The 72089-nt window shown below is 45.7% G+C and overlaps 1 protein-coding gene across 3 annotated transcripts; it reads right to left on the bottom strand.

Moving 5' to 3' along the window:
- Positions 1-1958: 1958 nt before the first annotated feature.
- Positions 1959-60556, bottom strand: nrp1 (neuropilin 1). Of its 3 annotated transcripts, XM_022754009.1 has the most exons (18): positions 60068-60556; positions 58261-58685; positions 56820-56994; positions 40335-40516; positions 32562-32789; positions 29697-29852; positions 26812-26978; positions 17044-17199; positions 14878-15022; positions 10817-11148; positions 9314-9458; positions 6815-6925; positions 6032-6082; positions 3943-4086; positions 3575-3852; positions 3316-3412; positions 3148-3201; positions 1959-3038 (listed from the first exon to the last, which is right to left on the bottom strand). In XM_022754009.1, the coding sequence occupies exons 2-18, from the start codon at positions 58325-58327 to the stop codon at positions 2752-2754; spliced, it is 2775 nt and encodes a 924-aa protein (XP_022609730.1). In that variant the 5' UTR covers positions 58328-58685; positions 60068-60556; the 3' UTR covers positions 1959-2751. The 3 variants fall into 3 exon arrangements, with proteins under 3 accessions (XP_022609730.1, XP_022609731.1, XP_022609732.1); XM_022754010.1 differs by lacking the exon at positions 60068-60556 and having other exon boundaries at positions 6836-6925; positions 58261-58941; XM_022754011.1 differs by lacking the exons at positions 6032-6082; positions 60068-60556 and having other exon boundaries at positions 6836-6925; positions 58261-58941.
- Between the last annotated feature and the right edge of the window lie 11533 nt (positions 60557-72089).

Here is a 72089-nt window from a genome sequence, read left to right on the forward strand (position 1 = left end):
AGAAAAATGTTTCAGACTCTAGATCACAACAAATATTCTCTTTTCTTTTTTAAGGCCTTGCTGTTTATTCATTTTTTTTTCCTACAACAGCAAATTACAGAAGCAGTATTGAAAATAAAAGTCTTATTTTTCTTATTCTTGTAAAAAAAAAACAAAAATCTGCACAAAATTGAATGACAGTACAAAACGAAGCGTTAATATGCCATGTAAATGGAGGGGCAGGGACATTACTGTTGGAAAATCTATTATGCCTTTTTCAATAATGAAAACATCTCAATATCTTTACATTTCAGAATTATATCACATAATCTGAAACTATATATATAAAAAGATGAAAGAAATGAACACCTGTTTTTTGTGTTTTTGACTTTCTTCTGTTTTTTTTGTTTTTTTTTGCAAATGAATGCTATAAACACATAAACCTCTTAAATATATTTATCAGTGCAACATCGTTTCTTTTGAGTCCACGCTACAGTATCCTTTTTCTCTAGTTTAGCACACATCGCTGGAGCTACAGTCTTCTATAGCTGAAAGCGCAGACGGACAGTGGGGAGGTTGAAATGAACAAGCGGAGAATGTGTTCACCACGGCACCAAAAATACAATGCACACGGATGTAAAAGACGTAACTGATCTCAGGATCAAGTTTTTGATTGTTTGATTGTGGTGCAGAAAAACCACTGAGTTCCAGGTCCCACGGGCCCCTTGTGTCCTGATACTGGAAATCTCACACGGAGTTCACTCAGAGTTCCCCTTATAGTGTGTAATGGTGGGATTGTCCCATCCATCCATCTGCAAAACAAACTAAGAGTCTCAACAGAGATTTTTGAAGAGTTCACACTGAGGTGACATTTGCACATCTTTCAAGCTTAAAAAGAGATAGAAAAACAGACACATTGCTCCTCTCTACATGTCCCATCATCCCCCTGGGGAGTTTCTCTCCAGGGGCTCTGACAGGGCGAAGCAGGTAGTCAGTTCTTTTGTGACTGATGACCATTGGTGAACTGAATAGTTGTGTACTGGTGAGAACCCCCCCAGTGAACAGGAAGGGGGTGACCATCCTTTGGTAAAGCCACGGAGGGAGGCCAGGTGACCTGATTCAGGTGACGCCACTCGATCCCCCCCGCTGTACCAGTGTCCTGTCCTAATGACATCAGCTCTGACATCACAACGTTTATGGCTGCTACACGTGAAACACGTAAAACTCTTTGCGGCCCCACCAAGAGGCCTTAAGCTACAATACAGCATGTGAACAATACAAACTGGGTTTAATCATGAGACACGTTTGTCTGGCTAAAGTAACGATAGCACCATTCTTCAGTTAGTGTTGTAACCCCCTCGTTTTATAGGCTCCTATCATGAGGGAGTCGGAAACAAAGTGCATTCAAGCTGCATTGTCCAGATAGCACTTCTTCAGTGAACAATCCACAGTGATGTTTGGAGGTGAGTTAATTGAGTTTTCAGCTAAAAGAAAGCAATGATGATTGTTGGGTTTTTTTATTTTTTGGTATGCTGGCAGACATTTCATAATTTCACCACCTCCTTCCACATGAGTGTGTTTGTTTGAAGCTCTGTGAAAAATTCTGGTGACCCGTCAAACTCACAGAGGAGGTATGATGAAGAAATGAGAGAGTGCCAAGAGTTCATTATGTCAGCTTCTTTTTTTTTTTTGTTACCGTTTGACTCATTCGTTCTTCGGTGGTTTTTTCGTGAAGTGGGTGTTTCAGATTCGTGACAGATGGCTTGAATGCACATTGAAATCGCTGTAACATCAGCATCACACAAATCTTGCTCGTCTGAGCAACGTAATCTAAAATGAAAAAGACCATAACACTGCACCTTCCACAAAACAGTCAGGAGATTGTATTTACACACACACAAACCCATGAAAAAAGGGATACTGCAGCTTTTTTCCTTTTTACTTTCTTTAAAAAGGGCAATAAAATATATTAAAACTTATTTACAGTGTGTTTTTTGGACAGAAAACAACAACAAAACAAAACAAAGCGCTGTGATAGATTGTTTTCCTGTTTGGCAGGTATTTATAAGAGAATGTACCCCTGTTTCCTGTCATCATAACTGAAGCCATGTACAGTAAAAATATCAACAGAGGAGGCGAACCGAAATGTACTAAAGGCACTGTCAGAACCATACATTGCCATGAATGGGACCCTCACTTTAGAGTGACAGGGGTCAAAGGGGGAGGGTACATGTTTCAGGGTCCTGGGTTATGGGCACACCCTGTATGCCACACCACGGGGCAAATCTACAGTTTTGCCGGTTATGGTTCATTTAAGATTTTGATACGTCTCTTTCAAAAGTTGAAAATAAACAAACAGCCTTCATGAACTGATGAGGAAAAAAAAAAACATTTCTTTCCCAGAAAACGATAAATACTTTAAACATTATTAATAAATTGGTCTCAACACCAGCATCCGATTGTAAAAATGAATGAAAATCAAAATAGAAAATTAAAATATCATCTAAATCATCTGTACATATTTTTTTTCTGTATTTTATTTGTACACAGTGTCCCCTACTGGTGGGTTCTTTTTACTGCAGCTCCTGAGAAAAGCGTGGATCAGTCCAAACCTCCCACTGGGTCCTGAACCTGTCCCTCATCCAGTGAGTTGAGGGGTGTTGGCAGTCCTTTGAGCTTACCTACTCGCGCATAGGCGAGAGGATATGCCTACAGCCAGTCTTGTGCACGCTCTGCACGTCATACAGTCACACTAATGCACTCAGCCCCATCTCAAGCCTCCGAGTATGAGCTCTGTACATTGAGTTTGTCCTTCTTTAGCTTCACACCGTCCACTAGCTCAAAGTTATAGTTCTCCAGGGCTGATAAGTTCCTGTCCGACATGCCTCCGTGTGAGCAAGCGCAGTACAACACCACGCCGCAGATGGCACCCAGGAAGACCCCCAGGGCGGACATGGCAATGATAGTGATGAGGATGGGGTCGAGCGTCTTCAGCATGTTGCCCGCCCCGCTGATCTGGTTGGTCTCCACAAACACGGGGTATTCAGTGATGTCCTCAACTGCGGGGGAGAGAGGAGGAGAATGAGGTGTGAGAACATACAGAAAACTGAAGGGTTTTTGTTCGTTTTGTCAGGTTCCTAAAAAAATCCTCCACGTGAAACGACTTACGGATTTCATTGAAGCTATCCTCTGGCAGCATGGGCTCAGTGGGCACGTCAGGATCTGCTCAAAAAGAAATTCTGAATGAATACAATGCCGAAAGATAACTGCATATAGTCATATTTCAGATCAAGAGCTGAATGGAGGTATTCTGACTGCGAACACCAAAAGCCTCACCTTTACAGTCCGTCATGCTGAGCCCATTGAGAACCTTAATGTCATCCACAGCAATGTCTCCCCAGCTCTTTCTCTCCACCAGACCTTCGATCACCACCTTGAAAAAAAACAATAAAACACAGAGTGACTTTTCAAATACCTTTAGCTTGAACGCCCCAGTAGAGAGAGAGCGCAGGTAGAGTGGTAAGTGCCCAAACAAGTTACCGGCTGGAAGGTAGCGCCAGTTTCAATTGTGAAATTCATGAGAATTTTGATTTACCTGATAGGGTTTGTTGGTGCGAGGCACAAAGACACGACCTTCTCTCCAGCGGTTGCCCTGGTGACCGCTGACCGTCCACAGCAGGATGTCAGCCGGTCCGTCGACTGTCTGTTTGCGCTGTTTGATATGCAGCGTGCCGATGTGCGACCCGAACATGTGGTACCAAAAGGAAACGCACAGGTCTGAGTCCGGGGAGCTGACCACAGGGCTCACCAGCCGAGCCACCTCCGTCTCTTGGGGACCTGTTGCCAAGGTGTAGATGAAGTTCCCTGATCCACCTGTTGGATGAAAGAGCTCGTATTACACTGACAGAGAAAAGCTGTGAGACTGAAAGGAAAATGTGACTGTCAGCGTGTCTGAGCTCTCACCTGTGTGATCCATGTTGGGGCCCGTGTTGAGGGTGGGGGTGCCACTGGACTGGATCTGCCACCTAGAGCCAGTGTCCTCTGATGTCCACCTGCAGAAGGACGGGTCATTGGCCCAACCGAAGTCACAGGCAAACCACAGAAAATCTGCAAATATATTAAAGACAGGTCAAGATCATGTGTGAGAGGGGGATCCGATTTCAACATCCTCCTTATCACAAAAGGAGAATTTGCCAGGAGCGCTGGGCTTTACCCACACAGTGACCTGAGGGCATGTCATGATTTGACTGCAGGCTACACTTTGGGGGCTTAATCCACTCGACCTGACTAAGTTCAAGCACTAGAGGGCAGCAAAGATCTGCAGGACATAAAGCTTCGACTCCCACAGCTGGGGGACATAAAAACAGCTTCAGTAACTCAGGAGGGAGGAAAAGACCGGGAAAGAAGACAAGTTACGACTCTGACATGAGAAAGAGAGTGAACTGTCAGCGCAGACCTCATGTAGACCTTATATCTTGGCTGTAATGATAACTTTTAATGAATGTAACAGGCGACATAAAGAAAGGTATGGAGGGACATTAAGACCAGGCACAGCACAAAGATGGGCGCAGGGGAAGAGGAGGATGGGGTCTGAACACGGTGTCCGGTTGAGAAAGCAACATTCAGAGCAACCCACAGAGAGCTGAGGATTTTAATGAGAGTAGGGACTTGAGGTTTGAAGACAGCTATGGTAACAGCGCCAGGGCCCCATTCCAACAATGCAATCCCCCATGGACACACGCCGCGCTGAAGAAGTCTCCGTGGAAGCAAAAAAATGTGTGGGAGCTCGGGCTTTTCAAACCGGATAAATAAAGAGTCCTAGGGAACACAAGGGAGTGAGGTGCTTAGGATGTTATCCACAGTCTTAAACTCCAGCAGTAGATGCCTTTAGAGATACAATTAGGTGGTTCTCCAAATGACAGAATAGATGAGCCAATATTCCCTTTAATAATGGGAAGGTTTTAACTAGCTTCTGCAGGCAACGACGCTATTTACCCATTAAACACAGGAGATGGAATTCCCATGTGGAGCCGCATTTCAGACGCCAAGCCACTTTTTTCATAGAGAAATCCCATTCCCAATTAAAACAACTTTGGAATTTTTTTTTTTTGTTCCATTCTTGGGAGGCTTCGACTGAGGCTACCGACCAGCTCTGGATAGATGAGCAGCCACATGACTCACTTGGTCATGTCAAGAGAAAAGAAAAAAGGGACTTTTTCTTGCAGAATACCAACGGCAACAACATCCTGTGTGAGATTAGGGTGCACGGCACGCACATACCCACTCAAACACGGACACACGCATATAAACAGAACTGATTAGCATGCATGGTTTGAGGCTCTTGAAATGAAAAGTCAGACAGATAAGTGTTTATCCGCAGACACTTGGTTCTGTTCATATACACACAAATATGCATGCACACACCTGCACCTCAGCTCTCATCTATTATAGTGGCTGGTGCCCCAGCAGACTGCAGACAGACCACAGAGCCAGCTGATGGAGTGAAGGGGGCTGGGTGGAGCCTATGGCCCATTAGCCAAGGTCAGACTGGGGCACAGCCTCTCAGCTGGCTGCTGCCTCATCAACCTGCTATAGGAGACAGCGCTACGCTATGTGTGTGTGCGTGTCTGTGCATGTGGCCCCAAAGCACACTTAATTTCCTGTGGTCATTTGCATTGTGCTTTCCTGTTTTATGTGTGTGTGTGTTTAGTGTGAGTCAGTGTTGGCCCAGTGATTAGTGATTATGCTGAGAAGGCAGCAGCAGAGCACCAGTACTAATCATCAGCTAGCCCCGCATCACACAACCTCCCTCACCCTGTCAGCAGGAGCCTCTCAGGGCCATATCATCGGCTTTAATAACAGACACACATCAGAGGAGAGAAGCCGCCTCGAGCTTCATTCATTAACTGAGGTACGCTTCTTGATACATCTATGCAAATTAATTCACAAAAAACCCAGAGAAGTTTAATATTTACTCTATATTTCGACTTTCTGACCTGTGATATTTAAAGGCATTATGTTCAGTGCTTGGTGAGATGTGCAATCTGCTCACCTGGGACGGTATCCACTTCAGCAGTAGTGGTCTCTGGCATCATGGTACCACCTGTCACAACACATTAGCATAGTTAGCCTCGTCTGGCTAAAGAAGGTTTCTTCTCATGTAACTGCACCCATGCATTCATGTATCCATGCTAACTACTATTAGCTAAACAACACATGCCTAGTCTTTAATCAGTTCTAACAAGGGCCCTTCCTCTGTGTATCTACCAGGAAGCACTTAGATAATACTCTCACAACACGTGACTGAGGCGGTGCCATGCTCATCATTGGAGACTGCTGGTTAATGGGGGGTGCAGGCAGCAGTGCAGTGTCAGAGACTTACTGGGTTAGTGGGAAATTAGGCCAAGAGGAGTAAGTGGAAAAGAAGGTGCAGGAGGACAAGGCAAGTGAGAGATGAAAGAAAGGAGAGAGGCAGCAGATGCTCACTGTTGGTTGGTTTAGACGCAGGTGTGTGCAGATGTGCACGTTTGGCGCAAGCGTGATAATGCGCTCCTGTGGCAGAGGTGGGCTTAAGAGGGGACAGATTGACAAGGGAGGAGGGATCTACAGGTGCAGCTAATTAGAGCTGAGTGCATGCACGTGCGCTTGCAAATGTGCACAGTAGATGGCAGATTAGCCGCGGTATCAAATCAAAACTGTGGTGGCGAGCGGCGAAGCCAGGGGAAAGTGGCAGTGGCATCGAAATCGACGGGAGCAGATCAAGTCTGAGCCATTACAGAAGGGGGGAGGGGTTGGGATGGGGGTGGTTGCAGTCTCATGAGGGCGATGTTAGCACCTGTCACATCGTAGTCATCACCTGTGCCGCTGTGGCAGCTCGCCTGGTCGTCGTCACACTCATCCGACGGAGTAGTGCCCGGGACCAGTGTGGTGGGCGGGAGAGTAGGAGCTGTAGAGATGAAGAAGAGAGACAGCAGACAGTGGAGATTACATTATAAATTAAACACAGATAATTATTTAGGAGCTGGAGGGGATGATCTTAACGGCTTTGTGATTTCATTCCCATTTAAAAGCAAACCATCATCATCTTCTTGTTCAGAGAAGGAAAGCTCCTGCATTAAATTACATTCCTATTGTTTAGTCCGATCACTGTCTGATCATGTTTTAACCACTAATGACACTGAGATTTAGAGGGAAGACACTGCAGGGTTTGGAATTACATGACATCCGTTTGGCAGACGCTTTTGTCCAAAGCAGCGCACGATAAAAGCATTTACAGGCACGAGCTGTAGATTTGGTCTGACAAAGTGGGTTTTCAGCTGCTTTAATGGTTAAAACAGAAAATAGAAAAGAAAAACAGTAATATGTAAACACAATCTCTGCCCACAGTTACACACTGAGTTTCAATCTAGGCCTGAGCTATTAGCATCCCTCCTTTTATCAAGCTGTGGAGGTGTGGGTGTATAAATAGAGCTGAAGCTGAGGCACGGCGCTTTGGGCTTGGGCAGCTGTAGCTCAAAGATGCAGAAACAGGGCTTGGGATTGGCTATAGGCAGGGCCTCTGGCTGCCATAGTGGCCTATCATTATGGCTCTGTTACACTTGGATGTGGGCAAGGCCCTAGATCCATGCCACACTCCACTGCCGCACAGCCGTCCTGCGGTGTGTATGTGTGTGTGTGTGTGTTTGTGTATTTGTGTGTGTTTACACTGACTGAGTAATGAATGGGCTTCCCCAGTGCAGAGGGAGGAAAAAGGAAAAGGAGAGAGAGAGAGAGAGAGAGCATTATGGCTCTGTTACACTTGGATGTGGGCAAGGCCCTAGATCCATGCCACACTCCACTGCCGCACAGCCGTCCTGCGGTGTGTATGTGTGTGTGTGTGTGTTTGTGTATTTGTGTGTGTTTACACTGACTGAGTAATGAATGGGCTTCCCCAGTGCAGAGGGAGGAAAAAGGAAAAGGAGAGAGAGAGAGAGAGAGAGAGAGAGAGAGAGAGAGAGAGAGAGAGAGAGAGTGAGGCATAGACAGATAGGGGCAAGCTGCTGGAAAAATGCATTTGTACAGTATCTGTGTTTGCGAGATTGTGAGTGTGTGTGTGCATGTGTGTGAACCAATACTCTTGCCTGCTCCCTGTGCAAGATGAAATATGAGGCAGATCAACCCCTGTCAGATTCAGGGTGGGGAAGGTCAGGGATGGGGTCAGCGCTGCGTCAGGGGAGCCTCTCACAGAAATGAGGATTTAGCCCTCCTACTATGCCTCCTTACACACACACACACTTGTACATACTAGTAAACGCACTTGTGTGTGTGCGTGATTGCGTTTACATGCCTGTAACCACATGTTTGGCAAGGTGATTGCGGTTGCTCTGTGTGTGTATATGTCTGTGTGAGTATGTGTGTGTTTGGTATTAACACTGAAAACAAGCATTATCATCTGACTAAAGCTCCCGATGGGAGTCCATGAGGCTTACAACCGAACGGGCCTCCCTGAAATCCAATATGTAAATCCACTTAGGGCTAACGCGCTGCACGTTCTCGTATCTCTGAGCTGTTTCTGAGCTACATCAGCTTTGAGAGACACAGATAAAGAGCAGGAAAAAAAATAGGGGTAATTTTAAAGATAGTGAAGTGTGCGCCATCCTTTGAAAGAAGAAAGACATGGGGGTTGGGAAGAGTGCGATGGGGGCCAGGCTGCTATAATCCCTACAGGGCCAGGTGGGCTTTCATTTGATCTCCTCTAGAAGTGGCCAGCTATGGGGGCAGCTTTGATGTAACAGGGAGACAAGACAACTGTCCCTTTTAGGGATAAAGAGCAGGAGCTGGACAGCTGTGGGCTCAACACAGGAAGCATCTTTAAATAACCAGGACTGTGGCAAAGGCACGAAGCGCAAGCAATGTCATTAGCTAGGATGATAGATGGCTCACCTGTGTGTGTCAAGACATGTCAGATGTGAACACGCGCTCTCTGTGTATGAATGTACTGAGCCTAGGCGTAAAGCCATTATGGCCATTATTATATATATGACTATAAATGTAAAGACGTAATCACCAATGGTAGTAATGTCACCACCAAGAGTGAAAATGTTATTACTGCGCTGGAACTGTCAGCAGAATAGACGAATAAATGAGTGATAACTTTTCCACCATTGGTAGAAGCATCATTTCTGCTGACAGAGAAATCACTTCCACAGGTAGAAATGTCGCCACCATGCACAGAAACGCCGCTGCTACTTGTCTTATTTGCACATTAGAATCAGAACTGGAGTGATATTTTAGACAGAACACAGAGAATGCAATAGATTTAAACAGATATCCTAACAGGGGGGTTCTTGTTTACCTTCGATCTCACAGCCCAGGAGCTCAAGCCGCAAGCCCATGCCAGCAGGAGTGGCCCTCTCTGGGTAAATCCTGATGAAACGGGTCAGCAGGGAATCCACCGTCCTCAGCTCAGGAGTGTCGTAGTTGCTATTCCCTTCAAATATCTGGAAGACGGACAGAGACAAGAGAGGGAAGAGTGAGTGAGTATCAGTATTGCTGATAATGTTACTGCTGGGCGTTCGGATCATACAGCTCTCCATAAGCAGATACCCCGAGGCAGACTCAATCCCTGCCTTCTGGAAAGCAGAAGTTGGTCATGTGCTGGGTAGGTGGAAAGAGATGATGTGAAAGAACAGAGGATGACCAGCTAGCTCTCATCTCGCTGACATCTAAAGCGCAGCTTAGGCATCTGACACATGGGGCCCAGTGGCAAAGACGGTGTGGCACACACCTCTGTCAAAGGCGACTTTTGGCTCCTTCAACTCTGCCTCAGATCCCCCGCAAGTGAAAAGAATAAATGAAGGGAAAAGAGGAGGATGTGGGGTGTGAAGGAAGCAAGCAAAGGAGGAGATAGAGGATTGATGGAAGTGGATTAATGGGTGTGATCATGTAAAAGGAGCCTGGTGCGCCTTAGATGCTGGGAACCTCTTAGACAGGGGGAGAGAGGCAGCTAACTAGGACAGGGGAGGGGGTATGGATCCTCCTCACTCCCTTCATAAATCAACCATCAGCCCATCTGGATCAGATTTATGCCCTGTCAGGGACGCTTGTAATTGGGGACAGGCTGTTGTAGCTCTTCTTGGGGGTGTGTGCGTGCCCGCGTATGTGCTCGTATATACATTTTGTTTGTGTGTAAGCGTGTGCATGCATTGAGCAAAGTGTCGGCATGTGTCTTCTGAGCGCGCAGTGACACTGGCAGATAAATCTTGAGCCACTTCTCTATGTTGTGCGTTCTTTTTCTGCCTCTTTCCTCTCCTGTTTTTTCCCTCGACTCTCTTCACCACCCCCCTCCTTTGTCTGTAGCGTGGTTTCACTATCCACTGAAAGGGGTTGAGCGGTGTGTGTCGTGCAGGAAACAAAGCAGGGAGAAAAAAACTGGGAAAGGACTCCAAGAGCCACAAGATGCTTATCCTAATGTGATTCAAAGCGCTGCCGAAATTGACTCGGAACGACTGCTGAATGACTCACAACTGCCAGGCGCAACGCTCTGCTGAAAATTGACTAAGTGCGTCATAATCGGAATCAATGTGCTGATGGATCCGAGAGAGATTTTTTAGAAGCATGTATTCAAATCAGTTTCCACAACTTAGAAGGTAAAACCTATCTTTTGGTTTGTGCTAGAAATCAAATCAAACCATCAATTCCAACCAATTCCCTTGAGAGAACTTTGCCGACACATCATGAATCTATTGAGGGTTCTTTGGTTACAGTTATGTCTCTAATTTGGGAGCAGAACCGAGCAAATATCCCAGTGATGTCTGACTTCCTCAAGCATTGCACAAAGTGAAGAAAAACCTCTCACCTTTGGCTTGTTCCCGGTGGTGTCCGACACCATCCTCCACTCGGAGCCGTTGTTGCTGTAGCCGAGGCGGAACTTCTTCATGAAGACTTTGTTCTCACGGTGCTTCCCTCCCTGGATGATCAACCCCTTGACCAGCTTCTCCTCGCCAAGATCCACCTGCAACCATTCGTTGGTGAAGGGCTGGGGCTGGGGCAGCAGGGTCCACCCCGTCCTGCTGGTCAGCAAGCGAGCATTCTCTGGTACCCAGCTCCGGTCTGTGTGGGAGGACGCGGTGATCTGGTTGTCGGTGATCAAGCCTGATACCATGCCCAGCATGCCCGAGCATGGGTACTCTGAAAGACAAAAGGGAAAGCAAAAGGCGCTCAGCTTTTTCATACAAACGAATGAAAACCTGCAGAGATGATGGGAACATACGCAACAAAAGACTTGATCTATATCCGAACGCTTGATGTTCAACATAATTTAGCACGCCACAAGTCAAGTTTGGTGAGTTTGAGGTTCATATAGGGGCAGCAGGGAGAGTGAAAGTCAAAGTGAGGAGGACAATTCCCCAAACCCTTTGTGATGTTATTATGATCTCTCCCTCTATTCTCTTTCTCCCTCTCTCTGCAGATCTCATGCATACTAATTCCTCTGCCTGAAGCGGTTGTCTCCAGGCAGCCAATTAAAACCCTCCTCTCGGTTGGTGCTTCCACCTCCTGCATTCTGGGAGCGCTTTTTCTTTTCATCTCCCTTATCCACCGCCTCCTCCCTCCATACACTCACATGTACTCGCGCACAAAAAAACACACTCTCTTTGTGTTTTATCTGCTGCTGCACTCATCTACCTTCTGCTCCACAGCTGTCAACATCTGTGGGCCTGTCTTTTAACACCTCATTGTTTCCTGTCCACATTCTCAAACTTTCTTCTCCTTTTATTCTTCTCTGATCTTGCCATCTTAACTCTCTATAGGTTTTAGCTTCTTTAGGTCCATCGCCCATTTGTTTCCTAAGAGAGATGGCTGTTTTCCTCACCCTCGCTTCTTCGTGACATCCCTTCATTTAAAGAGCTGAACAGGATAAAAACCTGTTGCTACAGCTTGCAGCCATTTGCATGCTTTAACCTGAATTTTTTTTTTTTTTTTTTTTACTTTCCACGTTTTTGACTTTGCATCACAGAAAAAGTAGCAGGATATCCTGCGTCATGCTTGCTAAGTTATTCTTGAGATCGTATCTAATGAAATGTTATAGACCTGATAAAGATTTCTCATTAGCAATGCTGTTTGAGCTCCAGTGCCAGTTTTTGTGTTTGACCCACCCCCTTTTGCATTTGGTCTTCATACAATATGACATTTTTTTTGTGTTAGACTCCTAAATTGAGGTTGGACATTACATTTTCAAGGCATCATTGTTACCATTGGATGCACCAGACTGCTCTGAAAGTAAGGAGACGCCGTAATTTTCAAGGTTTCAGTTGTTGTGAATTGTACATTGATTATTTTTAAAAAGACCACAATGACTAAAAAAGCTGAGTCCAATCCATCGATTCATATTCAACAAATTCACATTCATGCAACATTAGCATTCTTTGAAGCGTTATATAATGATGGTACAATTGTAGCTTAGCTTTAGCTTTCTGAAACACCTAAAGGAGTAAATTACACTGACACTGGTCGACCGGTTGCGATGTCCTTCTGCCTATCTTTGCCCACTTTTGCAGTGTGTGAAGCCAACTTAAATACACTGGAGTTTACAAAAGTTCCTCCATGCTGTAATCACCACCAGAAGTCAGACACTTAGCCGCTTGTATTAGGACTAAATCTTCCTTCTGTCTTTTCCTAACTTTCTTCCAACGCTCAATCCCAGGACACTGAGTCAGGGTCCTGTGGTAAGTAATAACATATTTACTATCTGGCTCCCACGGAGGGATAATTCTGGGCATTATTACATCCTCTGAGTCCGTATGAGACAAAGTGAGCACTGTATCGCTGCAGGACTGAATAGCGTAGCTGCATCTGGGAAAAGTGAGTGAAGATTTGGAGAACAAGGCTTCATTCAGACCGGTCTTTCTCTCTCTGGTTATCTGAAGCAGCTCCTATGCAGCCCTGTGGGACCATCTAGTCCTGCACTCTAGAAAATTGGAGCTCAAGGAACAAACGCTGGCGGTGCGGAAGCTTCTCGACTGTTTTCAGAGTTTTTCTCCCTCTTCCTTTCGTCTCTGGCCAATATCTGTTGGGGAGTGATCACAGCAGCTACGGCACTGCACACTGGCCATCTTTGAAGTGGGAGGATATGAGGGGAAGGTATATGTGTGTATTTGAGTGTGTGTGTGTGTGTGTGTGTGTGTGTGTGAGTGTGTCAATGGAGACTGATCTGAGTTTAGGCACTTGGGTGAACTCCCCGGGTCATCTGGAGCTGTTAATCAACTTCAGCTGCGATCATAGAAGCTGCAGAGATGGCATGCACGCTACGACACACCCAGAGGAACCAATACATGTGTGTGTTTGTGGACTGGATGTGTGGAGATGTTATCCATGCCTATGCGGGCCACATTTGGGGTTTGGGTGGAGCGTCAGCGGTTCATCACAGATATTTATACTCCATGGCGTATTTACCAACAACAGGGCGGTGGATCTTTTTATTAATGCGTAGCAGTTTGTATCAGCAGGGACACGCGACCATGATCTTTGAGGGAAAAACATCTTGGAACATTCTGGGGTTTAACTCCTCCCCTCCTCTGATGTCTGAATCGTGGTCTTGATATTTTAAAAAATGCACCCAAATTGTTTTAAGCAGCTCTACACTCGTGTTTAGGCGGCTTCTATGGCACCAAAAGTTTTTCATTACATGTCTGGTATTACAGATTCATAACCGAAGGTACAACGGAGTGAGTCAGTGAGTTTATGCAGCCCTCAAGAGCCTCATAGTTTCTCTCTCTCCCACTGTGCTGCTACCAAGCAGCGGAGCTGGCAGTGCCTTCAGAGCGCCCAGGGGTGCTGACGTCATCGTGGAGGCCCTGTGGTGACTTCGATCCTGTGATGTGTTTATGCTCTGTGCGGCGGTCTGGTCTCATGCCCGAAACACACGCCCCAGCTGTAACCCTGCCGTACCCATAGTGCCCTCTGCTACTACATGAACGGATACACATATATAATATGTAACTACATAACTCCACACACACATACACAGAACTTCACACATGAAGACATTTGGCTGACGACATCTAATCCGGACCCTAACTTTAATCCAAGGCTTAATCCTGAACTGACAATACTTACAACAAATGGCTATTATCTGTGTTTTCTGTCCTTGTCAGATGTACAAGTACAAAAGACCAAAACACACAAGCAAGGACTAATTAACAGTCAATACACATGCTCATAAATCCATAGAGATGCAGCCAGATGCGCTAAAACCATATGAAAGTCAGCCGCACACATACAGGCAAATGCCACTCATTAAAATAACATCGGTGAAAAAAAATAAAATAAATAAAGATGAGAAAAGCTTTGCCGAAATCAAAGCTCTGTAAGCAAAAGACAGACTGTGGCTAAAGATGAAGCTGAGACCAGAGCAGCAGGAGGGAAGGGACCGCACAGAGCCCACCCAGCTCCAGCACTCTCTGCCTGCCAGCTGTTGGCTCCATTTATATTGTATGAGGTACATCTAAACATGGGGTAGCATAAATAGGTAATCCTCCTTCATGTGCCACTGCTCCATTATGCAGCAGCTTGCTTCAGCCTTAGAGGAGGACTCTCACAGAAATACAGCTTCGGTTTACACCTGGCAGAAGTGAGGTGTTTGTGCAACTGGGGCCAGGATGGGAAATACTAACTCTGCTGCTAAACCAACACTGAGACATGTGCAGAAATCATAAACAGAGTCAGTGGCATCGTCTGATTATTGCATTTGAAACTGTTCCGTATTTAATTTGGATATAATCAGAATTATGTAGAGTTTGTTTTCTGTGGCAACTGTAAGCAAAGATAAAGCTGAGATGTGTGTGTGTGTGTGTGTGTGTGTGTGTGTGTGTGTGTATGTGTGTGTATGTGCAGATCAGCAAGAATCTCAGTAATACCAACCTGATATCTTACATCCATACACCTCGAAGCGCAGTGCGATGCCTGTTTCCCAGGTAACGGGACGGATCCGAATGAAGCGCGTCAGTGTGGGTTTGGGCAGCATCGTCTTGGCAACGTCTGTTGGGTTGGTGTTGCCTTGGAAAACCTGTGAGAGGCAGAAGAAAAGCAAATTATTACACGGAGAACATGTTGAACTGAAATGAAGGGTGGAATATGCTTGAGACCTTGGCTGCATTGAATCAGGCAACAGAATCACATTCATTTTAAACCAATGAGATCAATAACTGGAGCTGAGTGATCAGCCTCTGTCTGCATTCAGTCAAGGCACTGACACAAGAACATCCAAAGAGACAATCTGTTTAACAAAATCTTCTATGTGACAGAAATATCACATAAAACAGTTGGTTGAAAGTTGGTTTTCCTGCCTGATAAACAGTTTCCTTTGCACTTCCTCTTGCACCACATGTAGCAGCACAAACACACCGCAGCCTGTGACCGTGAAACCTGAGGCAGTTAAATGTAACATTGACAACACCAGATTGGCTTTTGCCCTTTCTCTGTCCTCTACTTCCAGATCTGATGGAGGTTTTACTGCAGTGTCTTGTTAAAAAGGTCAGAGATGTCACTGTTCTCCCCTGGGGTCGGCTGACAGTTTACTAGCTCCATACGAAGAGGCCGGCCACCCAGCAAAGCAACTCCCCGCAGTCCGTCACAGTTCATTCTGGGTAATTGAATCACACCAGTGACCATACGATCCCCTGACCTCCCTGACAGAGCAGCTATGGGGCAGAGAGGAATCCAGCCGGGAAGAGCAGGATGGACAGATAAAAAGACGGCAGTTCAGCTAATTTTGGATGAACTAAAATACAATCAGGGCGGGACTTTTCTATCCATCACTATCCCTCTGTAACCCCCTGAGTCCCTGAGCGACACTTGTAAAGCACGTCACTGTGCGATCCTGCAACAAAGTCATCCACTCTTTTGAATGTCACGCAGAGTCTCTTCTCCACTCACTAACTGTAAAGTGGCTTTTCTTCAGACTCCAAACTGCAGGCTCAGCATGTAGCAAATGGCGCCCCTCTGCACAAAAGCACTTTAGAGTCCAGAAAAACACAGGCCAGGCTTACCATGGCACCTTTAAGCCACCACTTTACAGAAGGGACTGTGTACTTTGTGGAGACCATAAAAGAATCAGGCCCGGGGGCATGTGTACACAGCAGCACAAACATGCTTGTTTGGACACTCTGTTGCTGTTGAGAACTTATTTTTTCTTCCACTTGCGGCCTCGCACTCTTTCTATTTACATGACACACAACATGAGGACTACCAGGCACACATATGCCTCTCTGACCCCGCGGACACCCACAGTGGAGGGTGTGTTTACCTCCAGATGGACAAAACCTGGTCTGTTTGACAGGCCGATCAGCAATCGATGGTTATAGCGCTCCGGTCAAGCATGCCGTCCCTCCCGTTCCTTCCTCCTCTTTCCCCTCCTGGACCCACCTCTCCCAGCTGCTCAAACATGACAGCCTCTCCTTTTTCTTTCTATCCCTCTCCCCTTTAACTCTTGTTTGTCAAGTCGTTTGTCATCCCTGCTTCTTTTACAACAAGTTGACGGGAGCCTGACATAAAAAACGGTGGCTACACATTCTTTACACAATCTTCCCTGCATCTACTGCGGTGCCGTATTAGTGCTGCAGTCTGTGCTGTAAATACTACTCACTTACACACACGGTGGGTATATTACCATACTGAGCAAAGTGTATAATTGCATGTTGGGGGACAGAGACTCAAGTACATATAGCTGGGTATTCCCCACTTTTGTTGAGTTCAAAGGCAGCTTGGAGCAGACCACAATTCAAGTCAGCTGGCTGCTTTACTGAGATGGGATATTCCAAGTGCAGTTCATGTGCGGGGGTGGTTTTTCTGACATAGTCACTGATCAGACAGACACAAAAATAAACAATTTTTTATGATCTAGTCTGCTGCAATCCTCTTATATAGAGCTAGTGGGTGAAAAATTACCAAAGTGTCCAAATAATGTATCTTTTTTTATTGCAAAGTAATTTCGCCTGATAACTTAGAGCCTAGAGATGTTGTCATTAGACCGTTGTTGGGTGAAATTAAGCTTTCATTACACAAAAGTTGAAGAGTAAAGTCTCCTACCTTTTGTTTGGACCCTTCCTTCAAAGTGATCCAGTCCTCTCCATTAGAGCTGACATCCACTTTGTAGGACTTGACAAAGTAAACCCTCCGGGTCTCCTGGGAGATGGCGCCCTGGGTACCGATGGCTGAGACAAACCGCAAGAACCCAAGATCCACCTGTGGAGGGCAAGGAAAAAGAAAAAAAAAAAAAGACACAACTGAGCAAAAGCTGCTTAAGGTAGCTTTGCATGAGAAAATTCCACAGTAGCTTTAAGAATGCCAAGATTTTGCTTCAGTGTTTAGAGGGATGCTGCTGAAATATAATTCTCTTCTCCTGTTCAAATGCATGAATAATTTTTTGCAGAAAAGGCTTTGAATGCACAGCCTGTATTAAAAATCCACTGACAAGGTAGAGAGTTAAAAATATAACCTCACTATTACAATCACCTTTGGCCATAGTTTCATCAGCTGCTACCTGGAATTTAATAAACAGCAATGAAATGAGACTCGCATTAATGAAAGAGACACAGGATGACAACTTAATTTCCTGAGATGGGAGACAAGAGCGCGTTGGGTGAAAGTGAACGTTGAATAGAACGGGGTCTGCAATCACATTATCAAAATCAGCCAGGAGGAAAAGAGAGATACGGACTGAATATCAAATATTGTGCTTTTTTTTTTTTTTTTTTTTAAATATGCAGGGCTTTATAAAGTAATCATGAACTGCAGTGCATTACTGGAGGGCTTTTATATTTTCACAAGGAGGCAGCCAGAGGCGGTGGGGTCAGAGAGGCACGTGAGTGAGTGAGTGAGTGAGTGTGTGTCTGGGTGAATGTCTGTTCTGTAGTTGCATGTATATATATATTCACTGGTAAAGCAGCACAGTGTCTGCTAACCATCACGCCTGTTCACCGTGACCGTCACTGCCAGGAAACACACAAACACACGCTCTTCTACAGCTCGCCTTGGTTTCCGTTTCTGGGATGAGAGTAGCCTTCAAACTGGCTTTTGATCCTGTTAATGCTGCTGTCTGCTGGATGTCAAACTTCACTGGGACTTTAAGGGTCTGACTAGGAGCGTGGGGGACAGGCCGCTTACTGCTGGTTCTGAGACACACATATGATTTTTCAGCCACCGGCAATAACAAATCGGCTTGCTCTGACCTCTGCGAAGGCTACTTAACCTCACCGTGCCATCCCTTCATCCATAACTGAGGAAAGGAGTGGGCGTGAAGTGACACTGAAAGGCTTTAAAAGAATGCTAACTCCTCAGCGTACGAGGCAGTGCGCTTAATTTTAACAAGTGCTCACACCATCTCTGACACGCTGAGCTGACGTTAATGAGGAGTAATGGTGTTGCTTGCAGACGCCACGAAAGCGTGGGAGTGACGCAGGAAGCCGGGGCGTTTGGTGGAAACAGGTCTTCTAGGATCGCGATGAGAGACGAGGCCTTTGATGTTGACGTGTGATGGGCTCTGGCTCTGATGGATGGCGACCAGAGTCTCGAGTAGATTACTGAATCGACTCAGAGGAGACCATCGGTATGTGTGTGTGTGTAAAAGAAAGGGCGACAACAGTGAAATCCCTTTATGCGGGAGTGAGCAGACAGACACAGTAGCGTGCGCATATCTGAGAAAATCAAAGCCAGGTTCATCTGCTCTGGCATGTTAAAGCCATATAACCAGAGCCAGCTAGCTTTGTCTGCCAACCTTATATACAGCACTGTACCACACTTAATGACTCGGAGCAAAGAGCAGGAAAGGAACATCTGCATGCCACAGAACGCTGGTCATTCCTGCTCCTCAAATGCACTTCCAGGAGTAAAAAGACATAAACAGATGGGAGCAATAAATGAGGTTCCTCCATGCCATTCTCTCACTGTCTCTTGGCTACTCAAAGGATTTGGATGGATGGAGACTAACAAAGAAGACAGTCTCATATAAAGACAGAATTCTTTTTTTCCTGTCTACAGGCTCAATGGGCTTATAGAGTAAGTCCCAGATTTCTTTTGGGTCCACAAATAGAGACAAAATCAAATCCCGTCAGCTTCAGACGGTTCCCATTTAATAACGCAGGAGCTGAATTCCAGCTCTGCCGGGTAAATGGCCGTACGTGCCAGCACTGGATGGGGAAAGCACAGCGGATGGCAGCAAGGCCTGTGCTTGCTTATATTAGCCCAGGCAGGTCTTTAACATCTGCGTTCAAACGGCCCAGGCTGATTCGTTTCCAATCTGGGCCAATGGCAAAGCGGCTTACTGAAAAGGCTTACTTCGTCTAATAGGAAGACTTGGCCTTGGGATGTTTTCTCTGAAAGGATCTCATTAGATGTAATGGAGAAGTGGAGCCTCTGGGAATGAAACGAGTGGCGGGGCTAATTGGGAACACTCATGGGTGCTCAGACTCCAACAAGCCTGGGACATGAGCGTGATGAAGGATTGGACTGATACATGACTTTGATCAATATTCTGGGCCTGTAAAAGTTTTTTTTTTTGTAAATGGATGTTTTCATTTGATGGGTAGTAACTTGGGTGTGGTGAAGAGCCCAGTTTATACTTTGATCAGTTTGTGGTTCAGTAGTTTTAAGGTCTCACAAACCAAAGAGACGCTGAGGGCAAACTGAATTATTGTAATTATTTAAAGTTTCTGGCAGAAAAGCTCAAATCATGTGCAGCTTGAATCCAGACAGGGCATCAGGGTCACCTGTGACAAGAGGAGAAAAGGTGCAAGAGTGGGAGGGAGGAAAGGTGAAAAAAGCTGCACAGAGCGAAGAGGAGAAGGTCGGGAGGGGGAAAACGAGCCGCTGACAGTGATGCCTTGTAAGAAGTGAAGGACAGAAGCATGGGGTCTCCTGTGAAGAAGTGCACAGACTAGATCAATTTCACTGACACGGGCTGATAACAGGGCCTGGGTAATGAGCAAAGCATGATTTATTAATGGCTGCTTGTTAGAGGCAGAGGAACGAGGCCGAAGCTGCGCTAACAGACTGGGGTTGCGTGGGTCAGGGAGAGAAGACGGGCTGCCAGGATGCTTGGATGTAAAGCATAGTCCATCCCACACCACAGAGACCGCAGTGAAAACAAACAGGCCCAGATAATGATTACTAGCGGGACTCCTTTTAGCCCAGAGCCACAAACAGCACAAAATGACCTATATACATAAACCAATAACCAACATTTAGAAACTGCATGCAGTGCACTGTGGATCTTGACTCTGAGATGATAAACAATCAAGCCCCGAAAAGGCTGAATCATGCTTAATGTGTGATGTAATCACTGCACGGAGAGGTGTGAAATATGCCTCCTAATTTCACATCTATAGGGACGTGTCGTATTTTGAGACTTTGCTCATCTCATGTCTGTTCCACATCCACCATATTGTTATTCTCCTGTGAGGACTCAAGCTCTCTCTTATAGACAAATGACACTATACATTCTGGGCATGCTGGTGCACAGTAACTCATATCTGGAGGGACACACACACACACACACACACACTTGGACCCATAAACATGCCAGGCAGGGTAAGAAATCACCCAGACTTCTCAGAATCTTTCCATAAAGCCACGGCATGCTGATGTGTGGGCAGGACTTCACTGCGCTCTCGTCTCCTGCTCCAGCACAGTCCAAAGTGTGCTCGACTCTTTCGTGTATGTATACACTGTATGTATATATGTGTGCGTTTGTGTGTGTGTGTTTTTTGGGGTGTTCTCTGCCTTCCTGTTGTGAGGCAAACCGATGACTCAAAGCCCCTTGCCTCACAACAGCCAGTGTACACGGCTCCAGTCGTTTCACAGACTAATGAAACCAGAGAGGCAGAAAAAGAATTAGTCGTGCTCGGGCTTGTAACATCAGCCAGTTAAAGCCTAGTGTGCCTGCAATTAGATCAACATACTGAAATCCACATCAGGCATCTGGATGAGGCATATGTATGTATTTATATGTATATACATATATATGTTTGTGTGTGTATATGTATGTGTGTAAATGTGGGGATAAATGATGGAGAATGACTGCCAGGCAACATTTTCATGTATTTACGTGTGTTTGTGCAAATTTGAAGAGATAATTTACCCAGCTATCCCTCAGCAGCGGTGGCATTTGTGGGCGTAATCATCAGGTCTATCTGTTACTCAGTGTATTGTCTCTGTGCTCTATGACTCAGATGTAGATGCAGCAAGGCCACATGATATGTATTTGAGGCTGAAGCCGAGTCATTGTTGTGTGGGTGCAGCAAGCAGACATGTGGTTTATAAGGCCGGGCAGGGGAGGGGAGGGGTGAGGGGTGAGGGGTGAGTATCTGTTACTCAGTGTATTGTCTCTGTGCTCTATGACTCAGATGTAGATGCAGCAAGGCCACATGATATGTATTTGAGGCTGAAGCCGAGTCATTGTTGTGTGGGTGCAGCAAGCAGACATGTGGTTTATAAGGCCGGGCAGGGGAGGGGAGGGGTGAGGGGAGGGGGTGGGTGGCGTTCAAGAAACAGCAAAGGCTCAAAAGCTCTATCTCTTGCTGCTTGATTGCCTTATAATTGAGTTGCCAAGAAGTTGTATGCACCAAGCCGTACTCTGGGAGAAGTTTACCAAAATACACTTTTTAAAATCCATTTCTCTGCTTCCCCAACAGAGGGGGTAAAAAATAGCTTCCCATCTATGTGTATGTGTGTGTGTGTGTGTGTGTGTGTCTGTGTGTATGTGTGTGTGTGTGTGTGTGTGTGTGTGTGTGGGCTGCTGGCTGAATAACCAAGGCCTCCGGGGAATGAGTTTATTCGTTTTCCCTCACCAAAAACAACAACAAGAGAAATGCCGAGGGTGAGACAGGAGGGAGTGCTCCAAAGTCAAAACAAGGCAGCTGTGACACAGACCTGAGCCCCCCCCCCCCCCCCCCCGCCGCACGCCTTCGAAAAAAACATCTTCTAAGGATGATAGAGTCAAGGTAAGATAGCCTGGAATCATCCTGGCCCATCAAGTAGATGCAAAGCCTCTAGTCGCCTGTTTTTTTTTGCATACAAAATCTGATTAAAATGTCCTCTGTATGGTAATGAGAGAGAGCTGACATTTTTGTGAACTGCCATACACACAGCTACTTCCCAGTGCAGCTAAAGATATGTTTCCAGCACCAGATGCAGCATTTCTAAACCCGGCTCTCAGCAATCGCTTCACTAATTTCACCGGCAGCACTCTGGTGTTGGTAGCGGAAGGATTTTGGAATAGCTCCATTACCTGAAAGTGTAATTAATTCTCCTTTCATGAAAATTGTATTACTCTAATGCTGCAGGACCTATGAGCTCCACTCAGGACCTTCCATTTATCACAATACTCACCTGACAGAATTACAGTTTATTTTTAGCCCCTCGACACCTCTTTGGTGGCATTAAATTATGCATGTCTTCCCATGCACCCATCATCTGTTTTCCTGACAAAGAGGGATGTATAGGTCAGACAACAGCTATAATAAAATAAAAGGTTGCCTGGTTTGTTGTGTGTGAAGTGTGCGCTCGGGCATGTGGATGTTCTGGCGCTGCATGATTAAAGGTTTCAGTCGCAGCTGTTAGAGGAAGGATTTTTAACAGTCTGGTTTTGCCGTTTCCTTCCCTGTGAATCATCTTAAAGACTCTGACTCCGGGATCATTCTCGTCCTCGCCACACACACATGACTAATGCTCTGAGTAATGATTATGAAACCAAGAAACAGTGATCAGGACGGAAAAGAGGGCGACCTGAAGGTATGTCACGTCTGGAAGCCGCTTGATGATCCCATCCCAGGATGTACAGCTGAAGATGACCGTTTGGTGATGACGACTCACCGCGAGGCTTTCAGGCATTTCCCTACGTCTGCAGCGCAGACACTGAAAATGACACTGATTACGGCTGAGCTGAGTTTTTGTCTCGAGGTACTTATGCAGCACTGTTTCATTTCATTACATCATGCCATCCCTCATGTTTCGATTTCTAGTCCCACTTTTGGGCTACTTCACTCGAGTGCGGGTCTCTATCCTCTCATTGATTTTCCAATCGAGAGCGAGGCCTGGGAGCGGCGCAGCACAGACGGCATCCATTGTTTCCATTTGTACGGCGCGATGATGATGATGATCTCACCGGCAGCCGCATGCCAGACTCGGCTCCTCGGTTCTCGCTAGGACTTCATCAACTGAGAAGCTGCTGTTAATTACCAGTCCATATTCTAATCACTCATCACTCAGCACGGCGGTAAGCCCTGGACTGGGGACAGAAGTGAAGAAGGAGACAATGGCAGTGAAGGGGGGCATTTCTGCAACTCATTGACCTGGGGTAATTGAAAGCACATTTGGATGAGAAGGAAAACAGGATATAATAGAGCGCGCTGGTTTCGGCGTCTGATCTTCAGCTCTCCACTTGAGGCTGCAGAAATGATCAACTCTACAGTGGCTACAGCGGTGTTTTCATCCAGGAAGTGTGCAATTAGCTGTGGTTCTGTTGGCCAGGCGGTGGAAGTCGACCTGTTATCTTTGCTAAGTGGCCCAGGTTTCACCGTGCTGTTTGCCTTACGGACTCACAAGAGGAAATATGGTTAAAGCGGGTCATGCCCCCATGTCCCCAATGTTTTAAACTCCCCGTGACAAGCTCTTCTGCAAATGGTTGACTTTACCTTGAGATTAGCATCACATGCAGGAGATAGGAGAAGGAGCATGCTGTGTAAACACCCACTGATATGCTTCTCATGTTCAGCGCTTTCATCTATCAGAAAGATGAGATGAAAGCTTGTTTCATAAGACGAGAGCAGAGCAGTTCACTATCTCCTCTCCTGATTAAACAATTTAGGTTATCAGACGTATAGAGGCTGACAAATACTTAAACACTGATGAAGCAGTCAGGGATATTGCATCCTGACAAGAAGACTGAAGATAATGGCACGAGCCTTTGCAGATAAATCATAGAAATTAGGAGCAAAAATGAACTCAAGCTCATGAGGATAAAAAATCCTGGTATATGGGATATCATGTACTGTATATTGTCATTATGAGATGCTCAATAAAGAGGCTTTCAGGTATTGACAGTTGGGTTCTCTCCAAGACAGTGTAAATTATTCATGTTGTGTGTGTGTGTGCGATCAATGGAGGCTGCCTGACTGAGATCCAGTTTTGCTTTTATCGCATCATTCAGGTGCTGCGGTGACTCCCGGTGGCCATCATATCCTTCCGCCGACGTATTTGACAAAGCCATTCCACACTATGCCAACTTCTTCGCAATTTGCCCCTTTGTCACGGTCCCAGAGGAACCGTACATTCTCAGGCCGTGACACGCCAATCTGAAAACATAAACCTTCCCCTTAGAGACGAATGTGCTGTGCACATCCAGGTATTTCCTCACCGGTGTTATGCATCACTCAGGTTTTTCCTTCCGGAGCCAGCCGGAGTCCGTAAAGCAATGATCCGGCCATAAACTGGGTAGTCTGGGGGTGTACCCTCATTTATTTTTGCTGCAACCTGCTGCAGAGATCCTGCTGTTCATCCTCTTATGCTCCAAAGAAAACCATGGCTCACACAGCCTGATAATATGCACAAATCTCCCTCCACCTTGATGTAGATCTGTAGTCCCGAATTTTCAAGAGGAATGAGGAAAAAGGGCAGAAGAGAGGAGTGAAAAAGAACAAGGAAAAAAAACATGAAATCCTGTTCTAAGGGATTATTGCCTCTTTCTTTACTCCCACCTCGAGCCGCAACCCCCCCTGAAAGGACATCTGTCCATCTCTGTGTACACCAAAGAGTTGATTAATGACCTGGCTAACCCAGCACTCGATGCTCAACCACACCAATCTAATTACCCGCAGAAGAGAGCACAGACTCTAGTATCTTGCCCTCCTCTTCCCCATGCATCAGAATGAGGCAGCATTAAAATGGATGGCAAATCTGGATTATGTTCAGCAAGAGAAAAAAAGAAGAAAAAGCAGAGTGAAGGAAAATGCCCCAGAATCAAAAGGCCGCCTGTCATGAATAATAAAAGTGTCGGCCTCAAACTGCAGTCGGGGAATGATAATGAAATAAATAATGAATTGATTACTATGCATCTAACGGTGCAGTGAGATGATTTATACGTGCCGTGAGGGGGCCTGAGCTTGTTGCAGCAGCGCCACGGACAGGCTTGATGAAAGAGGAATGAAGAATTGAACACTTTTAATACCACTTGTGATAATTGGGCTTCTGCTCAGAGTGCTCACCACAAGTGCATCACACTCCTTAGAAAACATAAATTACGTGGCAACCACAGACTTTGGCTCTTTCGCTACATTTGAAATTAGAACTCAGAAGATCCCCCCCAACACCCCTATTTGGTGTTTTGATCCGATTAGTACTGGCAAATCAGCATGCCCATTAGAGCACATCCCATTTAAGATCCATATAATTTTTTTTTACCCAAATCAAATCCTCAATATGATCGATACCACAGGGAGCGTCTGCAGTGGCAACAAATCATTGTGATCACTTGTAATTTCCGCTGACAAAAAGGCAAACGGGGGAACAGTAGCTTTCGAGTCTGTGCTGCAACCCTTAACACACATATCTGACTATGAGCAATGGACTCTCCGTTCAGAGAGACAAGAGACTGTGCAACTGCTCGGGAAAGTGGTAAGGGAAGCCATCTTTCTTCCCGTTCCACTCAGACACATGCTGCGTTCCTCTGCAGGACAATATGGACCCTGCCAGACCCTCCCACTCACCCGCGAAGCCAAGAACGAACACAGGGACACACACACACAGGCATGGGAGAATGCGCACAAACCTGCACGCATACACGCTCACACACTGATTAAATTAGTCTGAAGGAGCAGCGGGGGCCCCCAGGACAATATTTTCATTGCAATAATAAAGGAAAAGCTTGCTTATGGCCCTCCCCTAGCAAATATTTGGCTTTGGGTCAGCTCTATTATTCATCCCCTGAGGAATACGCTGGGGCCAAACTTTTCAGCGATGAAGCAAAAGCTGTAGAAAAACAGTAGAAAAAGAAAAACAGTCTGGGCATTTACAAGGCCTGGAGGCTTTCTGTTAATAAATCAAACATGCTCCAAATGCATCTAGGTAGTGGTGCGAAGCTTGTGTCGCTGGGGGGTTTGTGCTGTGAGTGGACTTGGGATATGTGACTTATCCCCATATGAGGATGTAGGAAGAACTAAATCCTTAATCTTTCCACATAAAGTTTCCCTGGTGGGTGATGATCGCTTTGTGCAGATAAGCCGTCAGACAGAAAAATATGACTATTTGTGTAGCCTATTTGTGTGTTTGAGATTGTGTGTGTGTGTGTGTGTGGATGTGTGTGTGGCTTAGCAGGATGCCTGGACTAAATCCCAGCATCCCCTGGAGGTGGACTCTGTTATCAAGTAAAGGGAAAGTTATCAGGTGTGACAGGAAAGACAGAGGGAGGAGGGGTGCGGACAGATAGGTAGACGGTGACAGGGAGAGTGGACACAGGCAGTTTCTGCGAGGCGTGGACTCGACCACCCCGGAGGTCCATCAGGACGGCCGACATTCATCATCGAAATTGCTGGGTCTCGTCAAAGTGTTGTGGAGAAGCTACACCTCCGGAGAGTGAAGGACAAACACAAGAACGCTCCTACTGCGCTCAAGCAGGCAGTAGTCACTTCTAATACTGCATACAACCCTCAGTTTGTGACTCACCTCCAAAAAACCTACTGCAGGCAGCTGCCACAGCCGACTGCTCAGATATTCTCTGCCTTTCTCAGTAGTAGCTTAAATTATTTGTCATATTTGTATCAAAACTCAATCATTTCCTCTATGACATGTTAAGTAACGTCGTACCTGTATCCACTCTTTGTTTGAGTCTTCTGCCGGCGTCCATGCATTTTCGTAGTAGTTGAGTCTGGACCGCTCTGGGGACCAGCTGGGGTTGTACTGGGATGAAGCCATGATTTGGTCTGATGTTATGTCTCCCGATTCCATTCCCAAAGGGTCACTACAGTCAAAGTCTGAGAGGGAGAGGGAGGTGGTACGGGTGGGGTCAGATAGGAGGTAGAAGAAAAGGATGAAAAAGGGAGAGAGTAAAAAGATGTTTAGTTGAATTCCAAAAAGCACCAGAATGTACCCAGTGTGTGCTCTCAGTGTCCTCCAGATTCAGAGCTCGTCTCTGGGGAGGAGGACACCACACGACAGGCACTCAGGGCTGCGGGCTGGAAAAGAACAGCACATCAGCGACGCCTCAGTAAATCCTTTCTGTTTCTCTCTCTCTCTCTCTGGTTTAAATGGAGGCAGGATGGGAAGTGTTCCGCATTAGGACGTAAAAATGTCTTCATAAAACATTCAGCGTGGGCTAAGTTTGTGCCAGTATTAGGCGTTAGTGACTTTCACTCCAGTTATTTCTTCCACTGACTGGATCTATTTCTCTCACCTCCCTGTGGGCAATTTATCTTTTTTGCACATGGTGACTATTTTCCCCAACTTGGTCTCTTGGGGGAGTTTAGCTGTGTTTAGTATCTGTATTTTGGGGGCATATATCACACTCAATGGCCAGAGCACACATGGTAGAAGGTGGCTTCCCTTGTTTGTGTTGACATGGGACAGCCGTTTTGAGGCATTCTGGGCTCTGTGGCTAAAGACTGAGCTGGGTCAGCTTGGGGTCAGCCTCTCTATCCCCTGGAGGTCAGACATGCTGACACCGCTGTGGATGGAGCTGCGGCAACGGCTAGAACCAACGATGTGACCTTTTGATCTCGGCAGGATTCATATAACGTCACCGCGACAACACAGAGGTATGCGAGGATGCATTTTTCACACTATTCTTCGCCTTCTTGTTTATTTACTTCTCTTTCGGACCGGTGGCGAAGTTGGTCATAAAGCACCTTGACAGCGTTTCAGTCACAAGCCTGCTTCTCTAAACGCAAGGCTACCGCTGCCGCAAACATACGGTCCTTGTGTGTATATGGACACACACACAAACGCACACACACTCAGAGGGCACAGGATGAGGAGCAGTGTGGAACTGCTATGTGGCTGCTGCCTAAGAGCTAACACAGATGGTCTCCCCATCTGCCACACTGCTAACACACCTCAGTCACTGGGTCAGCGTGTGTGTTTGTGCTCTACGGTGTCGGTGCACGGTTGCGTACGTTTGTGTGTTGGAAGTCTTTGTGCTCGGCTGAGAAAACTGTCTCACACCTCTCCCGCTCCCGTCGCCGCCGCCGCCGCCTCTCTTTGAGAAGACTGCCTGTTCTTGTCAAACTTTTTTTTTTCTTTTTTTTTTGTGCACGGGCCCACATCATCTAGATTGCTCATGATCAACAAAAACACAATCAGGCGTTTGTTTGCTGCAAAGGACTGTATCTGATCATGTGGATTAGCGAGCGAAGTGGGGTTGATAGCCAAAAAGATAGTGAGTGGAGGGTGGAAGGAAGGGTGAGGAGGGTGATTGCGCGGAATGAAAGCGAGAGAAATGGGATAAGAACAAAAGACAAGGCTTCCTTTCATCACCTTATCATCTCTCAACAGTAGCTTTCAGCTAGAGTGTTCTCCCTTCCCCTTGCCATGCAGAAGCGAGAAAATCCACCGTGTATTATGCATAAGGGGATTATGAATGATTCAAGTGGTACAAGTCTGGAAAAGCACAGACAAAGTTTGGAGTCTTTTCTGTCTTGGATGGCTCTCAGTTGGTGATGTAAGACCTAGCAACTCATGTAAATTAAGGTATTTACTGATCACGGGTCAGATACTTCACCATGCCTCACCATACTAAATGTGAAAAGTTGATTTGGGTAATCTGATCTTAGATGAGTGATTAAAGCAACTCAAGCAACTCAGAGGAATCTGAGGAGAAATGACATCAGCAGTCATCCCCCTGCTCATTACTGTCAGGCGGGGTTGTCTCATTCATTGTGTGTGTGTGTGAGTGTGTGAGTGTGTGAGTATGCAGCGTCTGTCTTCCCTTTGGGCAAAGACAAAATCCTCTTTAGAGATGATTCGTAGATTTGCTGAATGTCATCCATCTCTATTACTATACAAAGACTGACTGACTGTGTGTGTGTGTGTGTGTGTGTGTGTGTGTGTGTGTGTGTGTGTGTGTCTGGGGTGGTCTCGCCTCTGGACAGATTTATGACTCTTACCGGCGCTCGTCCTCCTTAATGAAATGTTTAGTTGGAGCGTTTTGCAAAATGGGGTGGGGAGGTCAAGCCCCGTGACGACGATGTTGCATGTAAAAAAACCCTGGGGGTAGTGTGTGAGTGTGTGTCTGGGGTAGTTAGTGGTGCCTTTTGGAGCCTGTCTGGGGCCCACAGTGTGTAAACGTAGGTCTTGTAAACCACGGGAGGTGGACTCGTTCCCTGTAACACATTTCCCAAATGAAGAAGCAAGAGGTGTTTATTTAATAACTCTTAAGCTCTTTTAAACGAGTGGAAACTTGTCACAATAGGAGCAGCTGCAGACAACATCTGCTTCTCACTTTTAGTAATATTCCTCTGGTGGTTACTTTATTGCCCTCTTATTCTTATTCAACTACCCAGTTTCAATTCTGGATCCTCTAACACAAATCCAGTGAACAAATCTCTCTCGCCTCTGATTTCATTTAGATTTCTACCTCAGTTCTACAGATTTTTTTTCCCTGTGTTCTTTGGCAACGTCTGCTCCTCCCTCCCTGGCAATCCCATCTGTCTGATTTCCAGTGTTATTTTTTTTAAATTTTTTTTATGCCAGCTCACCCTCTGGAACGGTCCTTTCGATGACGGTGAAGTTGGCAGAGAAGCCCTCCTTAGCAATGGCGCTGTCAGTGTTGATTGTTAGCGCCAGGATGCCTGTGTAGGAGATGATCCTGCCTGGAGTGTTCTGCCCACAGTACCTCCCGACGTATGGACCGACTGCAGAGAGAGAAAGAGAGGGAAAAGCACAGAAGTCGTTACACGGGTTAGACTCGGGTTAGCCTAATATTTGTTTGTTTGCCACAGCCTTGTCACACATGGGTTTTTACTACCAACCCCCCTCCTGCAGAGGTGTGAAAACTAGTGTGTCAGTGAGGTATGGCACCGGCTGCATTTTTTTACTCGACCCCGTAACGATGCGTGAGAGGAGACTCCCGGCATTCCTTGTCTGCCTGCCGGTCAAACACAAAAAGAGAAAAGCGGAAGAGGGACCTGTGGCGTGGACAGGTCACGGTCTCTGTCTATTTGATGGCTGTAAATACTTCAGACTTCCCAACCCTGTTGTTTTTTTCATTCTTGTGCAGATTTGAGTCACACACCAGCCATGGACGGGTGAGTTTTGTTGAAGGAGACCAAACAAGTAAAGACTGAGCAGAGACAATAGGGGAGCATTTAAAGACAGAGAGCAATAAAAAGGGGCACGTTCCACTGAGCAGGACGGAGAATGGCCAAACAGGAGGGGATGGAAAATGGGCAGAGGGGTGGGGAAACATCGGGAGAGAGTGATGTGGTAACGAGGGAGAGCAAGAGAGCACACTGACCTTGCCCTGTGCCTCTGATGTGTGCTATGATCCATGCACGTTTGTGAGTGTGTGTTCCTGTTGCTGTGCAGGGACCTGCAGCTTATCTGTGATTAGTAATGCTGTGATCAGCGGCGAGTGACAGTCCTGCCTCCCCGCAGCCTCCTGTCATCCAAAACATGCCTCTTCCAGCCCAGCTCCAACATGAAAGGTAGAGGCCGGGCCACAGGGAGTTATGGGGGCAGAGGTTTGGCGGCTCAGATTAATCTTCATAACCCAGGTGTGTGAGAATCAGTGTGTGTGCTTTTAAATCTACGAAAAGCCTGAGCTAAACACAAAAATGGCATCTCCCGGATTATCTGCATGACTCCCCAGTGCTATGAAATTTTAAAGAACCCTGCTATGAACTCTGTGTCCTGCCCGCCTTCCCTGCTCCTCAGGGAGGGGGGAGGTGGAAGTGGAGGTTTTTCTTCCACAGCGCCTGGACACTGAGGTGAGGTGAGAGGTGGGGGTAGAGGGAGGTGCCACTCCCCTGGTGCCTCACGGAGGCCTGCATTTGCCCGGACATCTCCCACCTCTGCGCACCCTGACGGCTAGCATGACACCAGTGTTCTGTGCTAATGTACTATCGACCCAGCAGGCAGCACGGGAACCGACCGGCAAAAGCCAACGCACCATTTTTTCTCCCATGGCTTATTTTTATAAAAGTTGTCTGCCACATACAATGACACTCTCAGGGTGTGATGCCACGTCCATCTGAAGTGATAGTGTTCAGTTTCTGCCCTGAATAGGCCTCTTCTATTGTGTCGTACTTTCAAGTGAGAAATTTTCAAGTGAGAAAATTTCATTATGTCGGAAGTCGCACAGGAAATGTATCTTTTTCCAACCACAGAGGTACCTTTTTTGTAAAAATATGTATTTAAAAGGTGATAATAATGTGACATATTCTCTTCTCTCTAATCTTTAATCAACACAAATCTTGAGAATTAAACATGTCCCACCTCTGGGGAAGAATGTACAAATGAGTTACGGATATAGTGTGCGGAATCAAAGTTCAGCTGCGCACGGGCACGAGCTCAGAGAATATTTGAACTTTTAGTAAACTCACTTGAAAAGGCGCCTGGATTTACACTTCAACCTCATCACCTGCAAACGCCGGAGAAGAGAGCACTGATGTGCTTGTAGAGAAATTCTTTCAGTTTTCACCCGCTGATGGGTAAGAAAAAGCTTTCATCTCGTCTGCACCCTGTGTTGGAATCGCTGGGAGAAAAAACTGAAAACTTCAAGAGGTGAGTCGCAGAGTTCAAAGCCTCACGTCGGGCTATGGAAGAACACTGCTCCTGTTCTCTCTCTCTCATCTGCTCACTTTTCTTTTTCTTTTTTTATTCTATTTTAAGGCAATATTTTATTGTGCGTCTGAATGTACCTTTGCTCAACCCTGCAACCAGGTGATACTCTAATCAGGACCAAGCCGGTGCAAATTCAATAAGCACTTTTTTTTTGGGGGGGGGGACTTCCATAGGAAATTCCTTTTAGAGTCATTTCCTAAAACATGGGATTGTGTTCTCTGTGCACGCTGACGCAGGGAGGCAAAAACTTAAATATCATAGCTTACATTAGACCTTGAATTCCCAAGTGTACTGACACTAACAAATCCTCCGACACAATGCTGGTCTGTGACAGAAAAAGGAAGGGGGCGGCTCTCGTAATCAGGAAGTGTTTGGCACTGAGCGATGACGAAGCATTGTGCTCGTGACGACAGACTCTTGGCCCCCCGCCAAGTCTGGTTAAAGCAGTTAGCCCACTGGCCCGGATAATGTCATCATAGTATGTGAAGCTGTTCATTTCCCCTGGAAGAGTACTCGATAGCAGATTTCTAAGCAGCGGGATAATGCAAATTGATGCAGTTAAGTTTGCTTACGTTAGCCGCTGTAAATGAGACCAAGTGAGGCTGTAGCTGCAAAAGCCCTGAACGTATTCAATTGTCAATGGGTGGATTTTGTTCCTTATGAGTTTCTTTTCATTCGTAGCAGAAAATTTGTTTCATTTCCTGTTTCATAAGATGCACAGTCTCGGTTTAAATCACAGGTACAACAGAGCGCAGTCTTTACTGCCGCTGCCTTCTCACCTCCGGGGAAGCCGTCCCAAATCTCCAGTCTGTCGTAGCGGCAGAACACACCAGTAGGGGGTGTCGGGTCGGGCTCCAGCTCGAAGCTCTCGAACTCCAAAATGATCTCGGACATCTTCGGGGCGAAGATCATGAAAGTGCAGTCCAGGTTGTTGGGGTACTTCTCTGGGAACCCGGGTGACTTTATGACGCCGCTGTTGGAGGTGAAGTTCCTGGAGCATTCGGGACCTGCAGGAAGGAAGAAGGGAGGAAACGAGACATGAAGTGAGAAGATGAGAGGAGACGGGGACAAAGGCAGGGGTGGGGACGATTCCTTTGACTGACTGTTGGTTAAGTGATCTGTTTTGTGTGGCTTTGTGCGGTGGGTATTCAGACGCTCGCCTCCCAGCTGGTCTATTGAGTGGAGGACAGTTTATAGCCCATAGATGAGAGACCACCTTGATGGTTTCTTCTATTCACTAAAGGCTACATCTGGGTCTTAACTCCGCTCGCTGTGGACTCACTATGGGCCTTTTTTTCCCTTCCCCTTTTCACAAACGTCACACTGTTTCATCACTATGTGTGTGTGTGTGTGTGTGTGTGTGGGTTAAATCTGTAACTCCTGGAACATCTAGACTGTAAGTGTAAACATTAGTGAAAGGCCTCAATCACTAGAATTGGAGAATGATTAATAAATGGCTTGATTCACACTGCAAAAACCTCTCTTTGTCACTCACACACACACACACACACACACACACACACACACACACACACACACACACTCATCAGGACACGTCTGTGAAACATATGAGAGGTGCTGAGGCAAAATTACAGTGTCAGTGATGGAAGGCGACGGCAATGACTATACATACATCAACACACGCTCGCACACGTTAACACACATTTTTACACAAGGGAAAGTCAAAATATTTATTCACAGCTCCCCGGAGAGCTGCCTTTCAGCTGATGACGAGCATTAACACGTTTCTCATGTCAGCCACTTTGTCAGAACATAAGATGATGATTTGAGAATGATGACACATTTTAAAAAAAAAAAAAAAAAAAAAAATGATGCTAGCAGGTGCAGGGAAAATTTAAAGAGCGACAGAAAGAGAAATGTTCACTATCCTAGACTCAAGCACTGGTCCAGAGTGTTACCAAAGCCTGGCTGCACACAAACACACATAACATACAACAGCAGGAAAAAATAGAGGACTGTCATCCAGGGCAATTATTTGGAGCCATTAGTGGCAGAAATGTGCCCAGGATAACGTCATTTTCACGCCAGTCTGACAGCCGGCATGATGGGTGCAGATGGTGCCGATCGAGACTAAAATTGCAGGGAGTTATCTCCTGATAGAGCCTCTGTACTACAGTCATTGCAGCTTAAATGAATGTGGCAAACTGCTTTTTCCACTGTCATTCAAGTATCTAACTGGGCCCCTAATTCAAGACCATCAGGCCCACTTCAGCCTGTCCACCAGCGGAGCGAGTGAAGGGGAAACGAGAGCCATGTTGACTTTTCTATCTCCGCAAGTTGAAAGCCGCGGCGTTTTGACTCGAAAGAGAGTTGACATTTAGCGCAGCGGCTAAACTGTGGCTTTCGAGAACAGTGGACACCATTAATTTCACAGCTTCCCCACGTATTTACCACCGGAAAATAGAGAGATTTTCCCCGAGATTAAAGGGTTGCTGCGATGGTACAGTTCTGCACTTTAGCTCGCCGTATTCAGGAGAAGTGTCAGTCAGAGTTGGGGAAAAAAAAAACTATAGTTGCAAGCTGCTTCTTTGAAAAAGGCGCCCCTGGTCCCCTGAGTGCTTGAGAGAGCAGCAGCATCCAAAGTGCAACTCAGGTCAGTGTGTTGAATTTCCTGTGGATACCGTCTCAGAGCTCCACTCTCTATCCATCTCATCAGCCCCAACCTTGACCCTTATCTCAGCTCAGCAGTTGACACAAACAGATTTGGTCTTATTCACTCTGAAAATCATTGAACTTTTCCATAATATTCCATCAGTATCAAGCTCAGTACTTAATGACATTTTATTGAGTTAATGCATTTGTGAAATTTGGAAAATGTTCAAGGACTTATTCCGAAGTTTACTTTACATATCTCAACATCACCGTGTTTCTGTGTTCTTGCTGAATCCTCATGACCCAAAGACAGATTCCACTCTTGTCGACTGCTGTGTGTCCGCGTTAATACCCCCCCTCCGAGAAAAGGACAGAGCCAAGACATCACAACAAAATAGAGTGGCAAGAGAAGACAGAGCGCTCTGGTCCGTCCCACCGGCAAGATAATCATCCAACAGATCTCTTTTATCTAGTGTCTCCACACGGGAGGGCTCTCGTCCCCAGCTCCCCTCGTTACACCCACGATGCTTTGTGCTGATGCCTGCATTAGAGGGGTTCAGTGATAGCAGTCACGCTCCTCTGTGGCAGCGTCTGTACGTATAGCATGTGCGCATGCATCTTTGTTGACAAGGAGCTTCAGGAGACAAATATATCCTGTTGTCAGCCAAATGCTTCCTCCCTGCCCCTCACTCACTCTCTGTCTCGCCCTTGTTTTATCGCTGCACTTGTTGGTGTCTCTCTCCCGGCAGATTTATCGCCTCGACAGCGAGAATGGGGAGAAAGAAAAGTTTTGAACCAGGACATAGAAAGGGTTTTGTAAATATGACAGGTAACAGACGCGAACAAACGCTGGTTTGGCCTCAATGTACCCAGTGTTCCAACCACTGCTTTTAAACAAACGGCTGGATTAATGACGGGAAGTGAGGAGAGAGAAAGAGTGGTAACCTTGAACGCAAAACATTTACTGGCAACCTCCAACCAGGCGCTCCAACCTTTACTGCCGGCAGTAATGGATTCTTTTAACTCTCGTTTATATCGAGCCCCTTCTCCTCTGGACGGGGGAGTAAACAAATGTCAGTCCCACTCGCTCGCTGACTGATTAGAGTTTGTTTAACGGGACAAGTTGTAGCCAGCAAAATGATATTTAATGGAGATCTGATTTCAATCTTTGCAAGTGTTAGAGGTTTATAATAAATCTTAAATAAATATGGTTTTGGCATTAAGGGAGCAGGGCGCCTTTCGGCTGTTAGTCTTTCTGATGACTTGTCCTCTATGTCTCTATTAAGCCGTTGCTCTAAGTGCTGAAAGCAGAGCAGAGACTGGGCGTTAATCATTAGAACAACACTGTGCCATTGAACAGGCATTAAATGTGACAGCCTCTCGCTATTTTCATTTTTAGATCTGTCTCTCGCTGCCTCTCCACATATCCTCTCTTCATTCTCATCTATGCATCCCTCTCTCCTCAGTCGGGGTTATTAGTGGCCGGAGCCGTAGGGACTGAAGGTGTTGTTCTTGGACTGCTAAGTAAATCAACCACTGTTTATGTTCCATGTCTCTCTCTGGCTGATCATTAGCCCAGTTCATCCCCTCCCCAACCTCTACCCCTCGGCATTCACCCCCCCCCCACGCTGTCCTTACACCACACCGACAGAGGGATCCTTCGCTGGTGGAGAATTAACTCTTTGAACACTAAATCAAACATTAACCTGAAGCTTGTGTAACTTAAAGTGTCAGTCAGGTTTAAATTCACACACACACACACACACACACACACACACACACACACACACACACACACACACACACACACCCACCCTGAGGCACCGCACTTCTGACATGGTATTTAGTGCGTTGACTGTGCCTGGAACGTCACTTCCCCCCTGTCCAATGAGGGATGACACAGTGCTGATGGGATACGGGGGGGGGGGCTCCCTCTGGCTTCCCTTAAAGAGATTTGTTGTCTTAGGTTTCCATGAGGGCTGCGTGTGTGTGAGTGTGTGCGTGTGTGTGTGTGATGACAGTACGTCTATATGCCAGATGTGACCTATGCCATCAGGGTGTGCCGTCCATGAAAGCAGAATGTACCCTCTATTAAGCCCCCCCCGACACACACACACACACACACACACACACACACACACACACACACGGACACGCACCTTGAAAGTGTTTTCACAGGTGTGTGCTGAGAGTTAATGTGCCCACATCATGATGTCATAATAAACAGAGCTTTAGTGTGAAAGATGGTGTTTTTTTGTATAAGGAGGAACATGATAGGCCTCCCTCCAACAGTCACTCTGCTGAGTAATTGTGAGGATGAGCTTGTATGTATGTGTGTGTGTGTGTGTGTGTGTGTGTGCGCAAGAGGGAGGGAGGGGGCTGCCAGCGGCACTATCTCTGCCTCCTCGCCCACTTCAGTGGGCCCTCAGCCAGCCTTGATGTGGCTCTGAGCAAACTGTAGGGCTGTTAAAAGAAAACATATGCTGTGTGAGCACGCTTCTTCTTAAGAGGATGGATGTTTCCAGAAACACTTGAGGATTTTAAGTGAAATCCTGTCAGATAACGGGATAAACAGAACGACCAGGATTTCGTTGGAAGGTCGCCGACCTCAGAACTTTGTGGGGCTGCCATAATGAATGTTTGTCCACACTGGTTGTTATTTATCATGTTTTATCACCATTTCTAGACTGTCTGGAAGTGGAGGGGCTCAGTAAAAGACACACTCAAACACAACCATCTTGCTAATCTTCTCCCATCAGTTCAAATATTCCTCACTCTCTGATTTATCCCTTCTCTCTATCTCCCAACATCTCACTCTTGCCGGCTCTTGCCAGACTTCAGCCAGTGGAGCGAGGCTGCCAATTTGCAGGCTATAAAATAAATAGCCCATGCTAATTAAGATGGTTGGATGGGATTGAGGAGCGGAGAGGAGTAGAGACTGATGCGGAGGCGGCCACAGAGAGCCGCAAAACAACCTGTTCTCTTCCAATTAGACACTTCGCAGGCTACCGCTGATGAAAGCCCGGGCTACGGACGCCAGCATGTTGACGTGTGTGTGAAAAGTGTATTTACATAGTTTTACAGCTGAAGTGGGTAAACCTGCACGTGTAAACACCGTGCATATGATCCCTGATTTGAGGAGCACATCTTTACATATATTTGTGTTTATATAATTATCTTCCATGTGACCTTTGCTTGTGTGAGATGAAAGGCAGTACCAGTCCCGGAGGTTGAATACCAGTGATCTCCAGGCCTATAATCACGGTGATAAACAGCCTGCATTTTTTCCATTCGCCTTCATTGGCATGCATAAACGCGAGCCTCCCGTTCCTCCATCCGTTATCAGAGCATCTGTGTATCATCATTAACGTTACATGTGTTAGCCAACACAATGTTTTCCCAACTAATACCCTGCTTGTTGATAAGCTGTGCTAATCAGCTAGCTTTGTATCTCTCTCTTTCTGCCTGGTGCTCTCTCTCTCTCTCTCTTTCTCTCGCTCTCTCTCAAACAAACACGGCTGTTAATTGATCTCAGAGCCCCGTTCTTGGCGCCGCAGTAGTTAAAACGGAGAGTAAACTCAAAGCATAATGAAGGTCTGGATACACTAAGGAAGCAAGAGGAGTGAAAAAGTTCTGTCCTGGGTTTAATCTGCGGCAACACCCCTGGAGCCCCCCCCCCGGTCGTGACTTCCCTCTGGATTCCATCAGCAAAAAGCACAGATCCTGATCTAGCTTCAACTCTCTAGTCCTGACTTTCTATCTTACATCCATATTTCTTGCTAGATCCGTATTTCCTCATATCTCAGCGCCATACGAGTGCGTTCAGCAGTTTCTCCCCTATCGCAACTGGGCCTGTAACACGCCTCATTTATAATCAGCCCTGGCTAATAGATGAGAACGGGAAATACCAAGAATTTAGTAGATTTAACCGGCCCCTCGAGGGGAACGAAGCAGCATTGATGAGTTTGCGTATGCTGGGGCGGAGTGTCGCTTTGATCTCCTAAATGGACGCACACTCCACCAGCTGCCCCGCCGTGGTGGTGACATGCACAAAAGCCCAGACACACAAACACAAGCACAAACACACACTAGCTCAGATTAAAAGGAAGGAGGGACCTTGCAGGGCCATTCATCTTGTCTCCGAGGTCACGGGGGCCGTCCCATAGAGTGCTGCTGAGGTTAATTAATGAAAGTGAAGTCTGTAGCACCTGTCTGCCTACTAGTCACTCTACAGATATGTGTTGTCCTCCCCCTGCTTCTTTTAGTCCAAACAAAGCAAGGCAGCCAACAACGGGACATACTCCCTCATGTCCTGCTGTGTTCAGATAGACATCCCCTCAAGATATTTGTGGTTTATCATACCTTATTCCTGACTAAAATTACCCAGAGTTCTTAATTTTAGGTTGAACACGAAGGGAGGAACCTCAAACTGATGAGATACCGTAGCAGCACTCAGAAACACGAGGAAGTGAAAGCATTTCCTGAACTTAAACCCTGTTAAAGGGCCCATAATTTACATTTTCCTGTGTTTTATTTGAAGTGTTGATCCATCAGAAGACATATTTGTGGTTTTAAGAACCAAAAACCATCTCAATGTAGTTTTCTCTGGAGCTCTAGTAAAAACAGGTCAGTGAGCCAATCAGAAAAGAGGAGGCTCTGGGCCTCTCCTCTGATTGTCTGACTGTTTTCTAAGTTATCAAATAAAAATAAAGCAGATTTCAGGTAAACACTCAGAGAAACCAAATCCTGCAAGGTTGGATGGTGGGTCCAGGTTGGCGGGGCTTGGGGCCTTGCTGAGAGCGATGACTGCTTTGTTGTGACATCACAAAGTAACAGAAGTCCTGACGGCTGGTTTTAAGGCTCAGTTTCTGAATACAGGCTGTGTGCATTTCTCTGAGGACTGAGGCTTTGATACTTTCACAGTATTAATATAGAAGCTAGAGCTGATCTATAATCAAAACAGACATGGAAATCTACCTTTATACAATATGGGACCTTTAATTGTATTGAAGTCACTTTCTCCAGAACCAGTTAGTCACTGGTTATAATGGCAAGCTCCTGTCCTTGCTGTGCTGGTCCTAACTTACCAATAAAACAATAAACCAACACCTGAAACAACATTTGTTGAATCAAAGTTCAGCAAATTATGCCCTTGCTTATTGTATAATAATTCACATCAGACAAGAATTGCTTCAATTATGGAACATATGGGGCTATGATTCATTGGTTTTGAATGCAGCATATTGCTTGCCATATTGTGATTGCATAATTTGATGCTCTGGTGCTTTGACTAAATCACAAACAAACCATGAAATTAGACAGAGAGGCTCTTTCTTGCCCCATTATCAGAATGATTTCTCCAGCTTTCACACCGCATCCTGCTCTGTTGGTGTGATGGATTCAGCTAAAGACAAATCATTCCAAAATGATCTGTGATGTGGCGTCGTAACAGTGCTTTCCTACCCTTAAGTCAAGAGCTACTTTAAGAAATCAAGTGAATCATTTTAATATCAATAAATCATTAACATTTTGTTTTAGGCGTGTAAGTGCAATCAAGATCAGAGCATTGCTAGGAGAAGCTTCTTGTTGTGTCTACACAGAAACCACAGCACAAAACTAGAGGATGCTGCTACTCTTCAAGTAGAAATCACTAAAGCTGTTTCTTACAGTACACAGATTATCTACAATTTACTGACAGCTTGGTAAATGGAAAGCTCCAGGTGCGCTACTAAATGTACCTTGAGATGAGTCTTAACTCTCGTCTCTTTGCAACAGAAAAACAAGTTCATGAGAAATGTGGCTTTAAATCTGAGAGAAATCATCTTTTTTGGACTTAACCAAGGCGGCACACTTATGATGTTAACATCTCCAGTGATGCATCACGTCACGCTTCGCACAGTTGGGGTAAAGTGAAGCTACGGCTGCATTAGGCCACACACCTGTCTTGAAGATCTCATATCGGATGGAGAAGCCTGCTCCGTGGGTCTCGTAGTCAGACACAAACTTGATGAAGAGCTGGTTTCCTGAGGATACGACTGGAGAGGGGGCGATCTTCCCGCAGTACTTCCCCACCAGCTGACCGCTCTCGTCCACGCCGTCCCGCACCTCCACGTAGTCGTACCTGAGCAAGGCAAGAAAAAGAGAGGCGGTGTCAGTCGTACTGCGCGTTCAAAAACATATTCTCTTTGAGGTTTGGTTTTCATTTTATCCTGGTGAAATAAACTACATTAGTTGGCATCTAGGACATTACTGCCGTGTTGTTTATACTGTGCATGTATGATGACACACACATTCATACTCAGAGGAGCACACAAACACAGAGCAACACAGCATATTGTGCAGGTAATGTAGTGGAAATAAAACACTGTGTACTAATGAGGTCTCAGGTTAAAACTCAGAGAACAGGTGGGCAGGCTTTGCTTTCATTATATCGACCTGGCACACACACACTGCAGAGGTTTTGTGCTCCCAGCAGCACCGAGGTCAGGTTTACGTAACTGCTTCAACTACTGAACTTCAGCTGAACAGTTGTCTATATCCTGCTCAACCTCAGGATTACACTGACAGCATGTGTGTGTGACTGTTCTATAAGAGACTACGGGAATTGAAAGTGATTATATTTTGGCCTTTGGCTTAAGGTGGTGTATAGACAGAGCAGGTGGTAAAGCTATTAAACATACAACCACATACACACACTCAAACATCGCATTCAAATGGAATTTCAGACCCACGGCTATTGAAGGGAGCAGCCGCCTAATTGAGTCAGCGCAGAGTTTGGGAGCAGAAGAGGAAAACAGCTTTGAAATAGGATTGGGAACAGGAGCCATGACTGACGCCCACACACACACACACACATACACACATACACACACACACACACACACACACACACACACACACACACACACGGAATCTGGCATGAGAAACTTAAGATGCTAGAGGAGAAAATTTGAGTGACTGCGCAACGAGGGTGGTCTAAACAGCCTCTGGTTATCACTGTGTGTTTTCAGAAACTTGTTAAGAGGGTACATTAAATGCAATCGAGTTCGTTTTACTCCACTGCCCGCATGAGTGTGTGTGTGTGTGTGTGTGTGTGTGTGTGTGTGTGTGTGTGTGTGTGTGTGTGTGTATGTGTGTGTGTGTGCGTGCGTATGTGTGGGTTCAGATGACTTTTCCGTGCTGTGCTTTGACTGTGAGTGACGGGGCGAGCGCCGCTCCAAAAGCAGATTTCGGTTCAGGTTTCCAGAGTTCCTAATTGCCCATAACGTCCGTTCCCGCCAAGTTTTCAGCTCTGAAGGCGACTTAACAGAACATGTTCCTGCCCTGAACCCTGATGACCTGCCGCCGCCCTCCTCCATCTCCATCAGACACCGGAGGAGAAAAATGCAATTCACACACAGTAAGTACTCAAATTAATTCTAATGTATGTAAAGTATAATGCGCAACAGGTGTGCAGACACATGCAATCATATAAACACACACACACACACATACACACACACACACACACACACTCCTTCTGTCTCCTCAGAAAGTATGTGCCCTCTGGGCAAAGGGGCCTATTTTCACGGTTTCGCTTGATTCCCAAATTACTGTCAAAACATCAGGCCTCTTTAGCGATTCTGAACACACTTAATTCACAGGATTTCGCACAAAAAGGCGATTTACACTTTGAATGATGGCTCAGGGCGGGCTAAGTCCCTCAGGTGGGGCCTGACATGTATCCACACGCACTGTTTTCCAGCTCTTTCTGTGGAAATGGTTTCCTTCACCTGCCTCAAAGTCAGAAAACATGTTTGTAAAACAGAAATCAAATTACCGGAGGTGATTTGCGGGGGAGTTGAGGAGGGAGGGTCTACCGGGTTCCCAAATGCGAAATATAGTAGTGGGAGTCAACTTGTGACGGGGCGAGACAGAGCGTAACTCAATGTGGAGTTGGACAGAAGTAGCACTGCTTGAAATTGCGTCCCCTGAGGAGATGCGGTGGATGACTTCACTCATCTCTCTGTTCAGAGACGGTGATCTGAGGTGATCCGAGCTGTCAGCACGCATCAGGTGTCTCCTCTTATTCTTTGTCTCTCCTTTAAATTTTTATCGTCTCAGGTTAAAGGTTTGCTACGTGGCGAGAAAGCTGCCGTCTGTCTCTAAAATACCCGATATCCAGCCCTTTGTTCCACTCCAGGCAGACATTCATTACAAGTCTCATCAAACACTGTCTGGAAATGGTTTCCCTCCACTTGAATTTATACATTTTAAAACCCTTTATGAGCTCAGTCCTCTCATTTCTGTCGCCTTCTGTGTGAAATCCCCGGCTTGGGTTTGTTTGTTTGGCTTCTCCTCATTTCTCTTTGCTGTGTTTCAGAAGCTTGGCTTCTTCCACAAGTACCACTTTGTTTCAGCTACTTTATCAGCTGCAGCTCTGTAAGAAATACTAGTTACACATGGTGTTTACAATGTTATCCCCCCTCCCTCCTGCTTTGTGGCTAACCGGGCCATAATTTAGTTTAAAGGGCTCCCCTGAAGCAGGGATCGGGTTTCTTTTGTAATGATGTCATTGTCTAGTTTAGTCACCAGAGCAAATATTTATGAGAAAGAATTTAAAGTCTAACCAAAGTTACAAAACTCAGATAGATAGATAGATAGATAGATAGATAAAATACACAATGAAATAAAGTTTAGTGTGTTTCTGCCTGTGGTGAAGTGGTTTGTGTTCATCACAATAGACTGAAAAAATATTCCAAGAAGATGCAGCAGTGTGTTTTCCTCCCCAAATTTTATCTATTTGTGAAATCAATTCCTCTCCTCTCCTCTCCTCTCCATCTTTTGATTCACAGCTCACAACGGAGAGCATCAATCTTTCTGTAGCTCTGCTCTGTTCTATCAGCAGACTTATAATTCACCTCAGAGTCTGTGTCTCTGCAGCTATCTGACTCCTCCCCTGCAACTGCCAAAAGCTGAGCATTGCCAGACGCCTAAAAAATTGATGCTGAGATGCATCACTGAGATGAAGAAGGAGAGGAGAGCAGGCTGCTGCACAGCTGAAGGAGCTGAGCAAGTGCATGATATACTGTGTGCGCAAACGTGTGCACATGCAGATCATTATGCACATTGTGTGGCATCATGCATTTAGTGTAGCATGTAACCATCTCTGTGCATGTGAACCGAAGCCAAATAACTAATGTTTTCATTTCGGCTGTCCTCACTGAGAAACTAGTCTTATTGTTGCTTCTATTTCAGCTCGTCGCACCTCCAGAAAAGCTGTTTATTGCATTTTTACCCTGGTGCATCATCAGATGGGATGGCCCCCATAAAGGCGGCACAGTGGGAGAGAGGATGCAGATGGAAAGAGAGAATACGCCCTGGGGGGTCCTCACTGTGCTCTATGTGCGAGGACAGACAGAGAGAAAGAAAGAAGAGACCTCTAAAATTTCTCTATTTGTGCCTAAATGACTGGTGCGTCAGCCAGAACTCCATCCAAGCCCTTATCATCTGGAAGACATTATGGGGAACGCTTGGCGGGGGCAGTCTGACGCCTCCGAAACACTCTCCTGTTGCCGGCCGTGTTAAATGTAGCTCTAATCCACTGCTCTAAACACCTGTGAGGACTTGCTTCTGGGGTTGAGAGTCTTCATGGAAGGCTGGAGGACAGGTAACAACCTCTATCTCGGATCATACAGGAGGAAGATGAACGTGGCCTACTTTTAGGCCCCGGATGGTTTCACGTTTTCGGGGTTTGCCTCTTAACTCCGTCCTCCTGACCTGTCGAGTTAAACTTAGATTCCTCTTCTCGCAGGTGAAGTGTGTGGTGATTTTTTTTTTTATGTTGTATCGCTGCTGTTGTTGTTGGTCTTATTCCTCATGACAATACAATCCAGTTGAGCCACGCACCTATTTATCTGTCTAGTCTGCTTTGGGTCTGGGTGGGCCTGTCCACATACCACAACACACACACACACACACACACACACACACTGATGATTGCACACACACACACAAACACACACAGTGAGCTGCCTACCACAGTGCTAATAGTGAAAACGGTTTGCCAACCCAGTGGGGAAATTAAAGGGAAAAAAGAGAGGGGTAGGGGTGTGAGGCGGGGTGAGGGGGGGAGTGGAGTGAATGTAATTCTCAACGACCTTCGCTTCACCGACTCAAATGTATTAGCTCGCCTTCTTTCTTCAGGCACAGAGAGAAAGCAATCCGCTAGTGTCAAACGAGAACATTAGGCCTCCTCGCAAAGCCAAAGAGAAGGCGACAAACCGCTGGTCTAACAATATAACAGTTATATTGCCTGAAGCTTTCCCATGGAAATAATCTGTCCTCCCTCTATAAACGTCCGCTTGATATGGTTCTACAAAAGCAATACAATCTGAGGCAATGGAATAACACTATGACAGACTGTATAAGCCTCATACAATTGGTTAGAGTTCTTAATCAGACCATTTATAAGCTCCAGCATTCTGTGGGAAAACCCCACAACAAGAGCTCTTTCTTTGCTATTACTCTCTTTGGTTCAGCTGTGTACGGAACAAATGTCTGACACTTTTCACCGCCATTTCTCTTTCTGTGGCTGTCACAGTGTAACCCACTATTGCACGAAAACATGTCACCTACAACATGTCAAAACATCTCCCGAGTAACACAGGTGAAAAGGCCTCTACAACACGCTCGGGACAGCTCCGTGAGGCCCGGGGAGGCTGAGCAGGAAAAGGGGACGTTGTTGTCAGCTGTCAGGAAACTCGAAGCCCGTGACTTCACAGGTTAACGAGTCTCGGCTAACAAACTGTCATTGGGGCTCCAGGAAAACATCATTAACATTTGTACAATGGGGCCCGAGACAAGCTGATCGCCCGACTTACTCTTTCCGAGCCTGGAAGGGACATATCGCTGAAATAAAATGATCTCTTTCTCCACTTTCCCTCCCATACTGCCTCCCGTCCTGCATGTGACATTCATTAACCTGAGCTAGAATAACAAGTTCCTTCTTTCCTTGGGTCCAGTGCAGTTGTAATGACCCAAGCGTCAGCTTGCCTGGACACACAAGGAAGAACAAAAAAAAAAAAAAGAAACCTGGGCAGTAAACCCGGTCTACATCGTAATGTTTCAGCTACAAACATTAACCCTGGTGACCTGCTGACATTAAGAGTTTTATAGAAGGGAAAGACCTCATCGTTAAAACAGAAGCTTGACCACGAGGCATGAAAAAATTAGGAGGCTTTTTTAAAGCTGTCACCCTCATCCACTGATGTGTCTCTACTTCTGAATCTGCAGAAAATTATTGCAGGGCCTCAGAACGTGCCAACCCACCGAGTGGGATAAACCACCGACCAATCAGAGCTGATGGCTTCAGAAGTGGTTCCTTGTCGGAGAGGGGAGAAGGGTATGATTGCTTTTGCTCGCCACCACGCTGCCGCACGGATGGATGGAAGATAAAAAAGATGGATATTCCCCGCCCAGACGGCCCAGCTGCACCCGTCCAACAGGCCTCTTTGGGGTGTCACCCCCGGCACGGTTAGACTCAGCGCTGTCATATTTTTAGACGCCGTCGTGGCTGTTTTTGATGTTGTGGCGGCCTCGGCCACACGTTTGTAAAGCATATTCGCTTTCCTGAACAGCAATTATCATTAGCATTGATGGATTTAACGTGCCTCCATCCATTAGCGTTCCTAATTACACTGTCGAGAGGTCTGCTGTCGCCAACAATCAAATTAATGAATTCGGCTATTTAGGCTCGATTATTGCGCGCCCCCCCCCCCGCAACACACACAATAATCCTTTATTCTGAAATACGAGCACAGACAGAGGGAGATTTCTGCCTCGAGGGGGGGGGGGCCCTCCTGCTCACAGATGATGAACACAGACCACCTCACATGTAGGACGTAAGTGTGTTCAGCTGACTTGTTTTCCCCTCCCCTGAGCGACTGCGACATGCCTACAGGAACGAGGCAGAGCTGTGCATCTTTTCAGCTATCCTGATCCACTTCCCTCATTACGATTGACAGATGATATGTAGGTCATGATAATGTGATTATAGAAATGTGAACATGCCTCAGTAGTTAGCCACTTTTTCTATGTGGCCAAACACAGCTGACTTGAAGATGAAGCAATCAAAGGTCTCGACGTTTAAAGTTAAATAAATATATTTATTAAAGAGGTTGATTTAAAAGATTTTTTTTGTTCTAATGCATCCTAAAGTTGTTTTACAGTCAGGTCTTTTTGCTGACGTCAGAAAATGCTTCCACTGATGAAAAAGTGAAGAGAAAAATGTCCATAATGTCCAACAATGATAATATTAAAAATAATGTAAGGGAGTCTTTAAACCAGTGAAAATACATCAATGTGCAGTACAGTGCTGATGTGCAAAGTTCAAGAAAGCTGCAGCTGTGAGCAGGGTTGAGAATCTCCATAGCACATCTTGTTATCATGACTGCAGCGAGAAGAAGTAAAATTAAATATAAAACTGCCAATGGCAAAATGGAAATACACATTTAGCACTTTTTCCTGCTAAGTGAGCTTCGGAAATGAAATTGCTTAGCATACAGCAGAGCTCCATATGTATCTTAGTGTGCAGATATGAATATTCAGGCTCTGAATGTATGCTTTTGCAAATGAAGCCACCGACCCTCAGGGTCAATTTCTAAGAAACACTTCATAGAAGTAAAGTCACAGTGTAGTATCCTTATTATATAGTAATTCTGGCTGAGAGCTGCTGTGCAGTATGTCGGTTATACATACACCCTCTTGTGAAAAACTTTAACATGTTAACAGAGCCAGAAAACTCTGTGATAGGATTTTCAAAGGCCCGAAAAAGAAAAGCAGGAAATTGGTATAAAAGTCTGAAAAACAAGAATGCAACGCAATGAGATCGAAAGGATGAAAAGACCCGGGTGTTTTGTCAAAGAGGGAAGAGGCAAAGAGAGGGAGGGAAAGAGAAGCACTCCAGCCCATTTCTGGGGCCATTACAGGAGGGAATGACTCCCATTTGTCCCACCTTGACATTTGAGAGGATCTCTGATTACACAGGAGCGAGGGGCAGGCAGAGGTGAGCGAAGAGAGTCCTCCACAGGGGTCTGTGGCACGGCTCAGATGATACGCCGTCGTTACGACAATGAGAAGTCAAGGGTAAAAATAACAGGGCACTGGGAGTGGGGGTGGGGTGGGGGTGATGTGGCATAGCGGGGCTGACGCTTTGAACACACTGTCACCTCCCTGCTCTCGTCGCCCTGTTCACCCTCAGGGGCACCTACAGGGCTCAGTTACATGGATACATGCACACCCTGCAGGGAGGCCTGGTGGATATGACTACATTGTGCAGACACAGCCACGTGCATACATTTCCATTAAACTCAAAATGAAAATTGGTGAGAAAACCATGTTTGTACATCTCCTCATTGGGTTCTCTATCTCTTAGACCAACCGTGACTTTCTGATAAACTCCTGGAGGAGACTTGGATCGTGACGCTAATCAAAAGGGTCCAACAACAGAACCCCATTTATTTTGAGTATGTCACACAAAAAAGGTGGTGCGTTTAGGGGTCAGACTATTACTGGATATCCTGTTCATGACTACATGATTGAGCTCCAGGAACCATGTGACAAGAAGAAACATGAGGAATCATAGAGATAATTGTTAACAACCTTGAGCCAGTGACCCACTGAACTTGACATGGGACTAAAATTAGCCAAGTGAGCGCTACATGACTTCATGTTTTATGGGCTAAACAATAACAGCGACAATATGCACTCGCCAACATGGAGCGGCATACACACTCAGACAATCATCTGTCTGTTTTCTGATGCTGTGAGGAGCTAGCGGTGCTCCCCGCCGGATAATGAGCGAGGAGCATGCCGCATTCAAAGACGGCGAGAGGGGCAGAGGAGGAAGAGAAGGGAGGAGTGGAGCTGAGCTGAGGAGGAGGTCAACTAGAGGTAAAGCTCTAAGTGCTGTTCTCTCTCCTCTCCACAATGGGCAGGAAGTGAGAAAGAGTGACTGGCTAGGGAGATAGAAAAAGAGAGTGTGAAGGCATGTAAGTTCAGCCGCTGTTAGAGGTGGTGCAGGAATAAAAACAAAAGAGAGGGAATAGTGCAAATAGCTGATAGAGGTAGTTGGCAAACAGTTGTCAACACTGCTGAAGGTTCAGCGGTGAGAAGCTTGCTCTGTCTCTGAGATTGTTTTACATGGCTCTGCAAAAGAGAGGAAGCTCGAGGGCAATGGTGGTAATAACTGCACTGGGAATTATTCAATTAAACACCCCATCTGCCCCCCCCCCCTCCCCCTCCGGCGTTCTCCCTCTTTCTTTTCTTTGTCCTCCCTGCAGCCTGTGGAGGCGGCGGGGGTTGAAGGGGTTAGAGAGCAGTCTGGGCTGGGCGCTCAATGACCCGGTCATCTGGCTGGACATGCAGCCACTTGGCTGGGAGCAGGGGAGAGTGTGAACAGGCCCTGAGTGAGTGTTATGGAGGAAGAATGGGATTGTCCTCTTCAGTGTAGACAATCCGCACCCATCAGCAGCCACACCTGACCTTAAACCACACAGTAACCTTGAAACAAGACAAGCTATTTCTGGCTCTTAACAGGAAGAGGAAAGGGGATGATGAGAAAGTAAATAGGAGTGTTTTTACAATGGGCACATATTTACTAGCACAGTCAGTTGATCCGTTGCTGCCAGATTTGTGCAGTTTCCTTTGAATGTGGATCAGCCCTTCTTTTAAAACCACATCCTTTATTTCGTTCTGATGGCTGCATTGTTCTCGCTGCGTGCAAAGAACTCTGATTTTCCAATGATGCAGCACTTTGAACGCCAAACAGTCCATGCTGCGAGGGCCACATGCCAAGCGGTGCATCTCTTCCGTGGTGCCGGGCAGAGCGGCTGAATGCTTGGCATTACGGGGCTGATCTAAGTGCTGATGGCCGGGCCAGCCCTTGCCAGCATTTGGAGGGCAAGGTGACTCTTCCAGTTACTGGCCCCGCAATCAAACTTTCCTGCCAACTTGGAGCCCGACTGTCAAGTATAGTATCATTTCCCTCTCCTTTCTGGTCAAATCCTCGGGGGGATTGTGTAGGAGGAGAGGGTCTTCTTGGCACTTATTCATATATAGGCAGGGGTCATCCTGGAAAGGCTGGACAGGCGCCAGAGACACAGGCGTCTAATAACACTTTCAGCACTACCCTGCTGTGATAATGCCACACAAGGTTGCTGTGAGGCTGAATTTACAGTCCTATTTTACAATTACTGTCAAATAACAAAAGAAATAAAGCCGTGAGAAAAAAAAAAATGCAATGGTGGCTGCAAGGAAAAAGAAAGACCACAACTAATGTTGCCAATTTAGTGAAGCGAGATCAAGCAAAGAGCAAACAAAGCGAGCGATTGTGAGTGCTCTAACTCAATCACAGAGCAGTGGGGTACCGCCCCATCAATCACTGTCTGCTTGCCATCCCGGCCGAATCAGGCCGAGCTGAGTGGTGGAGAAACACCAGCAGGCCACGACAGCCCGCTGTGTGCAAACACGGTGACCGAAAATGACCCCGGGGTGTCTGGGAGCTGAGACAGGAGGGTCCTTGGCTTTACTTCCTACCTACCTTCCCTCTTACCCATTGCAAACAAACTTTACTTCACCCAGAGCCCCTCCAGGGACCTGCTTGATTGTTTGAGTAAAGAGCGATGTGGTCGCTGAGGCCCCCCGCCCCCCACCCCTCCCACCTGCCAGCCCTTGAGAATCTGTAAGCACCGGGGCGTTAGGGCAACAAACACGACCACAGCCACATCAATCAAAATCATGAGCCGCATTCAAGGTTAGACCACTGAAGGAAACATGTCTGACAAGCCTGGACACGCTGTATTAAAGTGTCCACAACTCCCTCATCAATTCAGCTAAAGACTCCCCTCTCTGCCCCTTCTCCTCCGGGGTGGGTGGATAACTAAGACATTTGGAGACAGTGTGTGAAAGTAATCCACCCCTGATATCTGCCCTGAAACCCACATTTCACAAACTGAAATTACTATTCATTCATTCCCCCTCTGTGTCACTTCCTGTTGTTTACCCATGCAGCCTCATAAACTGAGAAATCAGCATTTGATGGAAAGAAAAGAAGGCGAGAGAGGAAAACCTGTTGCTAATTATATTATATGAGGCAGGGGGTGGGGGTGGTGGGGGTGGGGTACTTATTGCCAACTGTCCTTTGGAAACAGAAACGCATAATTGAATTACAGCCTCAGTGTTTAATGCTTTTTCGTCCGTGCTGGAAGGAAAACGAGTATGAATTTTCTTACAGTCAATAGATGTGTGTCCAGATAGAGAGCTGAGATTACCAAATGTTGTCCTCTAATCACGAGTCTCTCCATACGGCTCTTTTTCTAGCAATCTGTTTTGGATAAAAAGTAAAAGAGCATGCGGCTGACATCTCTAAGCTGTGTGGCCCGCGGCTCCATTCCACAAGAAACTTCCATATAGGGAAGCTTGTATTGGTTTGGGCCTGGAAAGAAAAAAGAAACGGAAGAAAAAAAAAAAAAAAAAGAATTCGCCAGCCGTGTGCCAGAAACAGCTTAGTGACACTCAATCCCTGGCAAACACGAGTTGCTAACTCCCACATCGAGATGAAAAACAAAACAGGCAGACACGTGACACTGTATGATGCTTTTGTGCTGCCACAGATATGTGACTGAGGCTTGAAATCCGCCGGGTTATTTATGAGCACGGGCCTCGACTCGTCTCTTTCTCCCTTTCCTCGCCCTCCCTCATTCCTCCTTTTTCCTACTCCTCCAATGTGAAGTGGACCTCCCTCCCGCTGTGAGGTAGAGTGGCTCGCCTCCCGGTTGTGGTCAGGTTGTGCATGAATCAAAGTGGTGACAGAGCAGCGGGGAGGATGGCAGATGCCACGGCCAGAAAGCTTTTCAATCAGGCTGCCCTTCCAAGCCGCGGCCAAGGTGAAACACTTCACCGGCAGATGAAGAAGAAAAAAAAAAAAAAAGACCCTCAACCTGACGGTCACCCACACGCACACACATATGTACCGCAAGCATGCAAGCACACATGTGCGCAGACCTACTTTAATCCTGCTCATTAGCCAGGAAGCAGCCCTTTATGTTTAAAAGAGATGAAGAAGAAGAAAGAGAGTAATGACAGCGAAGGTCAACAGCTTACTGATGCAACATCTCTGTCTGCTGTTCTGTCTTTTCTGCCCTCTGGTTAATTAACAAGGTGAACACTTTACATTTATCAGCACTGCAGCTTTCATTCGCTTTGAATGGCTCACTTGCCTCATTAATGGTTCTGTTCTGCAGGTGGGGAATAGGACGAATAGATTGTAAATAGACATTTAAGATGTGAAACGCTTCTCTGGAAGTTTTTACAATGATGACAAAATACGGTTTGGTATAATTTCTGTGAAGTTCAAACAAAATATATTCATAGTGGGCTGCTCTTTGAGATGCATTTGACAAGCTCTTTTTTTTCAAGACGCACTGTTTCATTTGATTTCCATTGTTATGAACTGTGGGAGCGCGTTGCTGTGGAAAATACCAGGTGCATAATTTCAGCTGCTTTTGTCAAACCTGGTAGTTAAAAGAAGTGGTGTCGCCCTAGGCGCTCCTTATTTTGCTGTGCCTATTTTGAGGCGTCACTTTCAACCCCCCCTTCCCCTCCCGGCGTGGATGCCTCTCTCTGACATTCACTTTGAAAAGAAGTACATATCAACAACAGAAATAAATGTCCGCTAACAGGCCATAAGTATCTCCAACAATCTATGTCACTCCGAAGCCCCCCCCCCCCTCCAGCCCCCAGAGGTCACAGCACTTCCCGTCTTTAAAAGCCGCCGCCGCCACCACCGGCCTGTTAAAAAAAGGTTCCTCTTGCATTACTGCCATATTTATTTTCCTCCATGACAACGGCTGATAAATGGTCACGCAGCCCACTTCTCCTTATTTGCCCACGGTTGCCTTGCAGGGGGAGCGTGAGAAGAGCGGTGAGCTAGGGAGGAGTTATTCCTCCCAGCTCCCCAGCTGTGAAGCTCCACTGCTCTTTCCTGTGGAGCTGCTTCATGCTATTCAGGTGGAAGGGGAACAGGGGATTAGGGAAAGTGGCCAAGTAGCCTCCTCTGCCCACTCTCACTTCCTAAGAACAGGTGGCCCTCTTTGTTGTGCGCTATGGCCATATGAGTGGAGTTAGCGGGATTCCACATGACAAAGAAAGAGCCAACTATAGATCTAGAATAGGTTAATACTGCACTCCCCCTTCCCCAGGCTCCTGTTAGTCATCTCTGGAGTCCCCGCCTGGTCAGGAATGCCAGGAGGGGCAGGATGTCTATTGTAGAGGGTACATAGCGGAGAATGTTTGCCTTCCCAGCAGGCCAGGCAGCTCCACGGGGGCAGCTCAGCAGGAGATCAGAGTGGAAGGGGCAGAGGGACAGAGAAAGGAGATGACTACAATTAAAAAGAGGAAAAAAAGTGCTTTTCCAAGCTTTGAGTTACAGGCTCCTACAAGCAGGGGGGCTCTCGCAGACTTTTGAAGTGTGGCAGGGCAGCAGACGTTCGCTGACTTTCTGCAACAGTCTCCCCCACAAAGAGGGGTGCTTGAGAAGGCATTCCTCGAATATCTCTACTGCCTAGTACCACCCTGCCATACATCTCATCTGCTGCTCAGACTGTCACAGTGGAATTTCTGTGAGGTCCAAAAAATACCATCCAGACGGAGAGAAAAGCAAAGAAATGAGGGAGGGCTGAGAAAAAAAGGAGACTCTCTCTCCCTCTGTTTTTAACCCCTCTCTCCTGCGCCTCCAAAACAAACAGTGCAGCCTTGACTGGCTGGCTGACTGGCTGCAAGGGAGTTCAGAGTGCTGGAGAAGTACGGGAACTGTTTTTTCAGTCTGGTCAGCAAATCTGATGCCATCAATGATTCATAATGTTGTCAGGAGTAGGCTACATCATATCTATAGAAAGCTGGCTCTCCTCTTTAAGTCAGCAGGAGAGGAGAAGGTGGAGAGAACAGCCCCGCAGCTCAGGATGAAACGCTCTAGTTTGAGTGAATTCAAAACTCTGGAAACTCCAACTTCATCCGACTTCTACACAGAAAATATTACCTCAACAATAAGAACCGCACTGCGTCTTACAAATTAGATCAATTGCCCTTCAATCTGCCTTATGTGAAACCTGTCTGCCACTTGTTTAGATTCAAATCCACTGAAAGCTCAATTTTTCCTTCAGATGTCGGAGCTGCCACAGCCAGACGAGGCTGACAGCCACAATCAGATAACAGAGAAACAGAACGGGTGCGTGGGGAGGGGGGGCGGCGCAGAAGCATATCTATTTACTTCAGTTTTCACTTGAGCTTAGCTTGTGCATTCCGCTGATTTTTCAGAGCGAATTGGCTTCAAATATTTGCCTTGATGCCGGCTGCGCCTTTCGCCTCAAACTTCATTAGCTGCAGGAGCGGCGAGGGTGGCCCCTGAAACTCCACTCTGCGAGAGTCTACAACGGTGCGTGAAAGGTAAACACGTTCTGCATTCAGAATCACAGGGCTCACTTAGTCTCCTTATCTCTGTGATGAAGTGTTTTCCTCCTCCAGCTCTCAGGATACAGGCCTCTTCACTTCCCCAAACAAACCTGTCAAGGGTAGCGCACACGTGCAACAACACCACCGCGGCCAGACTCCGCTCGGATGAAGGCTGTTTTTCTTTTTACGAGCACCACTTTGAGTGCTTCTTGTTTGGTTTGCTGATAACAGCCATGTTGGGGAACATGTGGTGCATATGTGTTCCATTTGCCCACTAATTAGATTGCAAGGCGGTGCACTGAAGCATGCATTGTAGCCCCCACCCCCTGCGCCTCCACCCACTCTGCCAGTCCATCAGATAAGGAAGCCATTCTGACTCTCATCAGTTTCCATTATGTAAGGGCAGCTTTTGGTGAGTGGAGTTGCGACAGGGAGTCTGATGAGTCCAAAACAAATCATACCCAACTACTGTCTGCAGATACATAAGTGACTATTCCCTTGCTTATAATTGAGTTACCTATGACATGCCTTGTCAGCGATTAACACAATAACCCACCCTCATGTTACACAGTGCCATGATTTAAAAGAAATTAAGGGGGGGAAATGGAAAATGGATTTCACTCAGTGGCTTGTCTTTGCTGGCTAAAGCCAAAGTGAAGCCGCACAAGGTGGAATATATTGTGAAGTGGAACTGAAGTCCCAAGAAAAACCACGAACATTAAAAATGAAACGGTCAACCACATTAAAAATAGGAAAAAAGCTGTGGGTCAGTATGACCCCGTTTCCCGGCGCAATCTCTGCGTGGCCGACGTGGATCAGAGACTCACTCAAGTTTCACAGCCTGGCTCATTTGTTAGCTTATCCTCCAGACAGGCAGCTCCTCTGACCACACTATTGGTTGTGTCGGTGTCAAATGTAATTAATGTGCACATAGAAAGATATACAAGTGGAAAAAAAACAAAAAAAAAACTGATGATGAGACTGAGAGGGAGATTTTCACAGATGCAAACACATCCACTGCACAAACTTCATCTGCTAACAAATTTATGAACAGCCAATTAACTGCCAATCTGCAAATTCGGTGGCTGCTGAATGAAAGAGCAGAGCTAATTTGTAAATGATACATCGATGGATCACTAAACTCCAAGCCCGCCCTCCTCTCAACCTGGAAAAAAAAGCTGCCTTCCTTGCGCCTGCGGGGACTGAATTCTTTTTACTGCGTGTGTTTAGACACAGGAAATTCATTCCTGACTAATTTGATTAGCTCAAGCATTGTTACTGCCCCCCCCCACACACACACACACCCCTACTCATACCCCATTCCTCGCTCTCTGTTTCTAACTGAGGATCGCAGACAGTTTAATGGTCCCACCGGTGCTGAAATTGGACCCAAAAGAAGTGTCAAGGAGCAGCCGGGCTCAGAGAGACAGCACCATTCCCTCTGCCATAAATCTCTGACAGCAATAAAGAAAAGGTTAAAGTGGGATTGAAATCCGGGATTAAAGAACCAAACCCCTGCAAACGTACACCGGGGCCATTCAAGGAGCACAAAAGACGCGCAGGGTCCAGGTTTTTTTGTTGTTGGGTGGAACAGGGATACAGTAACAAGATCCAGCAAAGCCCCGTTCTCTCCCGAGCCCTGCAGCGTAAACAAACAGCTGAGACAGAGCGGGGCTGAGGCACCGACACACGCACACACACAAAAAAACCCACACACAATCACAGACACACAGACAAGGCAATCAGAGCGAGGCTTTCTGCCCAGGCAAGGCTCACCTCAGGGCACCGGCACTGACACAGGCTCATCACATTACTGTCTGTCTCCGGTTTCATCGGCTTAAACTATCTATCTGACAACAGGTTAGCTGCTTAGCCTTTTGTCAGATGTGACAGCTCGCGGCTTACCAGTCAAATAAGGATCAGTAACTACCTGTAACTGAGAGATCCACCTTAAAAGAGTTATTTCACCTCGTTTTGAGTCGAAAGAAATCCCAGAGGAGGAAGGTAATTGTACTTGTTTCGAGCTCTGACATTAACAGAGCGACTGCCTCATTAAAATAAACTGAAATTTGTTCTTTAATGTCATCCATTCTTGCAATTTCTCGCTTGTTTTGGAGAGTAATGGGATTTTAAGAGAGAATATGAAAGTAAATGGCTTATTAAGATGGACATTTTTTTCAGTTAATGGCCTCTAGTGAGTTTTTGGCCCCTCGGCTCTGCCCCCAGAAGCCTTCTGCAAAAGTACCGTAGCTCAAATCAGTATTATAGCCCGGTGACTTCATTCTACAAAGACGAGAAGCGAGGACACTCCAAAACCAAATGGCAGGGGTGAGACATTCCTGCCGCCCTATGTAGTGCCAGAGCGGGAATACATCAACACTGCTTCACAGAGCCAGCGGACACTAGATGGCGCAGTTTCATGTGCAATATGCATAAGGGAAGGGAGGGAGGGAGAGTCACACACACACCCACACACACACACACACACACACACACACACACACACACACACACACACACGCATAAATGCAATAAACCTCACACGAACTGTATATAGAAAAAACACGTATACAATATTAAGAAACGTATGTATTTGTGTGTGAACAGCATATGTTTGGATTAAATTATTTAACACAGCCTCTTCTAGTGTTGTGGTTCCCAGAAGAAAGGCAGGTCTGGGGCCAAGTGGGTGTCTTTTAGATGTTTCAGAGACAGTTCAGTTACTGTAATTTTGTTATGTCATTTGATTGCAGAAGAAAAATATGTGAGATTAACTATTCTGATCAGAGGTTTCACCCTATCCCACATAAAACTAACTTCAGATCAGACTGGGGGCCCAAGGGACAAAATCTCACAGAACCAACGAGCTGAAGAAAAAAAAAAAAAAAACACATCTGCTTTTCATAGACAAGATGGCTAACTCATGCTGTACTTACTTGCACTCCCGGTCCTCCAGATCGAAATGCGGATTGAAGTTGATGAGGATCCGCTGGTGAGGACCAGGCGCCGAGATCACCCACACGCATCTCTGAGAAGGGGGATAAGACATGGGGTATCCGGGCGAGGTGAGGTAGTTGGCAGCTGAGATCCTGATGTTGCCTCCACATTTGTCTGCAGAGGCGAGTGAAAGGAGTTCATTAAAGAAAAGATGGGAATTTGGCTGATCTATGGCAGCCTACAGGACAGCCCCTCACACAACTACAACACAAACTTCATCTATCTATCTATCTATCTATCTATCTATCTATCTATCTATCTATCTATCTATCTATCTATCGAAGAAAATCCAATTCAGCCATTTTACAAAGTCAAATTGGTGAAGACAAACAAATATTAAAGGGTCTGTATGTACTTTGGCATTCTGTATTATTAATAATGGTAATACTGGGTCTAACAGAATAGAGTATTGCTTATGATGAGCCCATGAAGTAGACAATTGTTTCATTCTTCTTTTGGTTCCTTACATAAAAATGAGAAAGGGGGCTTTTAGGTTTCAGTTTGATGCAGAGTACAAACAATCCAAAAAAAAAAAAAGGTCTGAAGGGAAAGTTTTGTTCTGCTGAAGCCAAAAGTCACAAGGTCCCACAGTTTGTTCCTTTAAACCTGCCTCAACAGTACGTTTCATCATCAAAAGGAATAATCCTTTGTTTTTTTGTTTTTCAGAGGCCTGCTGCTTCTGCCATTCACATTTATCTTCATTTGCGCCTGTATTCATCCTTTTATTACAAAAGCCTCCGCCATCTGCTGCTCTAACCTGTGCGCACACCTCTAAAAAAAATCTATTAAATTGCAATAAAGCGAATAAGGTAAAAAAAAAAAAAAACTGCGCAAAGCTGAAATGAAACTGATGCTGCAAGAAAAGAACTTGGGGAAGTTCAGCGTGACTCTCTCAGAAATACCCAACAGTTTGGTGACTGATAGCTGGACGGAATCCGATTTCAATCATTTAATAAACTCTGAAAGAACAACGTTATGTTTCTTAAAAGTCTCACAAGATTCTGTAATGGGCCCTGAATAAATCCAATAAAGCCATATTTAAGAATAGGGCTGTTCAAATTGTGTTATAGGAGGTAAACAACGTTTTCACAATAAACTCACTATCCAACAGTGCATCACAAAGAACATCACAGGAATATTTTAAATATTCAAGAAAAAAGATAAACAAGAAAAAAGAGGAAACGCAATTAAAAGATCTCTATAGAAAGAAGAAGGGGGTTTCTGTAAGTGTTGGCAGAACGATCAGGTGAGCGACCTGCGCGTTTGCCAGAAGATCAGCGGTGATCAGAGAGAGCTAATCTTTTAAAAAAATATTGGGATTAGTAGCCTTGCAGAGTACATAAAGGCTTTATTTAAATAGATATCAGATGTCACGCTTACCGTTTTTGAAAGCCTTGACCACCAAGAGGATTCCCATGAACAGGATAAAGACTAATCCACAATGCATCCTTGTTTTATCTCCAAAAAAATAAAATTACGCATACAAAAAAAAATCTCAAAATGAAACTCCTCCGAAAGGTTTTTGGTCACGTATTCTTCTTTTCTCCTCTTAACTCGATAAATAAAGCACAAGTGTCTCTTTTAACGAAGTTGGAACTGATCTGAGTGCGGGCTCAGGTCGCTGGCATCCTGTCATTCAGCTCCTGTTTCCTCTCGCCTGTGCCGGCTGCGCTCCTCTCTCCAGCGCCGACCGTGCCATATCCTTTCCAAAGAAGCCAAAGCGCGAGGAATATGAAGAAATGACCCACTCCCTTTGCGTCCTTACTCCGTCAAACGATGCCCGGGATGCAGGGGGTAATCCTTGGCTGTGGAGGTGAGAGAAACAGACGGAGAGATGTGAGCAGGTTATGAAAGCCTGATGCCGCCGTGCGCACTGGACATCCCCCCCGAATCTGTCCAAACCGCTGCCGATACGCATAAGACTATAAAGGCACGGATACACCCCTTCCCCAAAGTGTGACCGCTTCACTTCTATAGGCTCAGAGCGGGGAGTCGAAGAGGTTTATGATTGGCTTGATTACAAATAGCCAACCTAAGTGGTAAAAGCCCCGTGTCTTTATATGTAAGCGGAGCAGCACACTGAGTCACAGAGCACCAGCAGTCCGTTAAGTGACATGACTCTCTCTCTCTGTCTCCCCTTCTTCCTCCCTCTCTCTTTTACTCACTCACTCACTCTCTCTCTCTCTCTCCCTCCCTCCCTCTCTCTATCTTCTCTTACAAAAGGGGAGTTAGACATTAATGGAAGATGTAGTGACACGACAGGACACCCTGTAGGAATATTTAAAAAAAAATACACACACACACACACACACACACACACACACACACACACACACACACACACACACACACATATATATACAAAACAGGTTATTGGGAGAAAATGCCGCCATGAATCATTTAAAAAAATGTTCTATTTTGAATTTGGATTGTGAGGAATACTGTGGGAGTATTTCCTCAGGATGTCCTCTTCCGCTTCTATGTGGGACTGATCATTATACGTGACACACTGAACTGCCTATCAACAGAAGTTACTCATAAGACTGATTCCCGGCTCAGTTGGAAACATGTCTGTACTGCAGTGCTTATTCTGGGCCCAGTGTTTTTCTTTTTTCTTTTTTTTTGCGCAAGACCTAAATAAGAAAAAAATGTTTTCTGTTGTTTTTTTTCCCTCCTTGTCGATTTCTTTTATGCACCAGCAGCTATCCAGATGCGCCCGACCGTTAAAGCCTGCCCCACAACAGTGACACCATTAAACTGGCACTCCGAAATTTAGGGAAAATCAATTAAAGCGTATATTATAGTAAGCCTCGGTCGTTTACTCCGGGCTGCCCTTACTGGGTCACACTGCACAAAAAACGCCGGGGCCGGCTTGTATAAAGCAACCTGAGCCTGCACATGCTCTCCTGTGCTGCACAATCATTCACAAACACAATGCATGGCAAAACATGATAATGAAAAATGACTCTTAATATGTAGGGATGTTGTAATTTGTACATTTTAAAAGCACAATATAGATGGCCCTAAAGCAATAATGGGATCATATCAGCCAAATGTGTCAAACTGAACGTGATATCATGGAAAATAAAGAAGAAGAAAAAAAAGCTGTTGTAATTGCAGTGAGAGGTAACGCAGCAGTATTTCTTTCGCCCCTCTGCATAAGTCAAATAAAAACAGCTGCATTCACCTGCGCCTTGAGGACTCGCAAACTGCAGGCATCCAGCCCTCCTCTCTCCACCTCCAACATGCGTGGAGCAGAGTCTATACGATCCGACACACTTCCTCCGATTCTGTTCAAATGTCACCGAATCTTCTCCGGGTCCGCGCTAAAGCGAGTCAAGTTATCTCCCCCCGCGAACCCCCTTTTTTTTTTTAAAAGCCGGGGGAAGAACCACAGCGCAGTCCAACCCGCTCCTGGGTCCCCACCGCGCAAAGACGCACAGCCGATGCCCGGAGACTCACTCTCCTCTCCGCGTACAGACTAATCTCCTCCCCGCAGCTCTCTCCGGGTCTCCTCGTTTCGCTCCCTCCCATTCAGCGCTGTCACAAGTGAAGTCCCGGCCAGTGTGAGGTAAAATAGACAGTCCCAAAAATGTCAAAGGAAGGGAAATAATAATATAGATAAAAAACAAAGTCCTTACAGATCTAACGTAAGTTTTTTTTTTCCTTCCCGTCTCCGTCTCTCCGTGCGCCACCGCTCTCGGCTCCTGCGCTGATGCAAATGCAGAGGGTTTGAGTCCCTGCCAGACCCACACGCCTCTTTACGAGGGATGAGTACGCGGCCGCGCGTGATCGTTCGCGCGCGCGCGCGTGTGTGCTGGTGTGTGGAAGGGGGTGTCTCTGCAATCAAGATGCAGATTTCACCCTGCTGCTTCTCCCACTCTGCCAGTCTGTAGCCTTTACAGGACGCGTCAGGCAGTCACATTAGACGGAGAATGCGCTAACCCGACGGCATCTCTGCACTGGCGTTTTTTTTATTTATTTGTACCGAATCACTCAGAGAGACTGTTTCTTAGCTTTATCTGCCCTTATGTGAAACTACAGGAATCCTGTTACACCCTCAGCATCCGGTAAACCTGCAACTCCATACAGGAGGATTGTCGGATAATTAAAGTGATATCATAGGAGATAAATCAGATACAATAACGTGCAGTAAGGTCACTATTGAGCATAGCACACACTACAAGTCACTATAGCAACATCATAACAATACTATAGAGGTACTATATGGGCAGATGTAGTTTTCTGGGAGCCTATAGGGGCCCAAGGGTCTCAGTGCTGTTTCCGTGAACAAAGAAGCTGCTCTCTCTTGGTGTATGAGCAATCTGTCCGTCACCCACTTCAGCCTGTGCCAAAAATACACACAGACTCGTGAATGACAGCATATGTCATTCAGTACACGATCTCAGAGAGAGAGAGAGAGAGTCATCAACATTATAGGTGTTAGATTTGAAACCAACCAGGAGCAACAAGTCTATAGTATCCTATATTCATTAGTCATGATTCAAACAAGACTGATAGGAATGAAAACTTCTGCTGGACTAAATGAACTCTTGACAGAGCAAAGAGGATGAAGAAAAAAAAATCCTCTTTTGGTGCCCAAATTTTTCATTATGAATAAGCCTCTGAATCAGTGCATACATACAGACTTTCCTTTCAGAAGACTTATTTGAAAAAAAACAAAAAAAACCCCAAAAACAACAAAAAAAAACAAAAAAAGTGGAAACAGCAAAACTTCTGCTCAAAACCCCCATTCATATTATTTTTCTGTCCTTGTGCAACTCTTCAGTAACAGGAACTGAAACTTCCTGTCACAGAAAATTCAGCTCCATATAGCTGAAACTTCCTCAATCCTGATTCTCTAACCTCTGTCACTGGACCTGAGGGGTTAAGCCTATAGCAGGCAGGCTGCTGACTTCTCTGCTGTTTTAGCGTTTTAGCTCAATGGACTCAATAACCGCAGGCTTCCAGCTGCAGGTCTCTGTGGTTAGGAGCCTTCTGCCCTGTAGGGGGCATCAGAGCTGGTGAGCCGCTCGGAGAGAGCCACCCCATTGCTCCTCAGGCTCACCTCACTGTACTGCCTTTGAGATTGCACAGCTGGGTTTACAAACAAGTGTGCTGATTAAAGGGTTTTTGCTGATTTAATCACTGTATTCAGTCAGACTTCCCATGCATCTGCTTTAAGACTGTTCTTATTCCTTTTTGTAGCGTAAGAATAAATCTAACTGTGTATTACATACTATCACCTCCCTCTTCTAATAAGTTGCAAAATCGCTGTGTGTTCCACTGTGTGGAATAAGCAGCACTTTGTCAATTCAGGAGGTTGACATATGCTTTATGCACATGGCGCATTGAGATGTCTTTATGAAAAGTTTTTGTGACACAATAGAGCAAGATAAGCCCACAGTCAATGCACGTTATTATTTTTTATTCCTAGAGAGAGGGAGACAGAAGATCGAGTGGCTTTATTCCCATCCCAGCCCTGGTAATTCTCCGTCTTGCTGATAACACAAATGTTAAAATGGTGCCGGGCATCTCTATCAAAGGCAGCGCTAACTAGCCTTTCGTGTCTTCTGGATAACACAGGAACAATGGCTTAGAGTCATTTCACAAGGGTGCCTGCCTGTGCCGTATCTAAAATGAGGGGGGGGATTGTAAGGGAACAATAAAAGAGCCATTTAAAGGATTTGCTTCTTCATATTTATCCGCACTAATCTTTAGCACAGCCCTGATGAATAATTAGCTCTGGTACAAAAGCAGACATTTTATGGCTCCTGTGAGCAGTGGACTTGATTTCATTAGCCTGCCCTTTATTCACCAAAGTGAGTGAGTCAGAGTGAAATGTTCAGGTTCAAACCATTTGGCACAAAGTCAGTGTGAGCATCCCACCTCGGTTTCTGACTGAAAAATATGTCAGCTGCCGAGAATTCAGACATGATTTAACACTTCTTGTGCTATTTTGGATCAGAGGTTATTCACAGGTGACTAATTAAAGAAGAAACTTAATAAATAATGTTCCCATTGAAGGCTCACTGGATGGTTTGATGAGTGGATTGTATGTTATGGCTTGCCCAGTCAAATCTCAACCCAAAAAGGAACCCCTGCGGGTAGACTGTGCACCAACATGTCAGACAACGCTCTCCCTCACCCACATTAAAACACTAAATGAGGGAATATACTTCAGAAGAATGGTGTCCATCCCTCCAGTGCAGCTCAAGAGACTTGTAGGATCAATGTGAAGGAGCGCTGGTGCAATTATGAACGCTCGCGGTGGCCCAACACCTTTCAAAGCAACCTATCACCAGACAAAAACATGAATACTCTCTTTTCAGCCAGCGCCAGTATCTTAAAAATGATTTGCTTTCTTCACGTTGCAGCTACAGCGTCGTTGAGATCAGGGAAAGATGTTGGAGATGCTTAATGAAGATGCAAATGTTTATTGCAGGTCTTTGATAGGAGGCAAACTCTGGTCTCCTAGTTGAAAGTTCTGCATGTCCATCAACCACGCTTTGATCTTCCAGTAAGATTTCACTTAACATTCTGGCGCCATCCCTCTCAGGGCGTTTTCAGATCAGCGTTGTTTAGTTCTGTTGAATTGGACACCGCTTCCTTATAACACTTTGGTGCAATTTGTTCGGGCAGAAGTGAGCACATCATACTTTGGTACAGACCAAAACAAGACAAGACATTCTGGAGTTTAATAATCAGCGAAAATCAGCAGGTAGCAGAAGAATAAAATCTAGGTTTGAGCTGGACTAGCAACAGAATATGTTGTTGTCTTTGTATTCCAGCAGATGGGACCTTCTTCAGGACCTTCTTCCTGTGTTTACTTTCTAACTTCCACCCCAGCCCGGGCCACTCCATAACACGGGAAAGCCCAAGTTTACCAACTCATCCACTGAGACGGACCAGAGCAAACAAAACGCCCTGAAGCTATATTACATCCCATTAAAACTGTACTGATCATACAGTACCCAAAACAGTTTACTGGTGAGGAGAATCAAACCAGTTCGCAGCCTCTGGGGAACAAGCTGGGCCACCCATTCAGAGATTTCCTCCATTTTCCGATTGCAGCTGCACAGCGAGGCCCGATATTTTCAGCCCTGCTGCCCCAAATGACTGGGTGCAGGATGCCAGTCCTGATGTCATATCAACCAACGTATGTTGCACTGATCTCAGTCAGACTCTGCGTCTTGCTTGCTGCTGTCACATGCGCCATTTAAGCTCTCGGATTTATGTGTTAAAAACCCCAACCTTTGATATGAGCTACACCATATCCATCTTGGCAGTGTACTAAGTTCTCTGACTGTCTGAGAGTGAATCAGGGACATACTCTGGACTTTCGTGTTCGGTATGAGATGACAAATATGGTATTTCATCCACTAGCAGGAATATTTAAATGCATGTTCCCATTCCACTGCATTACAAAGTGGATTAGAGCTGCAGACCATGAACTTTTTAAAAGACCTTGTTACCTACTAATCATACTGTGTTCCACATTCTCCTCCATGACAACCACAGTAAAAGAGCTACAGGGAGGGAGGTTATTGTGTATGTGAATGGGGGCTATACAGCTCTCACTGTAAAGACGCTGCTGCACGGTATCTGTTTCACAATTTCCAGCAGCTGTTGATAATTACCAACCAAAGAATGTTTCACACTCTCTCGAGCAGGCTTGCTGGCACAAACGACACACCTTCAAACTCTGTCAATGTGTCGTAATCCTGGGCTTTTTTTTGTTTGGGGGCGGGAATGTGGAATGCACATGTGCATGTTTGTGTGAGACAGGAGGTGGAGGAGCAGGGAGGTGAATGGATTTGAAAACAAAGGGGAAGGAGACAAACGGAAGCCGAGGTGAGCCGGCTCTCTTATGTTCACTTTCTGAGGCTCTGGGTGAAGACATGGGAAACAGAGGAGGCCCTGAAGAATCCCTCCACCGCTGACTCTTGAAAGGCGGCGCGGTGGTTGTGGCGGTGGGAGGGGAGGCTCAGTCGGATCAAGGTCTGGAGTAATTGCAACAAAGGCGGTGTTTCTCCTCCGAGGCGTTTTGGGGCGAGGTGAAACTAAGTGTGAATGGAATTAGCAGAGGAATGAATAAAGCACTTCTGAAGTTTAGAGACATTATGGTAATAGAGAAAGAACAACTAAGCTGAAACGTTTTCAGGGATATTCCTCATTCAAACGGAGACTGGGGAAACGGAGATGAAGAGGAGGAGGAAGGAAGGCGGGGTGAAGGGAGATAGAACAAAAACATAAAGAAATGGCTTCATTAGAAGTAGAAACATTTACAGTGACATTTAGTGAAGCGAGGAAGATGTATGAATAAATATGCATAATGTTGCCGGGAAGCATCGAGAGCTTCTGAGGGCCAGAAGGAGGGTGAGAGTGATGGCTTCTGAATTAATGATGAGGGAGCCTACTGTCTGTCTCTGGGTGTGCATGTGGGTCTGTATGAGTGTCTGCACATGTGACAGCATTTAACTGCAAATGGATGGGTGTGTGTGTGTGTGTGTGTGTCTGTGTGTGTGTGTGTGTGCATGCCCCAACTTCACTCTCACACACACACACACACACACACACACACACATATCCAAATCATTCTTGCAGCACCCCAATTTCACATCATCACTGATGGAAATTACCCAATCCTCGATACCTAATCAAGCGATCATTTTTTGGAGACACACAGACTTGCGATTGTCTCTGATGCTTAATTACATTTCTGGAAAGCCAGGGAGCAAACCGCCTGGCAAATTCCAATTTTTGGTGCAGATATATTTTTTTTTTCTTTGCGGGTGAGTTAATGTTCTATTCTGCACTTTCTTTTTTTTTCTTTCCCTCCACCACTTTGGAGGGTTGAGATGATGAATATTGTGCTGCTCATCATCAAACGCACAGGGAGAAGCCCCAGAGATCAGGGCAATGGAGGGAAGGGGAGGGAGGTGTAAAGCGGGAGGGAACTGTCAGGGAGAAATGCTATGTAGGTCAATGAAGAATTGCACTGGGATATTGCCTCCTCAGCTCACAGTCTGGGAAGCTGATTTGATTTCTGGTGAATCCATCCGACTTGAATTATGAGAGATTACCTTCCCTAAAATCACCTCGGTGACTGCCGTAGAAACCCTCTGCTCTCAGGGGAGATCTATACATAGAGATCTATGCAGTGAATTGGATAATATATATACTTCAAGTCTGTCCAAGTTCTTCAAAGAAACCTGAGCCATACAGTTTCTATCTTGTGGAGGTGTGTCCTTCAGATATAAACTGGCATGTAGCATGTACTCACTTTATCCAGACTTACAGGGACATCACATGCTGTAGGTTCCTGCTTTGTGTATATTAAATAGCAAATCATACTAAGAGCAACACTATTGCAAGACAGGAACATTGACATTGGACGATTCTCCAAAAACCTCAGAGTACATTCAGTGCTAGCACTTTTAAATGTATTCTTTCTACAAAACCTACAAAGGTAACTCACTGTCTGCTTCAAGGTGAGGGGAAGATTGTTCATATAGATAAAGCGAGAAAGCACATCTGTGACAAACTCCTTTCTCCCTCATGATTGTCTGAGGTTACTACATGCCCCCAAGACCCCACCCCCACACCTACATCTTTTCTTGATGACTCTCTGCAGGAAGGACACGCTGCTTCCTGTCTTTCTGTAAATCATGAGCTCGTTCGGTGCCAGCGTAATTCCTGAATACCTACACTCTGCTGGTATTAAAACTCTTGTCCAGAAGAACAATGGAGAGTTGAAGGGGTAAGTTCACCCAGGGGGTCCAGATCAAAAGGGGAATGTGAGCGGCAAGCACCCGTCTGACTGTAGTGAAACCAGGAAGCTAGAAGTGAAGCTGGAGGCCTTGATCATCAGAGATACCGTTCACCACATATCAACTGAGAGAGAGGGCTCTATGATTTAAACATCTAAGATCCGCAAACAACAAACTTACAAACAAACCTCAGGTCCTCACACATACAGGAACAATGTGAAAGCAAGAGAAACCACGTCATTGAAATAAGACTGGATAAGTCCGACCACAGGTGGATGATGATGATGATGATGATGATGATGATGAAGGTCATTCAACAATTTCTTTTCCCAAACTTCCCAGAGAGCAACAGAAAACCATCAGAAACAATAAATATAAGCAAACAACAGTTACTGTCACCCTTATAATTTTATGTATGTAAATAAATATCCATGAATTATTCTCTCTGAATCTCCTCCTGCTTTGATCCCTGATGAACACCTAGCAGGGTTGAAACACAGCGTCTTTTCTTTTTCATAGTTGTCTCATGAACAAGCTCTATACTTAAAAAAAGGCTTCTTTTTTTTCATGCTGTGGCTTTCGCATTGTTCCTGCTGAGAAATCACGTAACATGACACCATTACACTGCACATTGTTAACCTCAGAGCTCGGGGGTGGAGGCGGTGGATTGATTCATTGTTCCCCTTTTTGAAAGAAGTTGCTCCATGCTGTTTATGTATTTTGTATTTCCCGACCCATCACTGTCTGTGGGTAGAGAAGTTTTCTAGGCTCTAGCAGCATCAAAGTTTTCGCTGCTTCTGAATTTTTCAGCTGAGCAGATATATTTTTAAATATATATTTAAAGCAGCTTTAATGCCTCTAATAGATGATAATACTGCAGTGGTGGTAGTTTGACTTCTGAAGGAATTTTTCCTTTGGTTAGATAAAACGCGCTGCTAGGTGAAGTCAAGCCCCGCCCTGCCTTCCATGCTTTGTTAGTTTGTTAGTAATTGCCACAACAGGTGGTAAACCTAGCTGCCCCTCTGGCCCTCCAGCTTCACAAGGGGGTTAAGGACACACACACAACAGGGTTAGAAATGGAGCCTGAGACAGCAGCACAGTGAGCACAAAGCCCAGTGTCCTAGTGATTAAGAAGAGGAAATCCCAACAATGGCGGCCCCGGCCTCTGATGGTAAAGATTATCTGAAACAGTGAGACGGGCTGCTGAAGATGAGACGCTGGCCTTTGTAAATGAGTGAGTGCGTGTGTTGCTGAAGGGGTGGGCGGTCTCACTGTGGCAGCTTGTGTGAGTCAACATGGACCACTCATTCAGTGTGTGTGCTGTCACGATGATCATTTCTAGATTTCATGTGGCTATTTTACTATATTTGTGTTTGTCTTTTGTTTTTCTGTCTTTGTCACACGGTCTGACTGTTGTGATGCAGCTACGGCTGCTGACAAAACACTATCATGTGATAGGACTGGTGATTTAGTCTTGGATTATTTACCGAAGACTGACAGGATGTGACTAAAGAGGGACTGAGAACACAGAAAAAAAAAGTTGATGTTTGATTCAGATCCAACTTTGCCAGGAAGTAGTAGTTTCACCATGGTATCTCAGTCACACACAAACACATCACAAGATTGCTTTTTCCAAGGAAGACCAAAGATGGTCACAAGAAGTGAAAAATGTTTGGTATGCATAGAATAACCGTACTTTTTCTGAAGGACTCATCCTGTCTTTTTCCCCCGGAAGCAAAAAACAAGTGAGGGAACCTCTCACATCAAAATGCATTTCAAACTTCTGAAAGCAGCTACCTAAATGCACTTCTCTCTCAAAGTCATACAAGCATTTTAGCTCGTCAATAAGACTTAGATTTCTCCAGCAGCAAACTGATTCACATCACATGCTGGTCAGGAAATAACACCATCCTCAGTGCATGGGCAGAACTTCTTTAAATAATTTTTTCTAAATGAATCCGGCTTTCACCCTAAAACAAACTAATGGCCTCCTCAGTCTGCTCAGCACGGCTTAATGGGATTTTAAGGTGTAGCAACAGTGAGGAATATATTGTTCTGTTATGGATAGCGTTCTTTCCTCTTTAAAGACTGATGATAACATTTAACAAAGTTGAGAGCTGTAAGTATTCCTGGTTCAGGAATGCAGTTTTTCTTTCTCATTGCCACCCAGGTTGACAAAATGACTCAGCCCAATAGCAGCCTAAATTTAACATGCCTGATGGCCAGACCCAGGACGAATGATGCACCAGAGTCAGTGCCGGTGCAGTCTTCTGATTCTGGGGAGCAACACTGGCCCTTTCCTTAATGCTTCACGTTGTCTTCACTCTCAACAATCTCTTCTGGAATTACAGATTTGTAATAGAAAACAGAAGCAGCCAAGCCGACCAATCACAGTTCTTGTGGTTCCCACCTTGTATCTCCATAGCTGTTGTAGCCACTGCATATAGTTACATTTTTGAAGTGGTGCACAACAACTACGCTGTCACTGTGGAGCGTTTACACCTCACCATGTTATGCAATAGTTGTGATCTGTGAGCATGGCAACATTTCTAAAAAGTACAACTGGCAAGAGACACCATCAGTCAGACGGTCAGACAAACCCTCAGCTTAATCAAACTTATTCCTTAGTTATTACTTAAAGGTCCCATATTACATAAAGTGAGACTTCCAAGTCTCGTTTGATTATAAAGCAGGTCCAGGTTCTATAGTAATACTGTGAAAGTATCAAAGAACTCAGTCCACAGAGAAATGAACACAGCCTGTATAGAGAAACTGAGCCTCAAAACCAGCTGTCAGGACTTCTGTAACTTTGTGATGTCACAACAAAGCAGTCATCATTCTCAGCCATGGCCCAAGCCCCGCCCACCTGGACCCACCATCCAACCTTGCAGGATTTGGTTTCTCTCGGTGTTCACCTATTATTATTCACTCACTCAGAAAACAGTCAGCCCATCTTCTGATTGGCTCACCGACCTGTTGTTAATAGAACTCCAGAGAAAAGCCTGAGAGAGGAAAGGTAAAACTACATTGAGATGGTTTTTGGTTCTTAAAACCCCACTTATATCTTCTCATGGATCAGCACTCCAAACAAAACAGGAAAAGTGTAAAATATGGGATCTTTAAACGTTTGTTGCAAAGTGATTTTGAAAATCTAGCTAAACTGAAGGCTTGTCTACTACCTGTCATGTTTCTTGTCCCTTCTGACTGCATGTTCCCGGAGTCCAGCAATGACCTCGATGTGTACCACGTTTTCTTAACTGAAGGCCAATACTAAACAAGACCCAAGTTCTGCTAAAACCATGATAATTCTTTAAGGAAGCAGCCTATTTTTCACATGCAGCAGTGGAGCTCTGCGCTCTCCTGGAACTGTACCCACACTTAATGTCTGCAGTTCTTTGAAGTTTCACCTCTCCTTCCTGCCAGCTCACGGTGAACCCTGAAGTCCTCTCCGTCAATATCTGGAGTTGTTATCCTGACTGCAAAGTGCCGCCGTCGCTGCAGGAACAAACTAACTCCATTTCACCATGTCAGAGTGCAGCCCTCGGAGAAACCAACCTGTCCGCCGAGACAAATAGAGACAGACAGCGAGAGAAAGAGATGCAGCAGGACAGAGGCAGAGAGGGAGGGAGACAGGCGTGGATAAATAGAGGCACTGCGAGAGCAAGAAAGGGATAGAAATATTTAGAATCAGATACAGCGAAAGAGACAGTGAGCGAGAAATGTATGAACATCAAGAGCGAGGAATGGAATTGGATGTCGAGAGAGATGGAGGGAGAAAGTGTGATCAACAGAGACAGAGAAATATAAAAACTTGGCGAGAAACAGAGAGAATGATTGAATACATACAGAAAGAGAGAGGGAAAGAGAATAATGTAATTGGATGTAGACAGAGAAACACAGCCAAACAGAGGATAAGGCTGGTGTACATACGGTATATACATATTTATGTATGCATATAAGTTAGACACAGAGAGGGAGAGAAATAGAGATGGAGAGAATAGAAAGAGAATTAGACAGTTAGACAGTGAGAAACATGGGAATACAGAAACTTTAGTTCAGCTGCTTCCAGAGATTTAGTGCCTTTTTAAACAGGGAGGACTGTTATCACAAAGAAAAGCAACCTGGTCCCCAGTGAACATCAGCAGTCTGAAGACTGAGCCTGCAAAAGTACATGTTTATTGGCACAGGCCTCAAACACATGATACACTTTCACTACGGTCTTTTCACTTTTTCAGACACAATTCTCTCAAGACCTGCCCAGTGTGGGTTACGTACAAAACTACACTTCCACATATAGTTTAGTGATAGAGACTACCTTTGTATAGTATATCGTCTATCAGTAGTATTTTTTTTAATAGATGGATAGATACAGAGATATAGAGACAAAACAAACACACACAGAGCTGCACACAGCCTCACTACTCTGCTTTAATTTGCTGTAAAGACACGGCTCCGAGTTTTGGATGGCACACAAAAAGCGGCAGCTCACCACAGTTCCTCTAGTCATATTTTATGGTTCATTATAAAGCTTTTGATGAGCGTGGCTGTGTTTTTTAAAAGGCCAAATGGATTGGATGGCTATGAAGCTACAGTGTTCACAGACTAGACATATGGCTGGGTGTAATCGCCACAAGGTTTCAGCAAATGCTTTAAAAACGGGGGCCTGGCATGAGAACACAACAACAACACAACACACTTGTTCCCAACACATTGCATTCTTGTTAACTGCTACTTTAATTTGCAATTGGACACGGTCATCCTCCGCCTTCCTCCCCCTGTTCAGCTTCACTGATATGAATCAAATGCCTGACTATGAGCTACTTTTCTGGGGTTGTTTTGCAACAGCGTGGCTGCTCAGATGTTGGTTCATCAGCTCTGCTGTTTCTGCTAGACTAACAGTCATACCCTCAGCAGACTGAGACTGACATTGTGATGTTGTTGACCTTCTGTGACCCCATTTGCTTCACTGCCAGCATCTGATGTAGCGATATGCCTCTGCCTGTTTTATCAGTCCTGGTCTGTGCCTCTCCAACTCTGCCACCTTCACAGCCTCACAATGGGCCTTTGAGGCAAACCACACACACAAACACATATATACACCCAGCATGACACACACTTACAAAGGTTATCTTGCCTTGACATGCTGGTGGTAATCAGTGTCACATCGCATTGTGCACAACATATCAAACAACTCTCCCAATGAGTCCTATAAAATGAAGTGTTCTTCTCAGCTATATGGTTTCTTGTCTGTTCATCCCTTCTTTTCCCATTACGCTGTACCCATCATCTTGTCAAGCCAAGGAAGTGCGCCTAAGCAGACACTTAATTTGTCTTGCTTTGTCATTAACTCTGCAGCCACAGAGCAACCCACAAATACATGCCCCCGTATTGATTTAATGTCAGCTGCTGCGTGGCATTGATGCACGAATCGGCCGC

This window comes from Seriola dumerili, unplaced genomic scaffold, assembly GCF_002260705.1.
Source record: "Seriola dumerili isolate Sdu_G_001 unplaced genomic scaffold, Sdu_1.0 BDQW01000216.1, whole genome shotgun sequence".
Taxonomy (NCBI): Eukaryota; Metazoa; Chordata; class Actinopteri; order Carangiformes; family Carangidae; genus Seriola; species Seriola dumerili.

Coding starts and splice junctions, on each gene's coding strand:
- nrp1 (XM_022754009.1), bottom strand. CDS start 58,327: ATGCATTGTGGATTAGTCTTTATCCTGTTCATGGGAATCCTCTTGGTG. Junction 32,790..40,334: donor ATATGAGATCTTCAAGACAG/GTGTGTGGCCTA, acceptor TCCTTCCTGCAG/GTCCCGAATGCTCCAGGAAC. Junction 6,926..9,313: donor CCTGGGCTGTGAGATCGAAG/GTAAACAAGAAC, acceptor TCATCTCTACAG/CTCCTACTCTCCCGCCCACC.